At 42.7% G+C, this 61,146-nt stretch overlaps 4 protein-coding genes across 9 annotated transcripts in view; 2 read left to right on the forward strand and 2 right to left on the reverse strand.

Annotated features, from left to right (window-relative positions):
* adgrl1a (adhesion G protein-coupled receptor L1a) overlaps positions 1–11,672 on the forward strand; it is a 154,267-nt gene extending 142,595 nt beyond the window's left edge. For all 4 annotated transcript variants that reach the window (XM_084371691.1, XM_084371693.1, XM_084371692.1 and 1 more), the window contains 3 exons: positions 2,755–2,877; positions 5,075–5,092; positions 5,238–11,672. In XM_084371691.1, the coding sequence (XP_084227817.1) occupies positions 2,755–2,877; positions 5,075–5,092; positions 5,238–6,160 (1,064 nt within the window). In that variant the 3' untranslated portion in view covers positions 6,161–11,672. The remainder of the gene's footprint in view (positions 1–2,754; positions 2,878–5,074; positions 5,093–5,237) is intronic.
* Positions 11,673–14,295: 2,623 nt separating this feature from the next.
* LOC311267598 (uncharacterized protein) lies at positions 14,296–23,508 on the reverse strand. 3 transcript variants are annotated; one of them, XM_084370747.1, is made up of 14 exons: positions 23,447–23,508; positions 18,672–18,790; positions 18,421–18,534; positions 18,253–18,295; positions 18,076–18,129; positions 17,815–17,929; positions 17,640–17,714; positions 17,119–17,193; positions 16,933–17,019; positions 16,726–16,782; positions 16,577–16,630; positions 16,147–16,233; positions 15,767–15,857; positions 14,296–15,668 (listed from the first exon to the last, which is right to left on the reverse strand). In XM_084370747.1, exons 1-14 carry the CDS (start codon positions 23,505–23,507, stop codon positions 15,618–15,620), a joined length of 1,083 nt encoding a protein of 360 aa, XP_084226873.1. In that variant the 5' UTR covers position 23,508; the 3' UTR covers positions 14,296–15,617. The 3 variants fall into 3 exon arrangements, with proteins under 3 accessions (XP_084226873.1, XP_084226874.1, XP_084226872.1); XM_084370748.1 differs by lacking the exon at positions 23,447–23,508 and adding an exon at positions 18,966–20,280; XM_084370746.1 differs by lacking the exon at positions 23,447–23,508 and having other exon boundaries at positions 18,672–20,280.
* Positions 23,509–34,168: 10,660 nt separating this feature from the next.
* Positions 34,169–52,374, reverse strand: ppap2d (phosphatidic acid phosphatase type 2D). Its single transcript, XM_084371827.1, has 6 exons — positions 51,593–52,374; positions 39,043–39,200; positions 38,588–38,874; positions 38,400–38,457; positions 35,935–36,111; positions 34,169–35,712 (listed from the first exon to the last, which is right to left on the reverse strand). Exons 1-6 carry the CDS (start codon positions 51,798–51,800, stop codon positions 35,608–35,610), a joined length of 993 nt encoding a protein of 330 aa, XP_084227953.1. The 5' UTR covers positions 51,801–52,374; the 3' UTR covers positions 34,169–35,607.
* A 4,291-nt stretch (positions 52,375–56,665) lies between these two features.
* Positions 56,666–58,629, forward strand: tnfsf18 (TNF superfamily member 18). The gene is made up of 4 exons (XM_084372429.1): positions 56,666–56,817; positions 57,430–57,501; positions 57,976–58,039; positions 58,206–58,629. Exons 1-4 carry the CDS (start codon positions 56,701–56,703, stop codon positions 58,562–58,564), a joined length of 612 nt encoding a protein of 203 aa, XP_084228555.1. The 5' UTR covers positions 56,666–56,700; the 3' UTR covers positions 58,565–58,629.
* The last annotated feature ends 2,517 nt before the right edge of the window (positions 58,630–61,146 follow it).

The raw sequence follows: 61,146 nt of genomic DNA on the forward strand, positions 1-61,146 counted from the left end.
AAGGTGAAAATATATTTGAAATTGGTGCAACATGACCAGAGAAAACAGAGAAAAAGGGCTGTGTTATTCCCTTTTGCTCCAAAGGTAGAAGACCTACAACAACCAGAATGCATTGCACCACACCAGACCAATAAATATATTCCTGCTCATTGCTGACATTCATTTGAAAACGTTTAAGCCAAGAAATAGACAATCAACAGGATCGTTGTTCATATTTGATCAGCAATTCTACAGTGTGATTGGAGTCTTCAGCCTCCATTTTCACATTACAATACGGCAACCGCTTCTGGTTTCACCGTCTGTCTTTATTACAGCTACACAGTATGCTAAAATATGTTTCTGAAAACATTTGAGGGTAGGCAGTGTAGTAACAGAATCTTGGGTTGTAGTTTATCAGCACTGTCTACTTCTGTCAGTTTGATCAGAGTTTGATGAGACGCCTCTCACTCAACACAAGAGAGAGAAGGAGAGAGAGCGGCGCCTCTCTCTCTTGATCTGACTATACTCTTTGTGTCTGTGGATGAGCGCTAACAACAATCTGTAGTTGATACAATAGCCCTAAGATTATCTAATATTTTTTTATATGCTGGGTAACTTAATCCATTATATACATCATGATTAATTAGTTGATTTATATTTTATAGTAATAATCTAAACCAGTTTTGTCTTGGTCTCTTGCAGTAAGTCTGACACTTAGTTTAATAGTTTGATTCCTTTTCTTGTTTTCCACAAAAGTTAGTTAAAGTAAGTCATAGAATTGCAGAGTTGTGATTCCAGTATTATAGCAAAATACTGTAAAAGCAATGCACTATAAATCTCCAGCACTCGTTTGAACTCCCCTTAGCCTTTTTTGTAGTCGCACTGTATTGATCCCATCCAAGCACACACTTTTTTTTTCTTCTTGCCTGAATGCAGTGACGCACACATCCCCTCTGAACTCGACACAGCGCATGAACAGCGCACTTACAATTATTTAAGACCCAGAGCAGTGAGAAATGTGTGTGTGGAGTCACTGATTGTCTCAGCCTCAGCAACTGGTGGCGTCACTGCCGCATCCTTCAGTGACACAGACACAATCAAGGTTGGCTCAGGTTCTGGATTGGGGGGTGGGTGGAGGTGGGGGGGGGGGGGGTGTTGTTGATGATGACACAGAGGCAGTTGCTAAATCAGCCGTCACTCTCTATGCTAATTTCATCCATTTTCTTTTTAATGAACTGATTAGCGTGTGAGCGAACAGGGGGTAATTATTCTAATTGAGGAGAGTGACAGGAGCAAGGCAGGGGGTGAGGAAGAGGGGTGCCACCAGTGAGCAGGATGAATGAAAGGTGTGTGTGTGTGCGTGCACGTGTGTGTGCGCGTGTGCGTATGTGTGTGTGTGTGTGTGTGATATCTGTGTATGTGTACGTGTGTGGTCGGGCGGGTCGGTTTCCAGAGCTTTTTCGTCACGATAGAGCAATCACCAGGCCTGGTGGAGACACAATGTGGATCATTCCATGTTGTGCTGTCAAACACAAGCAACTGTGCTGTGAAGCCTTTATTTTCTGTGCTTCTGAGAAAAGTTTGTCAGTTGGCAGAAAGTGAAAGGGGAGCGCGGGAGGGAGGGAGAAGAAAAGAGAGATACAGAGAGAGGCGCTATCATGGAGGAGTAATTAAAGAGGCCAAATCTGGAGAGGAGAAGCTGCGCCGTTATCACTGGCATCTCGGATCGCTTTGATTCCTCCACTTCACTTCTTTATGAACCGCAATCTCTTCCTGACAATAGTAATGTGTCCAAAAGACGGCATACACACAACCACACAGACACACACACAGCCTCCCATGATTCCCCCTGCCCTACTTTCTCTCCCCACTTAAAGCTAGTTCCTTTAATTTTCTACAGGATATTCCTATGAGGTATACACAGACGGCTAATCCCACCTAATTTAGTGTTGTTTGTAAAAAACTCTGGCAGGAGGAACTGAGAAAATGTGGTTGAGTCAAGACACCGCAGAACGAGCCAGAGAACGCAGGGAGAGGGGTTTGTGTGGCATGCCAGAAAGATGGACAGGGGAAGTGTGAGAGGGGGGAAAATGACAAATAAATAGCTGTGCGTGAGTGCATATTTTATGTTTTTTTTTAGCATTCCCTGCTCCCTTGCTGTGTGATGAACGGTAGGCGTGAGACCTGAAGGTTGCACTTTGCCTTGGACCACTCTCCGTCATGCTGTCCTATTTTTAATTTCATGGCATTTCTGTTTGAGTTGCCTCAGGCTAGAGCCATACATGGGCATTATACAACATTCTCAGTGCACCATTTCTTTGAATTATATTTGTCTTGTAGTGGCATTCACATTTCACTGGAAAATTAACTGTGTTTCAATGACTGCACCCCCTAGACTACATAATGGCATGCATTACTGTTCTCCCCCATCTGACTACATTGTCAGGAGCCAGAGGAAAAAAAAAAAAAAAAGAATGGCAATGCTCCAAACAGTACCTTTCCCCTGCAATTGTATTTTTACTCAAAGGTTACAATCAGCAGGCATAAACATCGAGGGGAACACTGTGAAATGCATTACTGCAGAAAGCACCAGCATAACAAAAATAGCCCCATCTGAATAAACAGTAAATATTTTTATGATTCCAGATGTTATTACTGAGTGTGGAAATTTCCAAACGTTACACCTATTGTGAAAAGTGTTTCTGCTTGTGCCTGCTTTGCATACACTCGAGGAAAAGATAAGAGCCTATTTATACTTACGTTTGTGTCTCGCAGCTACCATGGGCAACCACCTTTTGACGAACCCGGTGTTGCAGACTCGTACTGGTACCTCTCCTTACAACACTCTGCTGGCTGAGAGCTTCACCCCGCCCTCACCTGGCGTCTTCAACTCTACCGGTTAGCTCCTCATATACTCCATTGTGTGTGTGTGTGTGTGCAGCCTTGTCAGCATGTGTGTGTATGCAGTATGCGCTCAGCTTATCGTCCCTCTGTCTGTTACTCTGTCACTGGGTATACAGTACACACACTCACTACTGTACAGTATAAGGCATCAAATATTAATGTGATATTTTAGGCTGTATAGCGATACACAGTGTATGTGTTGATAATTTGAAATCTCCTCAAAAGCACTTCATAAATGTATAAATATATTTACATTTACATGCCGATATATATGTGTATATATTGTATATTTTGGGCTGACTGATTATCGGCCTGGCCTATTATCAGATCCCATATTTAGCATTTTTTCGATTATTGAAATACTTTTTAAAAAATCTGATCACTGATAAAAAACAAGTTGATTTAAAATTGTGCTACTTGGCTCTGATGCAGCATACTGTAAGTTAGCAAATAAAATAAGTGAAGAACACTACGCATCTAAAATGTAGTGGAGTGGAAGTAATAAATACTCAAGTACAGTACTTCATTCAACTACATTCCATCACTGTGGGTATCATTATTGCAATAATAATGAAGGAATGACTGGTGGTACTTTTCACACAATTTTAACACAATGAGATTTTTGATAAATAATCATCAGTAGTGTGGATATAATGACTTTGTGGGTAAAGACAATAAAACAGTCTGGTAAGTTCAGAAAATGACATCACTTTACTGTAATTCAGCCTTTAAATCCAGGAACACGTCTGCCTCATCACGATATACCGATATACACAACCTACGATGATATAATTTCTCATATCACAATGATGAAATAATATCGATATATTGCCGAGCCGTACTACTGTATTTGAGCGCTTGCACATGTGTGTGTGTGTGTGTGAGCCTGTTTGTGTGTTGTGTTTTTTCCGACTATGTAGCTGTCAGACGGATTCACTAGGCTGAGCAGAACAGAGCCAAACAGTGCCTACAGCCTAACCAGCCATCTGGTCAGATCTTGAATCTTCATGGGAACAGCCACAAATTGATTAGAAGTTTAGCTACAGCTGTGACTGCCAGAAATCTCGAGGACACTTTTCCTCTTCCCAGACAGAAAAAGTAGTCAGCTTAAATCATGACGGCCATAGAAAGGGATCAGACAGCTCACTGGCCAGGGACAGTCCATCTGGGTGGAGGTCAGTCAGGTGTGAGTGTTCACTGTAAGTGCCTGTGTGTGTGTCTGTGTGTGTGTACTGGCTTCTATCTCAGAGTGGGGCTCTTTAAACAGCCTAATGGCTGTTTTATCTCATTGCTGCAGTCCCACACCACTCTTTGGATGCCTATAACTGCTGAATTAGACATGTTCTGGTAATTGCTTCACTACAGTGCTAATATTCACTTGGTAAGCAAGAACTGTCACTGTGTGTGGCTGGTGGCTGGCTGAGTGTGCACCCGCTCAGTATCAGGCCCCGTGTCTGAGGACTGAAATTTAAGGCAGCGTTTCTGTTAAATATTTTAAAGCCTCTCCGCACAATACGTCAAGCCTGATGGCCACAGGCCTGGCAGCCAAGACATTTTTAGAAGGGAGTGGGAGAGGAAGTAAGGAGAGCACTTCATTACAATGTCTAATTACCCACACCACCACCGAAGAAGAACGCTGATTAAAGTCATTCTGCACGTTGAATTTTAAAAATGAACACACTTCTGACTTTTGGGCAGCTGATTTTTTGGGTTGTGTTTTTTGGGGCTTTACTGAGTGACGGTAATTTGGGAGAAAAAAGCCGAACGTCTTCGGTGTGTTGAAGGGGGACTCGTAAAATAAACATCACGTCTACTGTACGAGTATGAATTATGTATGTATGCAGGTATCACTGACAGAAGTAAATAAATATCCGGAATATTTTCTGTGGCTCCGATGTAAATGTTGGAGGAATATGATGTCAAACAAACAGGACTAAGTCTGCATAAATCAGAGTTAATGTTCTGTGAATGTGCAGAGAGTCGGGGGGTTGGATGTGAGAGTGAGAGAGACGGAGATAAAAGAAAAGGGGTGGATGGACAAGAATATTTTTTTTATTCCTTTAATGGTTCCCTTTTGAAATGTCTTAAAAAGGAATTCATCAAGTTAATGTTGCATCATTAAAGAACACTTACTGACGAGTGTCTTTTTTTTATTTTATACACCCCACATGACTTTCTCTGGGATACACAGGAACTTTCCGTGACCCAAGTAAGTGTAATTCACCTCAGTTCAGCATCACTGTAAACTACTCCAGCTCACAATCTTCTGTCTGATATTGATTCTTCTGCTCTTACTGACACTAGAATCTGACTGTATGATAATAATAATGCCTCCGTCTTCTATTTGTGTCCAGAGAGCACGTTATCTAAGGCCCGTGACCCCTGTGGTATGGAAACTCTGCCCTTGAATGGTAACTTCAACAACAGCTACTCCCTACGCAGTGGCCCAGTGGGTGGAGGCGGGGGCAGCTGTGATTTCCTCGGTGGCGGGGGTGGAGACAGTCCCCCACCCCAATTCAATACTCACAGCTCGGAGGCCATGGGAGGCGGAGGCATCCGACGAAATCTCTCTGATGCCGCCGCCTTTGAGAAGATGATCATCTCTGAGCTTGTGCACAACAACCTGAGAGGTGGTGTCGGAGGAGGAAGTGGAGGCGGGGGAGGTGACGTCGGGGACAGGGTATGTGGCAGCCTGGCCAGGGGACGTCCCCATGGTGGGGTTGGTCGGGGTACGACGGGGGCCAGGCCAGAGCCGTCCATTGGCATGGATGATGACGAGGACTTTATGAGAGAAGGGCGGCAGCGGACCCCGCAGGATGTGGAGCTGCTTTATAAAGCTCTGGAGGAGCCTCTGCTGTTGCAGCGCGCCCAGTCGGTCCTCTACCAAAGCGATCCAGAGGAGTCAGAGAGCTACACGGCCGACCTCACCGAGAGCCTGGGCCACAGCGGCCACAGTGGCCAGAGTGCTGGCGGGCAGGGAGGCAACAGAGCACCAGACTCCCCTGCCCGTGACTCCCTGTACACCAGCATCACCAACCTGCGAGACTCACCCTACCCCGACAGCAGTCCTGAGCCCCTGGAGGTGGTGCCCCGTTCGGCCCAGCCCCCTGAAGAGCTGTACTACAGCTCAGGGAGGCCAGCCCTGGGCTCTCGTGGGGCCCCCATGCAGACCTTCTACCAGGCCCCACCCCGGAGACCGAGCGGGGAGGGCCACCAGGCTCAGGAGCCTGCCCACAACGAGGGAGACGGACAGATGCAGCTGGTCACCAGCCTGTGACTGGAGCCTGAAGGAGGAAGTTGGGGACTAATGTGACGGCCAGAGCCGCCTCCTAGCCCGCCTCGTTCTCGTGTCTCTCCACTTTCTGCTTGTTTGGTTGCCTTTCTTTCTCTTGACTTTAATTTAACTAACAGATGAGCAAACAGAGTGACCTTCAGGGGGAGTCATGGCTGACTCTGTAGAATCAGCCTTTATATTTAATCCTCCCCTGTCTTATGGAAAGGAGTGACAGGTGTTTTTCAGCAGAGCATTCATCGGCTCTTTCCGATCCCAGTCCTCCCCAGTTCCTTTGGTACCCTAAGGCCAAGTCCAGCACTCTGAATGTACCGATCCACCCCCTTTACCTTCAGATAATTCAAAACTTTAAAACTTTGTTAAAGTTTTTTATGTAATTTCTCTTCAGACCTGCCTCCGGAGATGGGATTATCATTTTATATATTTTCTCATTTCCCTTTCGTACCATCTATAGGTCTTTTTCGAGTTGTCATTTGACAGGAGTAGTTAGCTGTGGAGACAGGGAATATAGTACACTATTATAACCTGAAAAATATCTCACAGAAAGCTCTTCATTGTTGCCAAAAATATCTTTTATTGAGCCAGAACAGAAACTAGAACATTCAGAAAGCAAACACACGCGCGCGCACACACACACACACACACACACACACACACACACACATACACTCACTCATCCAGAAGTGCTCATTACCGAACATCAGAAGTGAAAACAGTACTCCATCTAAGTAAAAGGGAGCAAGAGCTTTTGTTCCTAGCAGGCAGTGGGAGCTGATTCAGAGTAGTTGCCTTCATTTTCTCTTGCTGTGAATCGACGACTATGTACAGAAGTGGAGTAGAGGCAGAGACGGAGACTGAGGAGGCGCTGCACCCCCCCCTCCAGAGCAGAAGGACTGCATCCATAAGACTGGCCAATCCTCTCCACTGTTCTCTATGGTTGTTTGCTTTAGGCATTTGAAAAGTTAAATGACTGCCTTGCTATTGTTTTGACGAGAGTATTCAATTTGTTGACTTTGGGTCTGCATCCTCTGGGGGGCTGCGAGAGCGGACCAGTGTCGCCCCCTCCCCCTGTACCTTGCTGTTAGAGACTAGCCAGTTGAAGTGGACTTGTTTCCTGTATGTGGCTGTGACAAGCAGGACTGTAAACGTCGCAAACGCACTGGTCGACCAATTGGTATAACCGTGTACATAGGAACCACACATGAATCTACTTTATTCCTACCATGTAAATAGAGACACCAGATGATCAAAAGCAACAAAAGGTAACAAATACTATGAAAAATGACTTCTTGTACTGCAACAAACCAACAAAAGAAAAAAATAAAATGTTTTGGACGTTGTGACCTGAATGATACACTCTATCTCTCTCCCCCGTTGCTCGATCTCTCGCTCTCTCGCTCTTGTGCCCCAGCACTGTGCCATTCAGTGAAAAATCCTTTGTGGTCCGATGGAGAGAGAAAGGCAGAGAGAGAAACAGATTATAATGTGTAGTAGATTTTATTTATACAAATGAGAAATGGAACAAAAAAAAAAACTCCTGGCACAATTTTTATGTAATATAATCCGTTACATGTTGTTAATGTTTGACCTTTGACATCCCCAGGGTGGAGTTGCCGAAGGCAGCGGGGGGCGGGATGTGTGGGGCAAGCGAGATAGATGTCGTCAAATGTCATACTGTGCCTCACAGGCACGATAAAGCATTGTGTGTGAACGGCAGCATCCATAAAGTGATTTGGTTTGTTCTTGTATTATTTGGAAGATATAACCAGATGGCATTCTTTTAACAAACATGGGTTTTAGCATGTATAATGATGACATTTGTTTTGCTATCAGAGAATATTGCATTTGCTGTTTCTTAAAGATAGTTTCAGCATTACTCCAGAGCCTAATGTGACAATTCATTAATTTTCCTGTGTGCATGTGTTTGTGTGCATGAGTGTAAGTACGAATGTGTCTGAGGTGCTGGTTGTGTGTATTAAGCGTCCAGTGTGTGTGAGTGTGTGTGCGAGCGAGCGCCGTGCACCAGACTTTTGTACGTGCACACACATTTGAAAGACTATTTTTTGTGACATGACTTGAATGCACATCAGACATGGGGGATACTCATCTCAGAGAGCTGCCATTACTTCTCTGCCTCAAATGGAAGTTGCTCTTGCCGCGGTGTTCAGGTATGACGAGGAGGACGGCAGAAATCAGACCGCCTCGGGAGACGTGAGATAACCATATACCATGAAAATGACAAGCAGGGTTGACCGATTGGGAGGAACATGTTTCCAATATGCCATCTTATGCAAGCGATACATTTGAGAAATTAGCTGTCAAGAGAGAGACGCTCGTGAGGCTCCTTTCATCCAGCTGGAATCTGTCTGACCTTTAAAAAAAAAAATCTTTGCCTTCTTCTACGCTGTATTTATAGGTATTTGTTATGGTTTATTTATCAGTTTTTATGTATGTTTTTGGAATATTTATTCACATTGATTTATTCATGGCATTGGATTTTTTTTCTTTTCTTTTGACTGTCTCCCTCGTAAACCTGCGCCTAGCGAAAAGAGTGGGATGTGTGAGCAGAACGTGAGCAGAAAATAAATGCATCCACTGCAGTGTGACATTTGGCTAGGGCCTGACTGTCCCACTTCTAAGAGAACCCAAAGGACAGCTTTTAGCTGTGGCTCCTGGGGCTGACAGAGAGAGAGGGTTAAAGACAGATAAGGGAGAGGGATTACAAGGATTTGCCACCATTTATTCTTGTTATTCAAATCACTTGTGTGGGTAACATTGTTTGGGCCGTGGAGCACGATGAGGCTCAGACAGAAGGCCCTTGTATCATCACTCGAGCCATAGGGGGAACATGTGCAATACAGGTTTGACGGTACATGACTTGGACTTGCAGCTGACCCTGGGAGCTGTGTGTTTACAAATGAAAAGACAATATGCACATGTATTCTGCTCTGCTGCAGTGCTGAACAATGTGAAGCAGGGATCTCATGGCTCAGTGGTGGGGCGACGTACCGAGGCAGCGCTCACTGGTCAACTGAGGACAACTGAATGTATTTTAACAAGCAGGACTGAAGATGAAAGAATTCACTCCAGGGTGGAAGTGTTAATGGGAAACACAAGACGGCCATCATCATCTTTATCCTCATCATTCTCATCACCATCATCATTAACTCCGTCCCTCCCTCATTGTATTTGACATTATGTGCTGACGCTGATCTCCTCTGCTCAGCTGGGACGCGCCCCAGGGGGAAACACTGTTTAGATAGACACCCCCCATGAGAGGAGGAATGTGCGTCACCTTGGGCCTGCTTCTTTCTTTTTCCAGCACCTCCCAGCTCCTTTTTCTTTTACTCCCTCTCCCCCCCATCTCATCCACATTTTAATATCAATCTCAATGGACTCCATTAGTGCAGCACTTCTTTGAGAGCGTTAATTTGTTTTGTCAAAAGCTTTGTTTATCCCAGATTAATATCTCAATAAGCAGAGGAGTGCTGTACTGTGGTAAATGATAGTGATTATACAGTAGAGGGTCCGCGGCCCATGCTGTTGGACGGAGGCTCACACAACAGGAGTTTCTCCACCATTCAAAGCCCTCCAAACCTCTGATTACTATAATAACACTGTGGGTACTAATTTACTGCAGTGAACTCGCCCTCACTCTCTTTCCTGCTCCCTTTTTCAACTCCGTTTAACTGCAAATGTTTAACACAGTTCCCGCTGCATGCCGCTGGCAAGCCTGACATGCGTGTGCTCCAGTGGTTAGGTGGGAAGTTGCTTAAAAGGTGGGATGCCCAACCTTCGACATAGTGCCGTCTCACCCCTGCAGCTTAGTGTCAGTGGTGAGTGAGCTGTGGCATTGTTCAGCCTGTCATTAGACAGCAGAGGTCCCAGCAGGCCTACAGTCCGTTTACTCGCAGTTGACCCTTTCTTCCACAGACCTTTTTTTTTTCTTACCGGGGATTTTTGTGGCGCATGTCACACCAGGAGAGCGGTTGAGATGGGGGGCAGGAAACTGGTGCGCGAGTTCAAGAGCAACAGAGGAGCAGAAGGTCATTATGTCTGCAAAGATGGGCCCAAGAGGGGACAGAGTGGGGACAACATCAGCAGAGATGTCACAGATGTCACAAATTCATAGCGATAGGCAGTGAGAGGGAGGAGATGGCTGCGGCTGAGGGGGGTGGCAGTGAGGCTGTGCAGGATCTGGAGATGAGGAGGAGGAGGTGCTACTTTGTGTCAGAGGGCTTTCTGTTGGTGGTTTGCAGTCCAGAGGTTATCAATTCATTGTTGAAATTGATCAAGCCGGCATGTCAGATCTCCAGTCCGCTCATAGAATAAAACTAAATTTGCCTGTAGAGGAAGAAAGATGATGTGCTTGTTGTTCAGTCTCATGAATGCTTCCTTAGAAAAATGTGAAAATGAATCCACTGCCGCATCAGCCGATCACATGGAGATTTTTAGAGAGCTAACAAATGCGACAGGATTTTCCTATAGAGATTTTTAAAAAGCAAATGTAAACAATGATAAAGTAGTACTATTTTGTTATTGGTCTCTTGTTACGTGTCCACATAACTGCTATACAGTACCTTTAGATTAGCTCTAAGAATATGTAGGGGTACGGCATAAACCCAGTGATGAGGTTTGTGCTGTTCCTCCTCTGTGTTGAATATGTGTCCGTGGAGCTGTGCCAGCAATTCAGGCCATCTTTAATGCACAGGGTGGGACCGACAAGGGGGCAGGGTGGTGTTCTCCAAATGCTAAGCCCGTGAGGTCCATTCTACAGCGAGACCCCCAAGGTCCAAAACAATCATATCTTTTGACACACAGACATATAAACAATACACAGGCATGATTTTTTTTTTTCCCTTTTCTTCCTTTTCCTTCGCTGGGTGCACTGTCTCTGAGAGAGGGGAGAGGAGCTGAACTGTGCCTGCATGTGCCTGTCCATGGCCGCAATGATCTCCATCCCATGATCGTTCATGGGACAGGCCAGGAAACGCTGCCTCAGATGTGTCTGTGTCCGTCATCAGAGGTAGAGGAGCTGGTTACAGAGAGTGTGAATGGGACGGCTGTATTAATTAGATCAGCCCAGTAGAACCTGGTCAGTATTGGACGTCCCTGAAATGCTTAAATTAATGGGAATGAATTACTGGGTGCTCGTGGTTCAACATAGCAGGCTGTAGGCACTGGTAGAAACAAAGACATTGTGCCATGTGGGGTTCTACATTTAGCACCATATCCAGAGCTTTCTGTGACTTTTCTATGAAATGGATAATTTATCATGTACCACTGAGACATTTGTAAACTGAGGTTAATATAACACCTTGATTCTGTTTTCTTTGAGAAATGATGTTTATATGTTTTATTTGATTTTTTTTTCTCACGGTCATTGCTTTGACAGCTGTCTGGGCCAAAGGGGATGACTTTCTGTGAGTGTTTGCGTCATCGCAGGTCAGAGCGACCTTGTATCAGCACATATTAATAAAAAACTATTGAAAATATGCATCGGTCATGCTTCAGGATTTCTCTGGGAACATACTGAAGGGCTCAGTTGTTATATACATGTGTGTGTGGTTGTATAGAGTAACTGCTTGTGTGCTTATGCTTGTGCCAGTGTGATAAAAGCACAACAGCACGCAGAAATTACTATGAATCGTTCACTGTAGCATATGCATATAAGCTTCAGTTTACCTACCTTGTGATTCAAACTGGAAATGAAAAGACATCTTTAAGCACCGACACAGCGGTTATGTTTTATTCATGGGTTGTCCGCTGCAGGTTACGACAGCATTGTGTTGCTCATTCATGTACCATGGGAAGCGAGGGACCGAGGCCAAGCAGCGCAGCCCCTTCCTGAGTCAGCTCCCCTTTGAACCGCACACTGTATGCATATGCAGATTTGACCTGGTGGTTGGGATGACGATGCTGTCAAACACTGGTCTCTGTCCAAAGCATACCGCACAAAGTGATGAAAGAGAGGCAGAAAAAGGCGAGCAGTCAGTTTAGGCGACAGCACCAACACTCTCAGTGTTTGGACAGGGACTAGTAGGAGCTTTACGCACTGAGAGAGGTTGAGAGGACCGGTCCAATACTAATCTGGGGGAAAAAAAGGCTTTGTTTCACTGAGGTGACCTTAAGTCAGTATTACCGAGACCAGCTACACTGATGCTTTCAACCATTTCATATATATCTGTACGTACATGCAGACCTGTGGGCATACTTGCTCAGCTGGAACCAGTTTTACAAAGCATCAGTCAAGGTTAATTAATCATACAGTGTGGTGTGATCCCTGATGTAATCTTTTAATAACTGCCGTTTGAATACTGACTTCTGAATGTAGATGTCTGTTGAGCCTCAACAGCAAAACAACAGTAGGCGACCATTAGTACACTCCAGAGTGAGCGTAAACATTGTGATCAACTGGAGATCAGTTATGGACGGCACACCTGAGTGTCGGGGTTATTGCAGCCCAGCTAGCTTCCCTTAAAGAAACAGTTCACCCAAAAAATGTAACTCGGCAATTATCCACAAATAATTTCTGGAAATGAAATATTCATGAGGTGGCAGAAAATATAACAGTGTGCAGATTTAATTGCAAAGAATCAGATAAGTCATTATTTGTTTGGGAAGGCCCCCGAGTGAAGATCAAAAGAACTCATTACATTATTGTGGCTCATGAGTTAAACATTACATTGAAATATCTAATGGCGGCATTAGAAATCGATGAACAGTTTTATTTCCTAATTTTCAGACGTTTTTCCAAATCCATAACGTAACATAAGCCCATCACTTAGCCTAAACCTTTCATAAGGACATCTCAGGGCTTTCAAAAACTTGGATTACACTGGACCAGCTGTATGAAGCCATTTTATGCTGTTATTGTTATTTTTAAAACAAGTCCTTCAGTTGTTTATGAGAACGCTCAGTAACACTGTTTTGCTGTGAAGCTCCAGAAACCTTTTGGGGACTTCAAAAACTTCACCTGACTTTCCATCAGCATGGGGTGAGCTGATAATGACTGAGTGAACTGTTCCTTTAAGCCTCTTATCCTCAACGTGGTGTGATCAGTGTTTAGCTCCCACTGAGCTTTGTTTCCTCAACTGCTCATAATACTGTTGTGATTGGTAACTAATTAGCCGATATCCAATTATTATGTGCATCGGAGCAGAGAGGATTCATCCATAATTACAGACTCTCCCACATGCCTCTTCCTTCCTTGTCATACATGTTATGACGACAGGGCCCACCCCCTTACCCATCCACCCAGCCCCTGCCTCAGTCATGTCCCCTCCGTGAAACTCCCAGCGAGGGGAGACTCTGAGGCTGTGACCATTCGATCACCCTCCTCTACCCAACACTTTCACACACTGACATATCAAACATGAGCAACAAAGCCTCTAACCCCTGACACACTCTCTTTCTGGTGCTCGGTCCATCTGAGAGGTTTTTCGTCAAGGTCACTGCACATTTAGGGAAGTAAAAACAGAATCAGACATTAACTTTCCAACACCCACATGGTCCCTCACCAGACCCCAAAAGACAGAGACGTATTAAATTCAGCCCGAACCCCTGTGTGTGTGTGTGTGTGTGTGTGTAACTGTAATTATACCATACATCGAACCACACAGAAAACCAATCTTTTAAGGACCTTAACATACAACACTTAAATTACCTGGTGATGTGTACGTATTGTCCCTTTATTGTGTTTATTAATAAATCACATCATGATACTAGAAGGTAGATCAACACAAACCCAGACACTGATTGCCTATAGAAGAATCACACAATAGTCAATCAGCTGTACTTTAACAGGGCTTTGATTTATTAAACATTATTATCTCCACCCGCAGTGGGTGATTATAGAAATACAGTATGTAACAATGAGGTATATATTTTGTAGGTGTAAGTACAATTAGGGATATTGAAGCCATTGCAATCTGGAATTAATGTGAAATAATGGCGTTTGCATCTCTCAACAAAAGTAATAAGAGGAGTAATTATGTCCCTGCGTACCTCAGTGGTGCACGACTCACGACTATTTACTGCCCCCGTGTGGTAAACTGTTCAGTAACACTGGTGTGGCTTCCTTCGATAGTAAAAAAATGACCAGGCAGTGAAATCCGGAGTGGACTAAAGCATTTATTCAATCAAAACACAGTTCATCATATTCAAATATACCTATAGTCATATTTATTATGTTAAAAATACAGAATAATTGTCTAAAAATACATTAAAAACCTAAAGCAAAGCAACTGAGTATATGAGCAACAACTGAAAAATGCAGAACTACAAAAAGATAAATGAATTGAAAAGCAAGCACATTGAATAAAATAACAATATATAGAGCTGTGATTCGGGTAATATGATTATAATTAATCAGCTATAGACAGAAAAAGTAGAAAAGATAAAACACTGAATGTATTCAGCAGCCTCGTCTCATTAAAACCATCCATTCTAATGAGGTATAATATGTTTAATAATATATATACGTCTAATTTATGAATACAGTACTGTATGTATTTATACAATACATTATACATGTTATATAAGTACATTAATATTTATACATTGATAGTAATGTATTAATATTAATACATCTATATTAACCCATAAGAACCAATGGTGACACACAGATGTCCTACAGTGGGTTCTTATGGGTCAAGTTGTCTCAGCTTGGTTTGTGGTACTTTAACTGACGTGGTTCACCCCTACTTTGGTCAAGTGACGCACTGAACACTCACAGTAATGAAGTTTAAAATTAGACCAGTGTTTTCATTGTATTGATCAGTGTATACTGTGATTACTGTCAGGTAATACGATAGTTTGGCAAAATGTCGTGAACAGTATTCATCTAAATGTAATTACCCAAATGATTATGTCATCTGATCCGTCTGATTGACTTTTTATCAGTCAGACCGAGGCACAGACAAGACCGGTTTCCACCAGGATCGTCTCATTTTATAAAATGGTTTAAAGATGCTGTAATTATATCAAATTCAGCACATTAGGCTTGTAAAAATATATATTTTCTGACCTTGTTTAAAAAGAAATACTTATTTAAAGCTGCTGTAAGTGTCATTGTTTCAGTTAACGTCCTGTCCGCTTCTCAGTTAATAATCCTCTCCCTCCAACCTGCAGCGGTAATCGCCAGACACGGCAGCAGACGGGAGGATCGTGCTCTCTGCCTCTTTATGGAGCTCTCTGTCCTGATTGGATAAATTGGCAGGGATACCAGAAAATGTCTTTTCTCTTCTTCTGCATGAATTTTATTACTTTAATAAAATAAATATCACTTACAGCAGCTTTAAACAAATGTGCCAGACCTGATCCCAAAGCAGTTGCCAGGAAATGTACCACATACCATAACTTTATGTTATAATATAGGATGATATTATTATTATTATTATTATTATTATTATTATTATAATTATTATTATTATTGTTATTATTATTGTGTTTTTATGTTCTTCGTGTTGGCCGTTGACTCCACGTCAGCGTCCTGCAGCAAACAAAGCAATTGCAAAATCAAACAAAAACGTCATAAAAAAATATTTTAACAGAAGAAAGATAATAAATTATATATTAAAAGTTACTTACCAGTGAAGTAGAGCACCCTCTGACCCGCTCTGTGCCAAAGCTGTGTTCGTACACCGAAACAGTTTCACCTGTCTTGTCTTGGATGGCAGCTCTGGAGACAGAAACAACAAGAAATAGACATGAGCCTCACAGCAAAGCTTTGCCTATGCTCACTTTCTGAGCAGACGTCAGACCGGTTCTGAAGTTCAGATGGGCCCTTCAGATTTGGGATGGGGATGGGGGAGAGCTGTTGAGAAAGTTACTCCTGACAGCTGTCCAAACAGCAGCAACAGGCAGAATGAAACAAGGCGTGAAAGAGACTGGAAATTGGAAAGTGAAAGAGATTTCTCTTTGGGCACAGTTAAGAGTGCAGAGTGACAGAGAGCAAGTGGCAGTCTCACCTCGGATTCAGCAGCAGAGGCTGTCCTCCATTCTCGTCTTCAGGACCGCGATCACCGACACCCCATCCATTGCGCATTTCCCTGTTCCTGAGGAAGAATTTAAGGCCGTTATCAGTTAACAGCTGAAAAACCCAGAATGACTTCAGGTCAGATCAACCTGGACTCAGAGTGGCACATGTGGTGACACCGTCATCTAGTTTTGTTTCTATTTTCTGCTCTTTTGGAGGCAAACATTTTAAAATGTAAACATACATGTAAATATAATTCACTTTTACTTGTACGTTTGATACTTATGTACATTTAATATCAGATATTTCAGGTATCAGATATCTTCAGATACTAGTACTACTCAAGTACTATTAGTACAGACGACTCACTTTTATTCAAGTATGACTTTGGGGTACTTTTACAGCGTTGACTGCAGACTTACCCGAGAACGCCTTTCCCTTTGTTATCATACCCTCCTGGATCATCCCTCATGTACCTGTGGAAGACGGATACAAACGCTGTTCAATAAGAATTGTGTAAAGAATTGATAGTAAACACACTGACAATCCATTCAACAGCCGAAACGCCTACCTGCGAATGTCTAGATGATTATAGGCTCCGTTAACGTCGGGGGCACTTCTGTCTCCACTGCAAAACAAACTCCAGGTAAGAATGGCACAGAGTCTCCTCTGAGACATCACATCCACAACCTGCCCCGTTAAAGGGTCACTTCACCCAGATCCTCAAAAGTAAAACAGACTACAGACACAAACAAAAGTGAACAATTTTCCTTCTCACTTTTTAGACTCCTGGATTCTCCCGTTGCTCGGAGTGCGGTCAGGACTGAAGGATTGAGGAGTCTCACCATCAGGCGCGGGATCAATACTATGGAGACAAAGGTAGCTTTTAGCAGAGTACAGTCTAGACTTCCAGTTGTTATTAGAAAAACAAAAACACTTTGAAAGTTTTGAAAAGCAGTCTCACCTGTCAGCACACACGCTTTCAAGTGTGTCATCAGGATGATTGTCATCACGTGAATCAAGGGCAGATAGTGGTTCACTACAATGACAAAGCAACGTTGTTAGCTCACGCTGTTAGCTTGGATGGAGCTTATTTGGACTTATTTGCAATTCACTTTTTCTCTGGAGCAGCTCAACTGAAACAAATATTCACCTGCCATCAGGCTGGTATTGTTTTCACCTTGTGAATCTGAGAGTTTGTGCGTGTATGTGTGTGTCATCACGGCAAAGTGGGGTCCTGGACTCGACTTTTGTAGCGGGAATTATACTGTATGTCTGTCTGTGGACCACGATAACGCTGCATGATGCAGTCACAAAACTTTACAGATGTGTAGTTAAAACCAAAATGAAGGTCGAGTTTGAAGACTGGCTTTTAAAAAGTCAGCAGTAAACTACATGTTGAAATGGATAAGCACTGAAGAATATGTACTCGTGTGTGCTCAAATGAACAGTGGCAGCTGAAATGTACATTAAAGTAAGACTGACCCAGTTTCTTCCACTGTCCTCACAGCCTGGGAAGTTTTCGGTCTGAGACATGCCAGCTGGTATGAAAACCACTTCCTGAAACAAGAAACAAACAGCAAACATTTCTGAATCCACACACAAAAATGTGTAAATGTCATTAACAGTTATTTGTAATTTCATGTAGAATATAACTCACTTCACTTTCTTTTTCCGAAGACAAAGCATCACGGTGATCATGATGATCCCGATGAGCAGGATGACCACAATGGCCACAATGACCCAAGGGGGCACTTTCATAAGTGATCCACCGGCTGTGCGATAGACAAAATACAAATATGTTATCATCAAATATTAATTTGCGTTTGTTTTGTTTTTTTCAGCAAATTCATAAAAAGTAATGCCAAGAAAAATGTTGACAATAACTTCAAAATATCACAGAATAAACCTGGAGACTCACATGGAGAGTCCTGTGGTGTTGGTGAATGACTCGGATCAGGACTTGTCACTTCCTCTGTTTAAGGTAAAGAGGTGGGATCATTTATCTGTCACGTACATGTGACGTACATGAAGGGTTTACTTGTAAAATCGGTGAGATAAGATTCAATCAGTTATCTACAGCATCTCACTGTCTTACCAGCAATCTTTAATTCCCAACAGCTCTCCTTCACCTGTTCTCCCTAAAAAAACAAAAGCAAAGTCTATTGTGGGAGTGGAGAGTACATTTTTCACATTTACAACAAGACAAATCAACTTGTATTCATTCACTTCATATAAGTGCATATTGAAATAGAGGGCAACTCACACGAACTATGCATTTTACATGCAGGCCTCGGCACTCTCCTGTGGTGATTGAACTGTCGTCGAAGCTAATCACTTGAGGTGAATGTACAAACGGCGGAGCCTGAGCAATCTTCGTCTGTTGAGTGACGTCAACAACAGATATGGTCAGACAGAGTTCTTTATCAACCTCCAAATCACAGTCAAGCGTTCACTTTCCCTTTAAAGTCCTTGTAAAAATGATTTCTGAAACAAAACAAAAGCAAATCAAAATACCTCATCGTCAGTCACTTCAATCGTCCAACCTCCCTGGCTCGGTTGAGGACAATCGTATGAAAACTTGAATCCGTTATCCGTCTTGATGTCAGAGCAGAAAATATTTATCTGAGGGCATTCTGTGAGACAACAAAGCATATCATTACAAACTTTCACACACGAAAGGAAAAAAAACAGGAAGACCATAAAACTCTCAACAACGTTTAGAGAGCGAAGAATCAGGAAGTAACAAACAAACCCTAAAAAAAGTGAAAACAGGAGAGAAAAACATGTTCACTGTGTTTCAGCTCGTACCTTGTGCCTTTCCAACACAGAAAACGGTGAAAAAAATAAGCCTGCGAAGCATTTTAAATGTAATTTCATCGAAGTGAAAGAGAGAGGACACACAACAGGCTGGGCTAGACTGGTGGCAGGGCGGAAAGAAATGCTCACTTCCTCAAACAGCAGGAAGTCACATGGTGTTTACGTCACAGATTTTCATCTGTATCACAACATATCAATCTGCCCAAACAAAAACAAACACAGACCACAGAACATGTATATTACTAAAATATATGTGAATAAAATGAAAATTATAGAGAATCACACAGAGAAAATAACATAGATACGGTACATGTTGGTCTTTACAGGAAAGATAAGTCAAGGAACAATAAATAGAATAAGTAAGTGAGACATTGGGAGGAAGAAAGGCAAAGAAAGAGGAAAAAAGAGGAGGCGAGCTACTCAGAGATAACTGCTGAGTTTCAGCTCATACATGACCAAATATCTCTAATCCAGTGTGAGTGGGAAGGAGGGGCAGAGTCCTTCCGCTTATGAAAGCTCGTCAAGCCAGTAATGAAGTAAAAGCCAACATGTTCAGTTTTGCTTTTGGCAAACCAAATCTGGAGCAATACCAAAAAGCACAGACAAAGGATTTGGCTCAATTTGGCGGTGAAGGGTTTCTGAAATAGTTTGAAAAACTGATGTCCAAAACTTAATTAAGGGGAACGTGTCCAGTACATGAAGGAGTGAGGCGGCTGCTCTTTTCTCACATGTAGCGTCCACATCAGGGTCCTGGGTACTAATGTGGTATTAGATATTAGTATTTGATAATAGAGACATAGACAGCAGAGAGAAATATATCAGATTGGGATATTAAAGTAACATTATCTAACATTTTCACCTGAAGATAACAGCTTCAAAATCATTTGATGGTGGTGTCTTGTAGCTTCGGTGAGAGGGCAGGATCACAGCGTCACATACATGTTTACTTCAACATACAAACATTATTATGATGTAATGAGTTTTGTTTGTAGTTAGCACCTACTTTACATTTGTTGCAAGCCGTGGGAGTTGTATTTACGACAGTGGTGTTGCTCTCAGAAACTGTGGGGGGCGCCAAATCACACAAAATGCCAATTTCTACATGATATTTCTTTAAACACAGTACATGCTGCCTATTTGACCTATATTAGTATTTAACCTCTGATCCGGGATGCTGTAAAACATAAATTAAACAGAGTGTGATTATTAGCTAATCCTTTTAGACATATTGAATTTTCATTTGATTGAAAAAAGACAATATATTTAATGTGGAACTATTGTTAACTGTTACTTTATTCTGAATTAGATGTCAGCAGCACCTTTCTAACAGGTCGTGACAGGAGCAATAAAAGACTGTGAAAGTTAAAAACACCAGTTTGTAATATTACACATGTAAACAGGTTCATTGGTAACAGGCGAGAGTGTCATGATTGGGTTTGAAGGGAAACCACTTTGTGAAACACATGATTGTATAAAGCAGATTACTACACGGGCTCAAGAACAAGTTATCTCTCAACAAGGCAAATGCATTTTTCTTTTATTTACACTCTTCACAGCGTCCCAACTTTTTTGGCATTCAGGGTTGTGTATTGCGATTGTGCCAAACGCTCCTGCTGTTTGAAATTTGCAGTTGTACACACCCAACACAAGGGGAGGCCGTCGTCCTACAGGTCAGAGACGCACATTAAACAGACTGCCCTGACTCTTGTGAAGAGAGAAACACAACCACCGCAGGGTTTTAATTTCACTCCAGAGGAAATGATAATAAAGAGAGGACAACAAATAGTCTGCTAATTCCCACCAACACAAACACAAACAAACAAACAGATGTGTCATTAGATAAACACATCCTGCAGCCCAGTGTGGAGTCTGTCATGTGGCGGGGGCTGTTTTCATCACCCAGGTGGAGGCATTTGTCTTTCTCCATGTCCACATTTGTGTTGTGTATATCCTCCTGTTATCTGTGTGGACAGAGGATGGCAGTGCTCCCAACATATTCCAACCATGAGACAACAGAGGGAGAACAGAGGCCTCCGAGTACTCAAAGAGGCCTCTGTCATGTCCCTTTAACACACACACACACACACACACACACACACACACACACAGTGCAAGGATAAAGCAGAAGCCGCCATGGTGCAGCACGCTTCATTTACACTGCATCTTCTCTGGTCCACCGAGAAAACACAGAACCCAGTCTGTGTCACTCAATACGGGCCCCTCTCTATCTCTTCAACTCCGTCTACTTCCCTTCCTCCATCCCTCCGTCCCTCTCCGCCTCTCCTTTGCGCTCCCCTGTCTCTCTGACATCACAGCAGTCCAGCAGCGCAGTTGAGCAAAAAGAAAAAAAAAAAAAAGTGATTTCAAAACATACTCTCAAGTTTCCACCTTAAACCTCGTCATCGCATCGCCGTGGGAATGGGTGAAGTGACATCGAGGCCAAGCAGTTTTACTCATTAGCCAATTTGGTGTGACTAACCACTTTAATATTGCATCAGTCTTGATTGCTTCATCGCTCCTTGGCGAGGCCCTTACTGAATAAAGATGACAATATCACAAGAGACATGAATGAGAGAGTAAATGGACTTGGCTCAGCTCCCCTGGTGGGACGCTGTGTGGAAGTGTCCAAATCGTCTGATCCGCTCTCCACAGATATCAAGTGACAGAGGGAGGGCTTGGATATCCTAGCATCCTTCTCCATATCCTCAGAGCCCCTGCATAAACAGAGGAGAGCAGCGATGACGCAGGACAGGCCGAAAACACACACAAAGCTATGAACATGCTCGTCTCGCGGCCCGCACTCCCACAAACACTGTCTCTGGTGCTGTGATCTGCAACGAGGAGTAGATTCCAAACAGTCTAAACACGACTTTTCGGGTAAATAATTACAATTCAGTCGCGTTTGAGTCCTCTCCCCATCTGTCTCAACCCCTTCCATCTTGTTCCGCTCACAAGAGCTGCGATGAGAGATAAACAGCTCTCTCTTCCCGTCTCTCTGCCACCCCCTCAATCCCTCATTCTCACTGTGTGTGGACGAGGGTAGTGCTCTGAGAGTTAGACAGTTTTTGTGAGGAAAAGAAGGACTGGGGTGAATTAATCCCCATAAAGTTTGTACGGTTTACTCTTATGAACCTAAGTTTAAAACAAAAACTGGGTGCACCATTCAGGGGCGTGTGAGTTGTGGAGTCAAAGCAGAGGCAAAGCGACACCCTGAGAATCCTGAGTAGCTCTGAAACAATAGTTCTGGCTGCTCAGTACCCTGCTTGGCTTGAGTTTGTATAGCTCCACAACGGTTTCAAAATACACCCAGTAGAAAGCGCACCGCAACTAAAACAGCATATATAGGCCAGGAGTGACTCTTATTAAGCAAACAGTATCATGTTCACACCCCGACAGTGAGGATTTTGGACTTTCTCTATAGATAACACATATTTTTCAGTAATATTATTCAACACCACAGATCCTTACATCAGCTTTTTCCTTGAACCTCAACCTCAGAAGAGATTGAACCGTGGAGGGGAAAAGCATCGAGTCAATGGGGGAGCTTTCAAGTAAAATGGTAATAGGAGTAATCCCTCATTCTGGGTGCAGGACCAAAGGAGAGGTGAGTTAAGAGAGCAGCAAATGGTGCTGGGACTGTTAGAGACACTTTGGTCTGTCCAGTCGGCTCAGTGTGAAGCCTGAAACTCCCACTGGCACAGGCTGGATATCACAAAGGGACGTCTACAGGCTGCCAGCACAGGAAGCACACCAACACCAACACACACGTACCCGAATATGTACACACATTCATCTGGGCTTCACCGAGCTCAATACGTGTACTAATAATACATAAATATTCAATCATGCTGTGTGGTTACAGTACATTATGGCACTTACATACCAAAAAATGAACAGCTAATAAAAGTAAATTAGCAGGTCTGAAAGAATATTATTCATGTGTGCTCCGAGTGGAGGTGTCATGGGAGTGTATGAATTTGTGAAATCACGGGGGCCTCACACAATACCATGTACACCCCCACCCCATCTACTCCTCCTACACACATATTAAAAGCCCCTTCCAGAGCCGCCAACTCTCCCCCTCATCTCCAAAAACCACAGCAGGCCTTTACAGAGCCTGGTTAGCCTGGGCACAGCAACCCGATCCTGCTGAGAAAGTCTTATAAAAGGAAGCAAATAAAACAACCCAATCAGAAACACCTCTCGTCCACGGAGCCAAACATGAAACATCGAAAAAGATTTTCTACTAACAGACCAACCCCTGCCCGAGGGCCTATCAGAGTTTGACTATAAAAGCATCACATGCATTAGGTTATAACGTACAAACAGCCACGTCAAAGCCCTGCACAGCAGCTCTGATTCACATGGTGCTGAGGCACATGTTGTGCAATATCAGAGAGCAACTTGGACAGCCTCGATTAATCTGTTTTCCAGCTCAATCTCCTGAGAGGGATCTCTGTCAGAAAACAAACCTCTCTGTTTGAAGCGTGGCCTCCAGTTAAACTTGTTCAACTTCTGCCTTTCTCTGCACATTTCACTCTCCCACTTTCCCTCTCACTCCACTTTTCTTCCCATGTCATCTCTTCCAGCCTCTCACTGCTCTTTGCTCTCCTTTGCCATCGTTCTCTCCCCAGTGTTTCTTTTCTTTACTCTCTTCATTTCTTTCCCCCCTTGTGATTCGCTGCTGGCTTACGTCTCAGTATTTGGCTTGGCGAACCCAGGGCGAGCGTGTCTTGTTACAGCAGTCCAGGCCTTCTGGTAAAGCCCTGCATTGTGAGGGATAATCCCTCAGAAACAATCAGGATTTTTATACTGTGCCCTCTGTTATTCCTGTAGCTTCACACGTAAATATACACACAGAATGCACACACACACATACAATACAACTCACACACGCTGCCATTTGTTCTGACACAGAAACAAGTACAAGGACAAGCTCTGGCATGCACTGCACATTAAGTGGACTCATGAGAAAGTATGCAAGAAATTCACATCAAATTGCCCTTTTAGTTAATTTTGTTTACAAGCTTCTCTTTGTTCTTTCTGTCATTCAGGATCCAAGACGGTCCCACCCACAGCTGTGAGTGACGTGACGGGAGTTTTAGGGGACAGGGATTTGTAAATGGGGAGTTGCTGCAGCCCTGTAAAATGTCAGTTAAGTCAGCGTGTCTATCACTGTCATGTTATGTTAAAGGCAGCCCTTCTGTGGCTGTTCACACTTGGCTGAGCCCTATTGTTAAATAAACAAAGCCGTGTGTTGGGTTGTGCTGCAGATCAGTGAGGCAATCAGGCTCTCACCTTAAAGATCAGAGCGAGGAGAATTAAGGGAGCCGAGCAGCACACTGCGAGAAATGTGCATTTGTGCACACGTCATCAAAATCAATGCAAAAAACAAGACATTTTGACATGTAACAGTATGAAAGCACAGGTGAAATTAATAACATTAACGACAGCCGTGTGCCATTGAGGTGTTCCACTTCCAGCCTCCTGGTACCTCACCGCGCCGTCATTAAAGTTATTTGCTCCATTTGACATTGTACTTTTCTGCAAACCAGCCAGGTTACAGCTAGGCAAAAGGCTGCCAAGCGTCGAGATGTCATTTCGACATTTGTGAGCACAAAACCACTTGACTGATGTCGGGACATTTTCCAGACGTGTAAGTGGCAACAAACCGGATATTTTTGGCTGGACGTCGGGATAATTTACAGCCAAAAACATCCTGCACGGTCAGTGTTTCGGCCAGAGAGCTGCACTTAAATTCACCACAGAGACGACAGCTGACGGCCGTCTAGCTGGTGCTCTCTGCACCTGCATTAGAGGAATTACCTCTTCATAGCACCAGGTAGCAGTAGTCATAAGAAACCGTCCTAATTGAATGACTGGCTCCGCTGCCGATTCTACGTGCTCAATTGGCTAAAAAGCCACCGACAAGGGCCGTCTAGTGCCAGTGTCTCAGAACACACCAACAACAACATGGGCCACGGACGCTCTCCAACGTCCCCGACATGGTGCGTCAGGGCCCTTATGGAGACACTGGGACCATTCCCTGCCATGGTTGCAGCAGGAGAACCAGGTAAGCCAAAACTTGATCTTGTTCTTGTGCCTGAACCTAACCAGACCAAGCACAGAGTCGTCAAAACATAAAGCTGAGAATTGAACCGAAAGAAATGTAAAGCTGCAACATAAAGAAGCACGAAGTTTCCAATCATCAAACTTAAAGATTCAACATTATCTGTTTGCAGAAACCTACATTACCAACATTTATTCAGGCGATTAGGTTGGAAACAAGTTCTGCATTACTGCATTACTACTTTAATGTTTGAGACAAGATTACTGACCTCTCTTTTTGCAGTGTGGGAGCTCCAGCTGAAGACAGCTGTTCAGTGTCTAGACAGGTAGATACCTCTGTGGTTCCAGGTCTGGGATTGTCTGTCTGTCACTGTCATCAATCCTCCTTTTCCAACAGGAGGTTTCCCTTCACCAGCTTTTCCACTGCCGTCATCAGCTGCCAAGAAAACCGAGGGGAAGGAGAAACATAATTACAGGACAGAGGCAACCATAACTCACCCCCCAAGGTTAACACTAATAACAATGGTAGCCGGCGGCCATGACTGTCAGGCTGACATTGTTCAGCCATTAAACCAAACGACTGTAAACAAAGAAACAATGCATCGTAGAAGCTGCTGTGGTCCACCTGTTGGCCAACAGCCCAAGAAAAGGATTATTTATTTTAAGATGCTAAAAGAAATAAAGTTGAGCATAGCCAACAAATTCATTTTAGTGTGATGACCATTATTATTATTATATTATATCAGCCTCTCACTGTACTGTACTTACTGCCCTTTATCTACCAATTACGCAAGTGCTCCTTGGCAAGTGATGTTAGTAGAGCAGCATTACACACACAAATGACTCACAAGTTCACCTCATTCATAACTAGGAATTACAGGAATATTGTCAGGTCTCTGCTGTGTGCATGCTCATTAAACTGTTAGCACTAAGCTATCATCACACTTACAATCACAGGAGTGAAGATGAATGGACGTATACCCAGATATACACACAGAGCAGCAGAAAGAGAGAGGCCTGCACTGTATTTAACTGTTTCCTGTGCTCCAACAGGAACATTTCATCAGCTCTCTGATGCACTGCAGAGCTGTAAGTGTGACCTCGGCTGCTCACGTTTTTTAATTTTCAAGTTATTTCAGCTGGTTCCTGCGGAGGTCTGTAATTAGGAGCACTGCTGCACTGATAGAACCGTCTCCACCATCACATACACAAGCATCTGCATCGTAGTCCTGCACATGCAGTTTACTGTCCCACATGCAGTATTGTGCTGTGCAATAAACTCATACATGCCCACTCATTGCATTGGCCAGTAGCCAATAAATAATTATATGGAAGTTGAAAGTGGCCGCGTTCTCTCGTGATCAAGTTAATCATTTCTCGTGAAAGCGAGAGACAAAAATATTTCTGCTTTTCCAGGGAGTACTTGCTCAAACTCTGTTAGTGGAAACAGAAATGGATATGCTGGTGAAAGGGATCAAAATGATTGTGGAAGAGGAACCAAACCACTCTGAAACCTCCTTTCTGTCGGAGATCTGCTTTATGGTGAAACTATTTAAAGAGAGTTTCTTAAAGAGCTGAAATATCAGAACAACGATACGATTTAAAGCCAACCATATGAGCTTTTAATGAAAATTGTTGTTTAAAGATTGAAGTGCAGCCTGGTTGCATCGATGAACAACTGGTACTCCTCGAACTGACTTTTTCAACATAAATCAGTTGCTACTCTTGTCAGGACGCCCTCGGTGCGTGCTGGCACGGCACTCCTGATCTCTGATAATCATTATATGTAATAAGAGGAAACAACCTTTTGATTTCTGATGATAACAGGTTTATTAGCTTGTAATCTCTCCCTTTTATGGGATAATTAAATAAGTGCGAACATGGCTGTTTTCTGTTCAGTGATGTCATTCAGCAATATAAAATAATATAGTTGACTCAGTACTTCTACTTGTACCAGAGTACTTTTGCCACCTCTGGTTATTACTACTTATTCTTGAAACCTCAGGAAGTCAGAATTTAACCACCCATTCAGTAACTCTACCTCCCTTTTACATTAAACACTCACTACAGATTTGCACCACACGCATTCCCTCTCTCTCCTTTTCTCTCACACACAGTCGTATTGTATTTCACATTCGTACATGTACTTTTTTCTCTGCCCTACATACATTATCGTACTGTCCACACACACCATTATTCACACACTACTATTCATTCCCTCTCACACAAACACTCTCGTCCTTTGTCTTTCTCTCCTATTCTGTTTGACATATGCAGTCCCACTCACACACACAATAATCCTCTTTTATAAACAACATCAGTGTTTCTCATACAGACCAGTCATCTCACATTTATTACAATAGAGGGTGAAACAGTATATGGTAGGAGGGTGTTGTGTGTGTGTGTGTGTGTGTGTGTGTGTGTGTGTGTGTGTGTGTGTGTGTGTGTGTGTGTGTGTGTGGGAGGATGTAGTGGTTTATATGTGAGATTATAATGGTATGTGTCAAGGAAAGTGTGATTCACGGCCTGAGCGACCTTTTAAATGCACACACACGGGTGTGTATACAGGTATTTGCATGCTCACGCACACTTCAACACATAAACATGCGGTCTAGTGGGCAAACACACAGATTAAACACACACACACAAATGAAGATCCAGCCATACACTGACCCAACATGTTCTCTGCACACAACAGATACGTTCTCTCAAGACTTGTGAGATCATCTCCTCAGAGCTGCAGCGTGAGCGCTGAGGTCAGCTGTGTGCATCAAACTTTATGAGGTTCAGCTTGAGTAATACGCTGTAGTTTACTTAAGTGATGAATGGGCTGTTTTCATGATTCCCCTCGCTTGTATTAACATTGGATGAGTGTCGTGTCACTATTACATTACCACTATGTGCATGTGTGTGTTGAAGGAGGCTCAGCTTGTTGACCTTGGAGCTCAGGACCGTCCTCCGTCCTCTCCCCTCGCTGTATGGACGAGGAGGCTTAAAGGAGCAGTTCACCCAAAAACTGAAAATTCAGTCATTTCCTACTCACCTCCATGCGGATTGAAAGTCGGGATAAGTTTAGTGGTCCACAAAACAGTGTTGCAGCATTCTCCTTAACAACTGAAGTACATAGGGACTTGTTTTAAAATGTAAAAAACAAGCCCCCCATCTACTTCAGTTGTTTGGGATGCTGCAACGCTATTTTGCTCCAGAGATGTTTTGTGGACTAAGAAACTTCACCCGACTTTCTATCAGCATGGCAGTGAGTAGATAATGACTGCAATTACATTTTTGGCTGAACTGTTCCTTTAAATCTTTCCTTTTTGATAAAGCTTACAGTTGGCTCAGGCTTGCCCGTAGTTCTGCTGCTGTAGGCTCGGACTGCCGAGGGACTTCCCACGACACACTGAGCTCTCCTCTCTCTCCATCTGTACACATTCATGTCCCATTACTGCATGTTACTGACTTGGCTTCTTCCCTGGAGTCTCCATGAGGCCTTCTGCTGTGGTCCTGCTTGACAGCCACTGCTATTATTATTATTAGTAGTAGTAGAAGTAGTCATATTTTTATTATTTTAGCTGTTATTGTTGTTGTTGTTGTTGTTGTTGTTGCTGTGCATTTCCATGTCTCCCCCTCTCCCCTACTCTCTCTCCCCGAGTCTCAAATCAATTAAGTACAATTTTCCATTCAAACAAGCACGAACTGGCACGAACATTTAAGCTAAATTGCATGCTATTGGAGGATTAAATAATGATTGACTAAATAAATGAACTGTGAACCACTCATAAACTTTTATTTCTCTTTTACTGTTTATGACAACAGTCAACATGCAGTATTTTGCAACTAAAACACTGACTTTTCTCCACATATACTGTAGATAAGGTCATTTCTAAGTGTCAGGGAGATGAATGAACACAGGATGAACTGTTGATAAGATGGATAAACCCTCTCTCTCCTTCTCGCTCTTCTCTGAGGTTTCTGCTTGTTAAAATGTGCCTACAAGTATCTCATTATGAGATGTAAATATCCAATATCTAAGTGTTAGATTTGGTGCTATATAAATTAAACTGACTTCTCTTGACTCTCCACCACAGTCGTCACTGACACCTCCTGGGTCCTGATAATCGTTTTTATTCTCATGATCTTGTTTTTGCATTCCAGTCAGCCCTCAGCAGCCTGTTAGTTATGGAGCAAACACACACACACAAGCACACACATGCACACACACACACAATAGACATCTCCCATGCTTCAGACCGCATAAACAAAGTAGTTCGGTATCTCTATCGACAACTTGTCTTGTCTAGGTCCTGGTAGATAAGCTTGTTTTACTGAAGAATGTTCTGTCAAAGTCTAACTCGCTTGTTATGATCCTGAGCCAAATCTTTAACTGTCAGTTGTTCCCGGGTAGACGACTTAATGTGTTTACTTCAGCTTTGTTTTACAGGTGACAGAGAGACGTGAAGTAATTGGATGAAAACACCTCGTCCTCAGCAAAGAGAAGCTGCAGTGAGGTCGGACCGACCCTGAAACATTCAGCCTGACACTAAAATAAACATATCACACATTATGGCGCCAGGTCTTATCAGGTAACCTTTTACCATTGAATTGTTCTTTCGTAACACCTCCTAGCCCTCACAAAGACAGCGAAATGACCTCTAAGATGGTAAAAAGCAGCTCAATTTGCTGTTTGTCAGGACCGCTGTGCAAGGCTGAAGAGAAAATATCTTCAGTGAGACACACGGTCGCTTTTCACAAACCTAAAAGAAACTGGAATAATTTTTCTCCAAAGGAAATGTTCAGCCCTGAGCAATCAAAAGAAAAAGTATTTTATCAAACTCTCTAAGTGGAAACTGAAATGGATAAAATGATGAAAGGAATCAAAATGATTGTGGAAGCAGAACTGAGCGATTCTGAAACCTCCGTTCTGCCAGAGATCCGCTTTACGGTGGAACAACTTAAAGTGCAAATTCAACAAGAGCTCAAATGTTTTCACAACGATACTCAAGAAAGCATCTGCAAGTTATCAAAAACAATTGAAGAAAGTAACACTGAGCTAAATTGACCACAAACATTTGGAAAATGGAGGTTGAGAGTAAAAAAACAATTACAAAGGTTTGAACAGAAAACTTCTTCCTCTACCTAATCTAACCCATCTCCTTCAAGCTCTACTTGTCCTGTGGTTCAGCGAGCTTGTCCTCAAAATCTTCTGACACAATTGACAGTTTATTCCTCATCTGTGAGTCAACATTCAAGCATCCACAGACGGTAATGAATCGACTACGCAAAGCCAGTCTCACAAGTGTACCTCAGATTCTGCCTGCAAGAAACCAGATTTCTCTGGTAAAGGAGTGCTGAGAGAGCAATGTGGTCCTATCCAGTACAAAACATCTTAAAGAAGTTTATAGGTTCTTAGGGCTGGACGGCCTGTTCCCAACTAGAGAGTAGGTAAATGAGACACACCTGTGAGTTGAAAGGATGGAAAACTAACAAAGACTGCTTGGAGGAGGACAGCCAGATAGGGGAAAGGGAGATAATGAGAAGTTTAATCCAGTTTTATTTGAACTAAAAGAAAAACAGTTACATATATACAGAGTGGAGTGAACAAGGACCGGTGGAAACAGGTTCGGACAGAGCTGGTTCATCTCACTCTTTGACCTGCATGGATGCATCAGTGAGTTTTTTTGTTTTTGGCCGGACCTTTTAAAAATTCATATACATCTCCTTTTCTGCACTTTCCCCTCTAACCCCTCTAAACTTAACTGAACTGAGGCCTCGTCTAAACAAGCACAGGTATTTATGAAACAGGGTTTTAAAGCAAAATGATCTCAGCCCAGATAAGCGTTTTACACACCTGAAATCGCAAATTACAAGACCATATATGTACTCCGGGCCAGTGTGAACAGGAAGCAGATTGTCTACTCTGAAGTCAGTGAAACTGAACTGCATGCCCTCATCCCCACAATGGGCATTTATGTGTGACTTTAATATTATCTGGGTTGAATATAATGAGATTCAACAGATAAAACTGAATTGATGGGTTGTGTTTTCATTATTTTGTATATTGAGAGAGTTATCCCGGCTATCTGTCCAACTTGTTTATATCTGTATATTCAAAGTGACAGGTTGAGTATTGAGTCTGCCGTCCAGCTCTGTTGAGGATATTGGAGAAACATCTACGCTACAACTGACTCATATGTGAGTCTCTCATCCTGTCCCTCTCTACGACTCATTAGACGAGTGCTGTATGTGTGGTGAAGTACGTAACAGCGCCTTGATTTGCTAAGTGATTCCTTCACTATCAGATAGCACAATGACACTGTCCTCATCAGATAGTGTGCGTATGCATACATATGTCCTGGAAAGATAAATAAGGTATGCTTTTGTATGCACAGACATCACATACCTACTGAAACTAACAACAAGGTTTCCACATTTGGCAGTGATTGCGGCTCTCCAGCTGGAGTTCCTGTCAGTTCTTGGTAGATCAGTTTTAGGGTTGATATCTTTGCTTATTCAATGAGCTGATGTGGCTCGGCACATCCTAATCCCTGAAGAGCAGAGTGAGAAGAAAGGGGACCCAAGAAGATTTATCTAACCGGGAACATGCAAACTAATGCCTTTAACAGACTCATATGGACACAATGTGCCCACTTGCAATCCTAATGACTGCAGCTAGTGCATTCGCTGACTTTCATTACCATGGGAGATTTAGAAATATGCATAGCAGTGAGGCAGGGGAGCAGGCCTGAACTTGAGCATACTAAAGAGCCCATTAATCCTTTTTAATTCTATTAAGAATCGGACTACAGCTGGATAAGGGGCCAGCCGAGTTCCTGAGACTACGTCTTTAATGCCCCGGAGACCCACAGCGAAAAGCTCTTACTTAACAAAAATCATTCCCAATGAAATTTCATTTCCTCACCGCAGTCGAATCAATTCACAGCCTTAAGCAGCTTTTACTTGCTAGTAAACACAGACAGGTTGAATTTTGTGAGGACGAAGAGGTCTGTTTTACATCTTCATCAAAAGGGCAATTTCATCACTTCAAACTGGGGCAGAGTTTAGTAAATGGAGTTTGGCTGAACTGCACATGCCTCGATGATGTTATCACTGTCAGACAAAAAACATGTATGACACAAGTCTCTTCTGCTCAGACGTAAAGAGACATGCAGGTGAGCTACGTGCCTTCTGCAGCACACTTATCTGTACGTTGATTTAGATCAGCGCACCTGTCCAGTTTCACAAAAAAACATCATAATCTTATCAAGGAATTCCCCACAGTTGAGTATGACGAAGAGGGAGAAAATGGGTTTTTCTTTCACAGTGAAGCATGTGGACAGTAATGACTTTCACCTGTTGAGATTAGAGATCAAATACCCCCCCTCATTCGAAATGACCACAGTGCCCGGCTACTGTTCCCACTGTGTGCACAGTCACAGCAGTGTAAATAGTGAGGCCCTTCTGCCCGGACCTCAGTAATCTGAACATACAGAAAATGTGCCTCTGCTTGTCGACCCCCATTCATTTCCATTAGGGCCACAGGGTTAGCGAGGAGGACGCCAGTCACAGTGTAAACGAGATGTCATGTTTGACAGGGTGTGTAAGCTCAGCTCAGTGGAGCGGCCTGCCTCTCGCTCGGCTCAGTCACACACACCTAAACATAAGAGAATAACAAGGTGCGAGGCAGACACAGATAAACAAGAACCTGTCACACAAGCACAGGCATATACGTTGCTCAGGAATGAAACGTGTCTCCTTAGTTACAGTATTATGAAACAAAACAGGCCTGAAAACCACAATCGCATTCCTTCCCACCCTGACACCCCACGCCCATCACCCTCACTCTCTCCCTCTCATATCTACCGCCCCATCTGTTCTGCCAACTGCTCCATTACTCCTTCCCTTCATTACTGGGCCACTTTTCCTGCTCGTCTGTCCCCCTTACATCAGCATTATGCACAAACCCATTAATGACGCTCTCTCTGTCTCTCCCATTTGCCCTCTCTGTCTGATCTGGGCTGCTTTTTTCATTCTCCTCCCTCAGCCTGAAAGTGGATCGGAGAGGGGGAAAAAAATGAAAAGAAATGAAAAAGAAAATGCCTCAGACGCCCCAACCTGTATCGGGCTAAGCATCTCCATGGTAGCATGACCCCCTGAAACAGCCCATCATGCTCCGCTGCACTCAAAAAGGACTGAGAGCAGGGAAGGGGCAAAGCGAGGAAAGGCGTGAAGGGGAGAGAGAGCGAAAGAGCTGTAATGAAAGAAACTAGTGGAGCACTGGAGTGGAAGCCTCCAAACACAGGAGGTTAAATCACTTATCATTTCAGTGTTTACTTTTTGTTTCAGCCCAGATTTCTTAACCTCCTCGCAGACTCTGGTATCCTGTCTAAAAAAAAACTGACTTACAAATAGCTAAAAGGTTTATTTTACCAACTCGACTTCAAATATATGACATTCAGGTTAAAGGGACAGTTCACCCCCAAGTCAAAAGTACATGTTTTTCCTCTTAAATGTGGTGAAATGTATCCATCTAGATTATGTAGTGTGAGTTGCTGAGTTTTGAAGATATCGCCCAAAAAATTCATTTGAAAAACTCAACAGCAATGTCTCTTTCCATCAATCCTGACCTGGTTACTCAAAATAATTCACAAAGCTTGTTGTGACAGTTTCATATAGGAACAGTTTTCTTTCTACCGAACTATACCAGCCAACTGCATCACCATGCAGCATCTACTCATGGATCAGAGGCTGGTGCTTGTGACAGCGCAGGATGCAAACATTAATGGCGTCCTCCTCCGCTGAGCTATAATGTTAGCTGGCTTATTTATCTGAAGTAGTTTCTGGTCCATGAGTTGATGCTCACTTCTTTCTGCACGGTGCAAGAAAAATAGTTCCTACATGAAACTGCTCACAACAAGGTCTGTAGATTATCTTGAGTAACTGGGTCATGATGTATGGAAAGAGACACTGCTGTTGAGTTTTAGTGCTTTAAGCACCTCAAGCCGAGTGCCATCTACTTCTATCATATCTGAGACAAGTATGCGTGTGTCTAGTGTACATGAGGGGCTGTGATGCGCAGCCTTTCATTTTGCTGCTACTGACAATAACAGAGAACAGAGGAAGTTAAAAACATTCAACATTCATTTTATTGGTTTGGTTTTTTGAGTACAGTGGTTATTTCTGCCTTTTCTGGCATTCACAGACAAAACAAACATATAACAATAACTGGGAACACAAAAAATATAGCTTTCTGATAATATCTGTGGCTCAGTCTAGTAGTTACAACAGATACAATAGTAACTCTCCGTACCTGATCAACACAAACGTAAATACAAACACTTAATAAACATGTAAAAACTGTCCAAAAACTGGAACTAATACTTTTGAAATTCTGTGTGGTTTATAAAATGAAATAGCTATTTACATTCAATTTGAATAATTATCATTTCAAGAAAAAAAAAATATAGTGTATGAGTCTGTCATTAACAAAAATAAACACTGATTATTCAAACTTGTGATAAAATATATAATATTGATTACAATTTCCATTAGGTTCCATTATGTACTTTCAAGTGCTATTAATAAAGATGCACAGGAGAGCCGCCGGGGTCGCAGCCATGTCGGCTCTCCTGTCAGAGTGGCATAAATCAAGGTGCAGCTCAGAGAGTCCGGGGGCAAAAGTCAAAGGTTACAAAATTCAGTCAAAGCTCCACCTCTGAGACACAGTCAAAGTGGTTAGTACAGAAAAGTGGTAGTGATGTGGAAGGGTCAGATTCCTTCTCATCGCCACCTCGGTTACACAAAAAGAAAAGATAACATTGTGTTACAGCACAAATACTGCTTTTTTTCTCTGCTTAGGTTATTGTTAATCATAGTGATGTATGGCAGTCTGATTAGAGCAGTGGCACATCAGGCCGCTGAAGGTAAAGGATGGTTAGAAGTTTAAGCCAGTGCTTGTTATCACTGCCAGCTCTGTTTTTTTTTTTTTTTTTACATCTGAGGTCTGATGGTCTCAGTTCACAGCTGCTGGGTGATGTTTTCCAAGATCAGCGGAGGATCAAAAAACAAAGAAGAGGCCGGCGCTGTTCTCCTCCTCTCTCACCCGAGACCAAAGACTGACCAGTTCTGCTTTGAAAGCTAAATACATGCACTGACCGAAAGCCTCCGTCACAGAAGAAAACAAGTTCAAACTAGAAACTATCAACATTAGCAGCTTCTAAAAATCCTCTTGAAAAATATACATTTTTTATTTTTTTTCATATATAAAAAAATATCTGTAATATTACTATGCAGTTCTTTTCACTGGACGGGTTTGACTTACAGTCAAATGTGCTTCTTGTGTCTTCACGTGTGAGTTTGTGAACATGTTAGATTGGTCTGTGAAGGTACGATTGCATGTGTTAGATTGTACTCTTTAGTTATGTCCTTCTCTTAGAATGATTCCCTTTCTTAAAGACTTACATTTCTCTACTATCTGCTCCTCAGCTGTGCTATCTGACATTCTCCCTGTCTTTCTGCAGTCCAGCTTCTCTTATCCTCTGATTCCTGGATCGATTGCATGCGCCTGCTAACAGACAGTTTGCTGGCTGGACAGTGGACTCTCCAGGGACATGCTGGTGGGGGACAGGTCTGGACGGGCGCAGGGCTTAAACATGGAGGAGATGTAGAAGGCCTGCAGGCACAGACGCGAAAAACATGTGAGGATATGTATGCAGACCACACACGCTGTCAATCATTCACTGTTTATAAACACCATCAGGGATCAGAGTGAGGAAAATGAGGCAAATAGCCTATTGTTTAAACTAACTCCGTCAACAGAGAGCTGAGAGAAACAAATCCTGTAAAGACAGAGATAATAGTTTTCACAAGACTATTTAGACAACAGTCAACGTACCACCCAGTATGCGGTGAGTCCTCCTTGGATGAAGCCTGTGACGACGTCAGAGGGGTGGTGACGGTAGTCAGAGATGCGGGTCAGGCCAGTGTAGATGGCGATCATCACTAAGAGGAACTGTATTAGTGGGCGCAACAGCCGAGCCCCTCGCCACGACAACCGCGCCTGCAGGTAGAACTGCAAGAAAGAAAAAAAACATTGTGTGCTTACTCCCATCAACTTCATTGATTTTTGTAATTATATTCTTGTGACAGGGGCAACAACAGACTGACAGGTGGAAGTCAAGTCATGAAAAGGGGGGCATCCTGCAAAGGCTAAGTCTAAGAGCAACATGGGGCGAGGCTCTCCACTTTGTAAACACATTATTGCATGATGGATATTTCCACATGGGCTCTGGAACACTCTGTAAGTCTGTTGTCAGTAAACACAGTTCATTTGCACGGGATCGCATTCTGGTTTTATTAAGGTTTCACACAGCATCCAAACTTTTCTGGAATCAATTCAACTTCTGTAAACACAGGCGGCGCCCTTCAAGAGGAATATACGACATCCACTCAGTCTGCTACCCAGAGGGGAAAGAGAGGCCTGGCAGGAGTCCATTAACACTATCTACACCCCATTTCCTCCTTTTGTTCATCCTCATCTCCTCCACCGGCGCTGCAGAATACATGTTTGTGTCTGTAAAAATGGGGTCACAGGGCGAGTGTGATGCAGCTTTATGGAGGTGGCTGGAGGTCTGTCTGGACGAGCCAAACACTGAGGAGCACGTGGCCTACATTCCTGCGGTGAGGCCGACGCTCATGGGGTCCTTCTCTCCCTCTCCTATCCCAGCTGAGTGCAGGTGTCACTGTTCCTGCCTTAAACATGAGCAGCTGGCCGCAGTCCTGGTGGCGTGTTGCTACAGGTTTGGCACAATCTCTCCAGGTTGTCTAAAACACTAGCTAGCAGCAAACTTGAATGTGAGGCTGTGTGTCTGTGCCTGCGGCAGAGTGTGAAACAACAGAGCAGGGGTAGCAAAAACTGGGGGTCGTGTTTTTCTCAGACCACTTCTTCCCTTCAGTTCTTCACTCTTTCATTCCTCTCATTCAGTCTTTCCCTACTCATCCTTGTCTGTCTGAGAGGAGCTGCTTTTCACTTGGACTTCTTTTATTGCACAAGTGCTAATGGGGGATTTTCTTTTCTCCTCTCTTTGAACATCTTCATTTCATATTTTTTCTCATCAGCTGCACACGACAAAATATTTAGGGCGACCTAAAACTGTAATTTAAGAGTTAACGATGGGGTTTACATGAGGAATATGAACACTTTTTTTGTTTAGGAATGCTTTTGTCTCCGTCTAACTGTCGTTTCTCTCCCACAATGCACCCATGACTACTGGGCAGTGCAGTGTGAGAGAACGGAGGAGAAAGATGAAGAGATGGGGGGAGGCTGGGGGAGAGGGGGGCATGAGAGGGTGTCTCTTGCTGAAAGAAGCCTGTCGATCTCTCAGCAGGCATATTCAGCCCTCCACCCCCCTCCTCTAAATGAGAGCCACAACAAGGCCTCCTCTGTCTGTGTAGTCTCTTCATCTATTCATGTTCCCCCGTGGAAAACATTCTCCCTCATTCTCTAACTCCCCCCTGCTCTCCCCCCCTCCTCTCAGTCTCACCAGCTTCTTTCAGTTTGAAGCCTTTGGAGAATTGCTCCTCTCAAAGATCTCCTCCCTCACGATCAGGAAGTGTGAATATATTTAACAGCACATGTCTCCGTGTGTGTTTGCGCATGTTTAATTAGCTTATCTAGTTAATAGTTGCACAGAGTGCTCTCGGCCTCCAGAGACTGGTGCAGTCTCTAATAACTGAAACGCAAGTGAGAGCTGTAATATTTCCCCAACATTGTAAACACAGATCCAAATACTGTAATTACACAACACAAGCTCAGGTGAATGTGAAGGTCACATTCCAGTCGTGTATGCGTAGATACGTTGTGGGGACATTAATCTGTTTACTAACATTGTGGAGACGCATACCCGCTCTGCTCTGATTGGTCAGCTCACACACGCCTGAACCAGCACCTCTCACCGTGTCTCGAGTCAGCTCTGACGTGTTTTCAGTTTCTCTTCTACTCTGAATATGGGCATAAATGTATGACAGGGTGATATAGTGTGATGTTAAGAAGTCACGGGAACAAAGGCGAGACTACTGATGAATATCTCAGGCACCGCAGTCTTTTCTGTGGGAGAGAGGAGCTCCTGTTGGTGCTTGTTTTACTTTCAAGACCTTTTTCATGCAAGAAAAAAGTATTTAACACACTGAAGGAAAGGAAAAAAACAAAAAGTTGAGGCAAGTAGTGGTTAGGAAACAAATGTAAATCTATGTGATAACCCCAAACGGGTGTATGTGTGTGTGTCTGTGTCTGTGTCTGTGTCTGTTTGTGTGTGGGTGTGGGTGTGGGTGTGCGTGTGTATAAAATTAGATTCGACTTACTGCCAGATAGAGCATGGTGTACATTGCGAAGGAAGCATGGCCGGAAAAAAAAGACTTCCTGAAAGAGAACATCAATAAAAAATGCCAAAGGTTACACATTAACTGCAGAGCTATTGTACTCCCCACCCTCAGCAAACACACCAAATCATTTCTGAATGAAAACACTCATGCACACAATCCACACACACCTTGCTTCTTCCACCAGCTTGTGATTAGTCTCCGTGCAGGTGAACTGGGACACGTAGCTCCCCGCAGTGCAGTTGATTGACTCATAGGTGATTTTACAGACACTCAGGAAGTTGGGCCGCAGGCGTCCCACACTTAGCTTGGCCATATTAGTGAGAGACTGACCCACACAGCAACCAAAAATGAAGCTTCCCAGCTCCTTGTACAGGCACGACACATAGAGGTTTTGAACAAAAGCTCGCGAGTGCACGCCTCGGAAACGCACCCGGAAGCATTCAACCAGTGCGATCTGGGAAAAGAAAATAGGAAAAGAGAAACTGGTTAACATAAGTCGTAAAGTACAGCTGCACAAACACTGCAGCAGTGAAAGTAACAAACACACGTTCCATTACACGATATTAAAGTGATGACAACTTTAACTCACTGTGCAAACACATAACAGCTGTCGTTGTCTTACCGTTATGCCAGTGATGGCTATACCACCAATAATGAGCACGCTGTCAGGAATGACTTCTTTGGCTTTGTTAGGATAGGTGATGCTGGAGTCTCCGCAGAAGAAGCCTCGCTGGTACGGTTTCACCGCCTTCAACTCACACGCAAAGAATGGGATGGAGGCTGATGAATTGTGGGAGAGAACAGGGAGAGGAGGGGGCAGACAAAAAACAAAAGATGGCTTGATGAGCATGTGGTTTGTGCAACACAGATAAGAGACGGAGAGACAGAGACGCTGTTGTCTAACGGGAGCATGAAGAGGACATGCTCCTGTGAGCGCTATAGAGTGTCAGTCATCTAGTAGCGTGATTTCCAGATTCCTGTTGGATGAAGCATTCCACACATAGCTGCTTTTACCAGATTATCAGGCAGAAGAAGAGATGACAGACGGACAGACAGGGAGAGGGGCATGACGGCGGAGGTTCAAGATGAAGAAGGAGGAAGAAGATATTAGAGGCAGTGTTAGACACAGAATGTGTCAGGGTGCCAAAAGAGGACAATAAACCCACTGTAGGAAGAGTAAAGTATTGTTTATTGATGGCATGACTTTTAATCCACCTGATCTTACATGAACAATTGTCCTACTTATGCGCTCCCTCTGCTTCCTGCCTGGTCACTAATTATCAGAACTCTGTATCAGGTGAAAGTCGGCCAAGGTCTGGCATGCTTAAGCAAACAAACCTCACAGCCCGATGGTGAAAGTTCGTTGGGGGAAAAGTTGTGCAACGTTTTAATGGCGACATCAAGGGAGATGGTGTGTTTGTGTCCCCGGAAACAAGGACTGAGACACACAGCTTTTATTCTGTGTTATATACTTCAAACTCATAGCCAATAGCCCTGTAAGAGCCTGGCCAGCTCGCTCCATTTCTCTGTCCCCTATCCCATGTCCCCTTGTCACCCCATGGAATGCAGCGAGAACATGGGACTAATCATTAACCTCTGTGCCTCTTCCTGTCATCCCTGGCCCTGCTGGTTGGTTGGAACGCACCCAGGCCAAAACATTGCTCCTGCCAGGGAATCTCTCAGAGTACGTGACTGAGTAGTTGCACAGGATACACACTCAAAATTAGGCCAAAAGGAACGCGGCACAAATACACACTCAAAACCACAAACAATGGCAAGCAAACATGTTCTTAAGTAGGATAAATCGACCATTACTGACTGCCAAAGAGCTGGACGTGAATACCTGACCTACTAAAGGTAACAGTGGCCACATAGGCTTTGGTCATTAAGTATAACTAATCTAAAACTTAATATTTTGTCCCTTGTTGTTTCTGCTGTGTTTTTATTTTGATATTGTTTTGTACAGCACTTTGGTCGGCTCAAACTGTGTTTAAATGTGCTCTAGAAATAAATGTGACTTGATTTTTCTCTGTGTTTGCTATCACAACCATACAGTCCACTAATAAAACGCCCACTCATTCAGCCTCATTGAACCGATAAACAATGATAACAAGGTAAATAATCTATAGGTTTGAGGCTATCAGCACAGAAAACACATGAGAAGGCGACTCAAATAGCTGTGACTACAGCTGAAACGTAGCCAGACTTGTTTAAGAACATTAAACTGCAGTCGAAAGTGTGTGCAAGTGTAGTCAAAGTCATGCTGACCCAAACAGAAAGACAAAATAAGATAAAAGCGAGCCCTCTTCCATATATTTTAACATGGGCCTTGGTAAGAAAACGAAGGAGGGAATGAGAGAGAGAAACATGTAGCAGGCAGATAGCCCAGGCTGTGACGCCAGTGAAGAGAGAGAGAGATAGGAAACACCTCTCATCTGACCCCAATCTCTCACTCATCTCATTCAGTCGCCACGTCTACATGTGTCTACCTCGTGTAACACACACATCCACACACAGGTGCTACCTGTTGTTTCAGACAAAGGAATTCTCAAACTATTTATCATCTATTTTTAAAACCCGGTGTTGTCTCGTCAGACTTCCTGCCTTTATAACTAATGCCAGCTGAATCTTATCATGCAATTGGATTACTGTATTAGACTATGTGGTACATCATGTAATGCAATCAATTGAAATCACCCTGCTACTAATTCTGCAGTCAAATCCTACATTGTAGAAACTAATAATGCTGAACTTTGTGGACGCTGTTGACAGCGTAGTTACGTTACCTCACATGTCTTTCAACATTACAGAAACTGCTTGCTTGAAGTACTTCTAATTAGTTTGTATTGATTTTTTTTCATAGGAAGTATTAGATAAATACTTTGGGAAAGTCCCTTTCTTTTCTTGGTAATTTAAAAGTCAATCTCCTGTGTGAGGATTTCCTGGTTCCTCCCTGCCACCTGCATAAAATTCTCACACATCTCTTAATCTTGTAATCGTAATCCTGTTATCTGTGTGTCATACCTTGGTGGAGACCTGTGGAGATATGGTCTGATTCAAACTGAGTGGGTGTGTGGATTTTTGTTTTACGTGACTATAATGCTTTTCATTCAAATTTTAAATTAGTTTTAACCCTGGGCACAGAATTAGCTGATCTAGCAAATGTAGCACCAGTATAGCACCAATATACCAGAGTATATCCATGTTCTCAGAGATTTAGGTGGACAAAAAAGTTAATTTTGCACGAAAAAATTTAATGTATACATATGTGTATGTATGTTTATATTATGTGTGTATTTGGGATGAGAGGAAAATATTTATTTTACAGCAGATAAGCATGTGTTTGTGAGTGTGATGAGGCAAAAATAATCAGCTTGTAATCAATGTATAGTTTAAATTTTTAATATTAAAAGTAGTACATAATATTGGCACACTGACTGGGCATGAAAGTTAAATTTACAGATTGTATGATTGCTGCTAGTTCTCACTATACAACATTAAAGCAGATTTTTTTTATGCCCAAAAGCAGGAAAAGGAAGGGCTGGCAGTGCTTTGTAGTCATTTTTCTGCAGGCTTGGACACGCTACAAGTTCTTCTGAAGTGTTTTTTGATGATCAAATGTTGCAAGATTGACCTTCGATCACGTCCAACACAGTAACTGCTTTGGATATAATCAGACCAGTTTTGTGGCAAAGAGAGATCTTCTTCTGCTTTCTATACCATCCATTAACAGGCTTTCTCTGCATCCTCATCACATTCCACCATATGGCCAGTCCTCGCTCGATAATCAATATTTTGCTGCACTGACACAGAGGTAATGGACAGACTGTCCATTAAGGACACTCTGTGGTTACAGTAGGAACATGGACTTCTTCAGGGATCATTTACAATACATATAGGGGACTAATGGGAACCATTAAGTGCTGAGCCAGATAGCAGCATATTTTATTACCTCAGGCCTGCCAGTACTTGTGGCTTGTGTTGTCCATGTACAGACTAATGATCACGAAGCAAAGATCACTCCACAGTGGCAACGCTGTTTGCTAAGCTTCTAAATAAAAAAATCCACCAAACTGACCTCAACCGGAGTTGTGTCACAGATTCTCAGTACTGCAGAGTAAACAAAGCAAAGGTTTCAGAAACCACACGCAGCATCCTCCACAATCCTGTACACACTACAAGCTCCTTTGTCACAGTCAACCTCTATGCTTACAACTACATTAAAACAGTTTTCACAACAAGACACAAAAACACTCCAGAGACCCTCACATCATCTGTCAGGCAGCTGTGAGCAAACCTCTGCACCTGGCCAAGACATGCTTTAAAAGAGAGCCGGCCAGGAAAGCCTGCGAGGGGACCCAAAAGGAGGCGGAGGAGTGGGTCGGCTCACAGAGCCAGCCAAAATGTGCTGCTCGCTGGGCCTGACACTCAAGCAGGAATGCTTTCAAATAGTCAAAAGGGATAGAAAGAAAGAAGAGGGGGAGAGAGAGAGGGAGGGAGGAAGGAGAAGAGGAGGAATGAGAGCAGAGGGGATATGAGCCTCACTCTGAGAAACTCTTCTGGTTCTAATTTACACATCTATGACCACAGCCCAGAATGAGCTCACTGTGAGAGGAGAACAACAACAACCAAAAGCAAGAAATGAAAAAAACTATGGAGAAAGTGATTAAAGGCAGCCTGCGAAAAAAGAGGGCAGATGGTAGTTGCTCATCGACATGCTCTCCAGACAAGTTGCTTAACATCTGCTGATCGATAGAGTGTCAAACTAAAAACTAGGCTAAAATGCATAGCCAGGAGGCTAGAAAATTGACAAATGGGGGTGAGGGCAGTAATACAGGGGTGAGAGAAAACTGGTGAGATGGAGCCAAGAGAGATGCGGCGAGGGGTTACTCTGCGGAGAACAGCAGACGGAGGCGATTAGTGGTGGTTCTGGAATGTGAGGGTCAGAGATCTGGGCTCTGCTGGGACCCGCTCTGTAAACACGACCCCACCTCAACCAGCAGAATACCCCCAAACACACTCACGTACACATAAAAACCTCACTGGGATGCAAACAAACCGAAGCCGCAGCCACATACAACCAAACAAACCACCAAAAAACCCACCAGCGACTGGGAAGAAAAACTAACCAACCAAATAAACCACACCAGAGCCAAAGGATCCTAAAGGGATGTATTGAGGCAAACAGCCTGTTCACTATCACAGACCTAAATAAACTCCTTTGGAGGCCGTTGCTACAAACAAACAGCCTGTGCATCATAGATTAGCACTATACTCTGCCTGCAGCTATATTCAAGCCACAATAATGGCCATCTGCGTCATCACAGCCAATAATTTTTGACTGTACAGGCTACATCGTTCTACATTTGCCCTCTGATAGGACTGGAGGATAGACAATTAGTGACCTGTCAACACAGGTCCATCTGGCCTGCAGCTCAGGGCTGGGCAGAGCCTGGGCTGTAGCCCAGCCTGCTGCAGCACCCTTCAGGGGTGGTCCACCCTCGCTGGGCCCCTCACCAGCTCGCATGTGCCAGTGTTTCCCAACTAAATTTTAAGCTGCTTGTTTACCTTTAAGTCAACATTGCAAAAAAGTCATAAGGTCGTGAACTGAACTGTGAAGTGTCGTAATTTGAATCTTTGCAAGCACGATAATCTGTGGTAACAACATTACAAGAAGCAGTGTGACGGCCGCCTAACATGCTCGTAAACAGCAGTCTGCAGTTGGGTTGGGTGGGCTTGAATGATTATTTAAGCAATAATGACTTTAACTGTCTCCATAAGCCAGCCTTGATTTGTTCTTTCATCTAATCACTATTCAGTTTGTGACAGGACAGAGCCAAGCCTTTTTTATGTTTCACCTGATATAAAAAGTCTTTGTTTGAAGAGGCAGTCCAGGAAGAGACAGTGTGCACCATCACGAGGCTCAAGCACACAAAAGAGCACAGTTACAGACACACAAACAGACAGACTGTTGTACCGTAGGGCAAGTAACACTTACACAGGAGGTGAAGTCATTCACACCAAGGCTGTGATTATGATTGTCAAGCATAACCCAATAAAGTACTGTGCATGCGTGTGTGCCCTAGAAGTCAGTTCTCCCTGTTCATCCTTGGTGGCCCAGTCCAGGTAGTGGAAAGGTGGGATAAGGTTGAGTGGTAACCCCCTGCACTGACACACAGCCAGCTATCTTTCCATAATTGTCAGGGTTATTCTGAGGGACTGTGGTTTTCTTTTTGTCTGCTCTGACAGTAGAACAAACAGTCTAATCAGTGGAGAACAAAGAGGGACTGAGGAGCCACAACAGTCCTGGATCTTAGTTTACCATCTGCTATCATCAGCATCTGCTACTGCCTGACCTCATGCAAATGTTTTAAGTAGATACTTACAGGGTCACAGGTTTGTCATATTTCTTAAGAAATATGTTGTATTCATCCACATCATCAGCACTGACAAAAACAAGTCATAAAAGGGCCAAAAGTGAAACAGAAAGACAGCTGAAAGTACCCTGCTGGCCAGAAATGCTAATATTTATTGAGGAGTTTGAAGTGTAATGTTAACAGACTCACACAGAGCAAAAGAAAGTGTGTGTAAACCGTAATATGTTTCTTGTAAGCAAGGTCGGTCTAACTAAAGCTGAAACAATTAATTAATCAATTAGCCGACTGAATGAAAAGTGATTATTTTGATAATTTTATTGATGCACGCTCTGGATTTTTTCAGCCAATGCAGATTTTACCCAACTTCTCTGAGCTGACTTTTCTCAATATCCAAGGATTTATTGGTCCGCCGGTCTTTGAGTTTTGGACCATTTTTCATCATTTTAACATTTTTTAGACAAAATAATAAATCGTGAAAATAATCGTCAGCTTAATAGACTATCTGGATAGTTGCAGGCCTACCACCAGCGCACCAGGTGAGCTCTTTCTCGCCCCCTCTACTGTTACTGTTACCCCTGGCCAGTGGAGACATGCTTCCCACAGCTGCTTCTGTTCTCTCCTCACTTCACTGACCTGCTTCCTGGAGCCCGGCTCTGGAGTTCAGGGCATGAGTGGTGAGGGCTGAAGTGGGTTGTCTGTGTGCCTGTCTGAATCAGCAGGAATATAAAGGACCCGCCACTGTGGTATGTACCTTGGAAACTTTAAAGGAGCTCTCTGGTGGTTTCTGTGGTGTGAAGGTAAGGGTGTGCGCGGCGAGGTGAGGTGCTGGCAGTCTGCAACGTGAGAACGACACGGGGTTGTGGTTGAGACTGGAGGGGAGGTATTTGGAATAGGGGAGCCTGATTGTGGCAGCGCTGTATGTATGGAAAGAGTTGAGAGCTGCAGGGTTGTTTTGTCTGAGTGTTTTGGTTTGCAGTGAAACATGCATTTGGAACGACTTCAGACGGAGCAGAGCTTGAGAGGATGAAGGAAGAGAAGGCTCCAGCAGGTGAGATGTGACACAATGATAAAATGGTCCCAATGATGAGTAACAATGCCACGGCGCCAAAGGGGGGATGTCTAAGTCTCCTTACGGGGGGGCAGACAGAAAGAGGACGAGTCATTAGTTCTGACAGACGTACAGGCGGGGCTACAGGCTGTACTCGGATTCAGGTAGATACTTTGATGTTAAACTTCTCCAAACCCATTCTAGCTAATGAGCACTGAGGATTAGAGCACTACACACATCTTCATTCACTCATTACGGCTAATACCTATGGACCACCCAGGGCACTTACGTAACCGCCATCGAGGAAAAGATTGCAGCTGCCTCATTAAAAGTACATTTGAAGCTATTTGCTGTCGAACAGTTCCTATCCCTCTCAATACTACTTCCTCACTTGGACATGAACAGACAGCTGTGGATAAGATCCCCTCAGGCGCCCGTGGGTCTGACCTCTGACCCCTACTGTAGATCCTCATCCCCGTCTCTGTTTCAGGCTTCTCTCCCACCCCAGGGCTGTTCAGGCTCTCACTTGCCCCTCAGCCTTCAGGCAAACGAGACATTTCTGAGGGCTGAGCTGGCTCTGGAGAGCTAATGGGTGAAGGGAGACGTATTGACAGCAGAATACATGCGTCCATGTAGACTGTCTATGGCAGAGCGTGGCTAATGGATTCCTGCTTCTGCAGTGCTGTCAAACGGGAAGGAGATGCATTAATACACTAACGAGGGAGAGTAAGCAAAATCACTTCTTCCACTCGCTAATGATTCGACTGAGCCATTTTTAATGGCTCTCCATCTGTCATCCGCAGAGTGACGCCAGTGTGTTCCATAACTTCAGAGTGTGTTTGATCAGGGCCCGAAACACGCAGCAAAACACACCCGGCGAATTTGTCAACAAACAGCACGCACATGGCAGCTGTAGTAGGGTGTCCGCATTGGCAACCATGACTCATCCACAAAAACACCCACACCCACACTTTTACTCTCAGAGGCACGCACACACACATAAACACACACACATAGGAGACAATTTAATATTCCTGGCCCTATACACACAGACATGCTGTGACGTGTTGGCCTTTTGCTGTCTCACTCACTTGGCAGCTTTCTCTGCCAAAAGAATAGAAGCAGGAATCCTCTACGATAAACCCGCCGCCCGCCCAAAGCACACAAACAGACATAAAACACACACACACACACACCTCGCTACATTGCTGGATCACCTTCAGTCCCAGAATAGAGTTTGTCTGAGGAACAAGGGACAAAAAAGGGGGGGAAAGCAGATATAAGCTGGAAAATGGGAGCCCTTTTAAAATTCAGATCTCTTGGGTAGATACCGGTCCTCTCGTCCTGGCATGCTGCTTCACGTCTAGAACAAAAACACACTCAAACACACCAGTGATCAACTGATTCCAGCTTTCTCTTTCTGTAGAATCCAAAAACTAGTTGTGTTTTTACAACAAAAAAAAAAATCACTTTCCTGTTTAAAACTGCCAGTTCATGCAGGTGTGACAAATGTGAGTAACATCTTGTGCAACTTCAAATTATCTTCATCATATTTTCATTTTTTACAATTAATCATTAAGGAGGTAAAAACATTTAAATGCTCATCACAATTTCCCAGAGGCCAAAGTGACGTCTTAAAATTGCTTATTTTGTCCGACCAACAGTCCAAAACTCATAAATTACAATGAAAAGATGCAAATTCTCTGATGTAAGAAGCTGAAAAAAGCAAACATTTTGATGTTTTTGCTTGAAAAAAAGACTGAAACGAGTAGTCGATCAAAACAGTTCGCAATTAATTTTCTTCTGACTGACTTAGCATTGTAATGCTAATGGTTGCAGCTCTATTGTGCATATAGTATGAAACCATTTCACAATTAACCTCTGCAAGAAGGTTAAGCCTAGTGGCAATTGTAGTGTTCCTCTAAGCTGCATACGCTAATAGCAGGCTTTCAAGTGTCACTTCCAATCATTTCCCAATTACACTTAAGAGAGCCAATAACTGGCTTTATTGGGGTGATGACAGAGTAAGGACCACCTGTGCAGGAGGGAAACAGCAGTGCAGGCTGCGAGGCCTGTCCCTGCATGCTCTGCAGATATGACAAACACCCGCCACCTCCTGACCTCCCTGTGGCTGGACACTAGATCTTAGATGCAGCCACGGGGCGCAGATTCTGTCAGCTCTCTCCCGGTCAAACCCCTACAGACCCACCAGGAATGCACGAACACACTTAGGAACACAAGCAAACACTTGCATTCTGCAGCTTACTTGGAACTAGCTGACACTGAGCTGAACCAGAACAATCTATCTCTGTGAAGCATCCTTTGTGTGCATGTCAGAACAGCCCCATAAGCAACACCTCATTATGACTGGGGTACAACAATGTTAGACAAGCCTGGTGTTGAGTAAGAGTCTGATCAGGTAACCTGAGTCAAAACCGCAGTTTGTGTCCTCTACATCCATGCATGCCACGGCTCATGCATACTTCCATACCATGCTAACTTTATGTCACCACTTTGAATGTCTAGTAAATAAAACACACATGGAGACGCTGTGAAATCCTCACATCACTGAGGAATCCCTCTTAAGCTGATAGCATAATTAGGACAAGATGCTTCGGGGTAAAATTCCAGCGTTACAGTGGTGAATGAGCCCCTTTACAGGGTGAATAATGCCAGCGGCCAGTCAACCGTCTGAGTGAATCTGATGATGGCATTTTTAAGGGAAAATTGGGTTAGTCAGAGATAAGAGGGTTTAGCTAAAAGAAGGGCCCTCTTCTTTTTCACTGAGTGATGGCATTCACTGCCAAATACCCACAGGTGAGTCAAGATCAGGCCTCTGCTGATAACTGACATGATGGCTAACATAGCTCAGACATGCTGGAAGCTGCCAGACAGACGGGAATCTGTGAGTACTCTAATAGCTCATGAGCAAGAATGGGTTTAACAATGTGTTATACTCTACTGTATTAGGGATAGACGAATTATCGGATCCAGTATGCAGCATTTTTCCGATAATCAGAATTAGTGAGGGTTTTCTTGTCCAATTGAGGATGAAACAATTTAAAAGTGCTCAAGTTTGAATCTGATGCAGCTGTTTCTCTGTCCGTGTAGTCACCACTCTGCAGTCCGGCTGGTTACACGTCACGAATAATAATAATAATCTACCAACACTAATTAATCTGATTCTGCACAGTAACTAGTAACTAAAGTTATTAGATAAACGAAGAGAAGAAAAAAAAGAGATTTTCATTTCTACCCTGGTTTCAAATATCAGTTATCAGTCTCCTGATAATACCAATAATCATCATCCTGAATAAAAACAGATCTGTCGATATATTATAAAATTCAATATTATGCTGTGATTGTGTGTTGAACAACTGACCACATGTTTTGTTTTGCAGGTGGCGATGTGGTTATTGATCTGAGAATGACATCTGGTTGTGCTTGATAAAACTATAGGGGTCTGATTTGTGTTTATTTGAGAAACTACACCTGATGGGCCAGAAAAAAAAACACCCCTTTTATTTTACCAAAGAATATTTCAGTCACGAGACGAACTCACTCTCTAAATCCCCTCAGATGGGTCTAGCTTGAGGCCCAGTGACTCAGTCTCATGTTGTAATCTAGTGGGAAAGAGGATAAGAGGGGTCAGGGCACGCAATTTTGTGAGAAAGCAAGTGGCGTGCTTAGTGTGTGTCTGCGGACGAGAACTGAGAGAGACCATTTCCTCCCTTCTGCTGACTGATGCTGGGTGACTAGCCACTTCCTAAGCACAAAACAAAGCTGCTGAGATGCGTGCAGAGTGAACAGCTAATAGCATACCTGCAGGGGTTAAGAATAACATGGCAAAGAAACTAACTGCCTCACACTGTCGTTTTGTCTGCCAGGCTGCTTCCTCTGCTTTAACTGCCAACGAGACTGAGACCTGTCGGTCTGCCTAGACGGGTTCTGCCTCTGTCATGTTTGCTGCAGGTCCGAATAATCACTCAGTCGCACAGCACTGATGCTCCCGTCCCAATCATAGTCATGTGAGATGACGACATGAAACTTACTGTATGACACTACATTTTGTCCCAGTCGTCACTAAACATCGCAGTAAAGCAGGTACCACATTGAAACTGGCTTTTAGAGGATTTTAGATAATTTACCCCACACGGTTGAACAGAAGTAGAAAGTAATTTAGTGTTTTTATTCTGTTCCCCTTAAAGTCCAATACATTTCTAAGGTACTGGCATTTCACTGACGTGTTCCCATTTCGTCAGACATTTACGCGCTATAACATTTAAGAGATTTCTGCCAATGAAGAGTTCATTCTCACTATTACAGTAAATCATGAACTGAGGGCACAATGAGAGAATGTGTGTGATCACATTAAGTCTCAACAACTGAGGTCATCGCACATTTAATATAACGATGATAATCATGCTGCTCTATACGATTAAAACACAAGTGGACCAAATCTTATCACATGGAGGTTTCTGATATTATATGTGTTATAAGATGGATAGTGCTGACTGTGATTATGTTACAATGTTTGTTTTCTTTTTTAAGGCTGCACAATTAAACTGTTATTCCAGTAGATGTTATGCTTGTGATGATGTGAATGATCATTATGATGCTGTTTTGTCACGTTTCCTTTATCATCTGCGATTTCGACATTGCACTTATTGCGACTCCTATGTTTCAATTCACTCTGCTTATCTGTGAGTTTTTGCCGTTTAACGAGTAAACGTAAATACACAACAACATCTGCAAGCTTGCTCTCCCTCCACCGTGAGTTTAAAACCATCAGCTTTTGATTCGCAGGCCGAGGAAAGCGTCTTCTTACTGTGACAGTCTGCAGGCCTGGACAACTTTTGAAAGCTGGACCATAAAGTGATTGATGGATTACTTCACGATAAGAAAAATACACAATTAGCCTATCACATCCACTGACAAGTGGAATCCATTAGTGATTTACAGCAAAACTAATTTTGAGCACTCCTTCATGATGGCCCCGTCCTGTGGCCCCCGAGTTGTGTTTCCACATGTTGTTCCTGAAGTTTCTGCCTGTGAAAACTGCCGGTTAATTGAATTATAAACCTGTACAAGCCTCCAGCTGAGCTCTGCTAATGAATCCGTGGCTGACGTCCAGCGGTCCTGCAGTGAGAGGGGCTGCAGCGCTCAGTGAACAGAGGTAATTTTCGGCACGAGAACACGAGCACGGGGCCATGTTTTTATCCCGATTCCCACGTTCTTCTCCCGGGAACTTTTGGGGGGGTTACCATGGGAACAGATGAATTCCCGGGACAACTCTGCTGCCAGCTGAGCTCGCTCCCTCCCTCCCTCCCTCCGGCCCCCACGTGCACCGAGGGGAACGAGCCGAAACTTTGCTGCCTGTTTGAACAGTTTCCACTTGACTTCTGGAGAAATACTTTGCAGCTTCGTTGACTTAAACAAATCCCCCTTCGATGTGTTTTGGGTTTTTTTTTTGGTTTTTTTCCAAGAGAAAAACCAGTTTCGTTTAAACTCCTTCAAACCCTCTTTAAAGTTGACATGATCCACAGAGCTGCTGTTGACACAAGGCAAGCTGACAGACGTGTGTGCGTTATTTAAAAGTGTTTAAATGTTACTTACTGTAGCTTTAAACATGGCAAATGGTGCATTTAAACTGTAGCCTCATTGTTGTTGTTAAACTGATCAAAGAAAATAAGTTTGCCTCAGGTCAAACCCAGTAAAATAGGTTAGATTAATAGACCTGTTCTTACCGACACAAAGACATATTACATCCAGACCGACAAGCATCCTCCTCTTGGTGCAAAGCGACTGTTCCTCCTCGGGCCGGGCGAGGAAATGATTCCCGGCTCCGTTCTCTCTACTTTCCCCGGCACCTCCGCTGTCAGCCAGCCGCAGCTGGAGCTCCGCGTCCCGGGGCAGCGTGTTGCTGTTGGTACCGGTGGAATTGACCTTTTGCATGTCTTTACACGGTAATGACGAAAAAGGGGGAAAAAGTAGTTGCAATGAGTCTGTTTTGTCGTGGTCAGCTGGTGAATGATGGAAAAATTCCCAAACTTTTCAGTCCATCCGTCGTCGGTGCGACAAATCCATGTCAAGGAAAGTTTGACAGCAGTGGACCCTGCTCAACCAGCCAGCCAGCCAGCCAACCAGCCAACCAACCAGCCAACTGGTAGTTAAGGTAAACTCACACGCTTGTCAGAGAAAGCTGAAGGCCAAGTGAAGGAAGGAGGGAACAAAAACATCCGCGTAAACTTCAGACCTCTCAGACTTCTTCAGAGTGGGAGCGCGCTGTTCCCTCTGCTCCCGGATCGTCCCGGACAGCTCTCTACAACATGCAGGCAAACACACATGAATGGAAAACACAACTTTTAGTCCAAACTTTCAAAATAAAAGCGCTCTGTCGATGAGTGTTATTTTCGCCGTTGGTCGAGGAAACTGTGACATTTTATTTTGGTAGAAAAGTCGTCGTATTTCCGGTGTTATTCAGTTTGACTTTACGCAGCTGCGTCAAAACCTCCGCGGTTAAAAAAAAAAAAAAACAGCTAGTAAATCAATGTGTGTGACGACGAGCCTGGAGCGCACAGCCTGTTTCGATCCACCTGACCTGACAGCTGAAGCCTACAGGACTGTTCCTCTTCACTGCGATGTCTCCTGTCCCATTAAACTGTCCCACCCCTGTGAGGACACGTCCCACACACACACCTCCCGCTCTGTCTCAGAATAATACAGCAGATTTAACGAGATTTGTTTCAGCTTGCACAAACCCCGGAGGTATGAACCAGCAGCGAGACATATAGACTACAGTACTAATAATGTATGGAAGCCAACTGAGGCCGAGATAGTGAAAACAGAGTGGATCCATCCTGTCAGCATGATGAGAAACTGTCTCAAAATAATGAGGCACTATCTCAAAAATGAACTTTATTCACATACATCTCAAAATAATGACTTACTATCTCAAATAATAAGAAGCATTCTCAAAAACACTTACTTAAATCTCAAAATAATGAGTTGCTATCTCAAGATAATGACTCTGTAGTATCACAAAAAAGACTGATCTCAAAATAAGGACTTATTGAGGAAAAATTATTGAGGAACTATCTCAAAATAATGAGTCACTTTTCTCAAAAAGGAAATTTCTCAAATATAGATACAATGACATAGTGTCTCAAAATGAAGGGAAACCTACTCAGACTAAAGACTAAAGCCCAGCTGATCCCAGCTTTAGTCATAATTATAAGATCATATGTCATTATTTGGGGAAAGCTTCCTTTTATAATGACCTTCACTACACAATGGGCTTCCACATACTCTGTAATGAGATCTTGTGTACACTCATAATAACATAACAATTAATGAAGTCTCTTTAGTTGTGATGTCTTCCTGGCTAAGCTGGTCAGAAACCTGTAAGCTGCCTGTCAGTTTGATTTTTCCACAATATTGACTTCTGCTGTCTGACTGTGTGTCAGAGCACCACACACACACACACACAGACAGGACACCATCCAGACACATGATGTAGTCGTTCCCTCGTGAAGCTTATGAGAAGTTTATGAACGCTCATGAAATGCCACACATTTTATTTCTTACATCAATCGATCAGCTGCATGAGATCCCTCAGTGTTGACCTCCTGCCTCACTGTGTGCAGTGAGTTTTCCTGCCACCTGCTGTAAAGACGGAGGCACAGCTCCTCCAGCTCCTGTCAGAGGTTTCTCAACATCTTCACACTGTTAAGACTTTGGCTGTTTGTCGCACACATGAATGTAATCAGGGCTGCAACTAGCAGTTATTTTCATTGTTGATTAATCTCATGATTATTGCTCAATTAATGTGTTGTTTGGTGAATAGATAGCAGAAGAGAGGAAAACATTATAACTCCATTATCAAATTTTAATAAGCTTTATTGGCAGGAATGTTTAAATTACATTGTTGCAGCAGCTAAATTACATATAATTGAATGGTAACATTTAAAAAAAATCAAAATAGATGATCACAAGATAAAAAATATATATCGTAAGACCACGCAAACCAGCAAATATTCACATTACAGAAGCTGGAACTTTTTTTTTTGCTTAAAAGGTATCTTAACAAAAGATTGCTTATTAAAATAGTTCCTGTCATTTGACTAATCAGTTAACTGACTTACAATTTCAGCTCTAAATGTATTTTTTCCCATTTCATATTTTCATTTTAGAGCTGCTTTTTGTGTAAATTACAGATATTTATGAGCACAGTCCTCGATTTTACTCCAAATGGAAAATAGATTATTCAGTTCTCTGCCGCTATGAGGATGATTGAGCCATTACTGAACGAACGAAATGAAATCGAAAACTGCAAATGACCTGAAAAATATAAAATAGCTTTTTTTTTTCTCTCCCTCAATTTTCCATTTTCTCATCTGCTTCTTTCATTTTTATTTTATTTTATGAGCTGTATGTAAACTAGAAGATGTAGCCCTCCTGTCAGGTAAAAAAATACCTGAAGTCACTGAATTCAATGTGTTAGTCTTATGGATCTACAGTTAATCTAACAAATCTAAGCCTACTAACACAAATGATGGCACGAAAGATCTATTTTCCTGTCATTGTTTGATATTATTGATATTATTTTTTCATTGTTGATTACTGTTACTGTCTTTCATGTATTCATAAGCACTTTTGTAACCACATTTCTTCTATTTGTACTTGTGGCTCGTCTTTGGGCAATCCCCTGCTGCTCGAATGAAAGCAGACGGTGAGCACCAGCTTCAAATGTGTGTTAGGATGCAGTTTTACATTTACAGTATGGAGCACTGACAGTTTCTATTCTTCTTTAATTTGAGGTCTCTCTGCTTTGTGCATTATTGATTTACATCCACTAGATGGCTGTACATCTTCATAATTAGGCCAGAAAATCAGAGGAAGTCAACTAATTGCACATCAACAGCAGTCAGTGAGATCGCAAATGGTTGAAGTCACAATAATCCCTCCTCTACGGATTTGAAATCATTTTGTGGTGCGTATTAAAGGATGTCAATTTAAGATCCTTCATATATGGTGCAGTAACTCTTTGCAGTCACTGACAGTAACAGTGTCAATCTAGGTGATCGCGTCATCGGCCTCAGACGACTCTGATCTGATCTTCCATCCTTCTTTGTCATTCTGTGTCACTATTTGCACTTTTCACATAAACCATTATCAGAGTTATCCATCCTCACCCACTGCAATTATTAGATAAAAGGTCATTTAGAATGACTTATAGCACTGGGTTTCCTCTATGCCGCTGTCACGAAACTATGATTCATTTAGGGTTGTACTATGTGGTTTTGCTTTGGTTAGGAAAGTATTACATCTGCTGAAAATGCAGAACTAATGTTTGTGATCACAGGACAAGAAACAGGACAAGAAACACTGGCACAGTATTCACAGTATGTGCACATGACTTGATACTGCTGACTCTCAAAAACACAACTGCACTTCTGCTTTTCACCGTTCGACACAAAACAATATAATCTGTCTGCTGTTATTTAACTCAAATACTATCCTACTGATCTGCAGCACACATGAAGTCTCTCAGCCACCGTGGATTAAAGTCGGTAACAAGTCTGAGCATGCTGTTTGTTTTAGTGGTAATTGACCACTGCCAGTCATAAAGGTAGCCTACAGGTATCATTTTGTCTTTGAGTCCTTTATTCAGTGTGATGACGCATACCTGAACCAAAGCCCATCCTGTTTTGCTGCCATGAAACTTTCCCCAACCAAAGCATTAACAGAGAAAGTGAAACCACATTTATTGACCTCAGCCAGATTTAGATGCAGATGGGAATTTTCAAGAAGTGCGAATAGTAAACAAGTAATGGTGACATTTTGTGAGTTACACTGCGAATTAGAATATGACATTTTGTTTGATGGCGTTGCTCTACAATCTGCTGAGGTCATGATGATCATGTTTCGGTGCTGATTGTTTGATTTAATCAACATACATTCTTAATCTTTTGACTGAAGGGTTAAAGAAGTTCACTCCTGTACCCGATGTGAAATATGAAATAACATTTTAAAAGGACATTTTTGAAGGGACTAGCCTTTTTACAGTAAAGGCACACAGTAATTTCCTCCTGGCAATGATGCACACAAACTTCCCCCTTGTTTATATTGTATTATTTGTATTCACTTTATTCCTATAGTTTGTTTTGTCTTATTAGCCTGCAAGAGTCTATTATTCCAGGCTAAAGGCTTCAGTAATGTAATACCGAATAAACAAATTGGATTTTTGTTTAACTGTACGAATCAACCCTCAGGCACACTCTTGAGGACAGAGCACACTTCCCTCTCCAGAGTAGTTTCAGTGTGTTATGTAATTATATTCTACCATGTTTAATATAAAGACATGGGAGGAAAAGGGGGAAATGGGAGCAAAAAAACACACAGCCAATGATTTTCAATGTTGGCAAAAAAAAACTAAGATAATGCATTCACCACCACCTTCAACCAAATAAAGTCATAAAGTCAAAGTTCTTTACTCCTTCCTTCTCTCCTGGTGGTGAGTTTTGTTCCTCCTTTTTGTGTCAGTTGTGTTGAGTAAGAGGAGAGGGCCAGCCCCAAGATGTAGATGCACTCTACTCTAGGCCTGTTGTGTTTGCCTTCATAAAAGGGAAAGTACCATCTGGATTCCTCTTCGTTCTATAGATACTCAGGTCACAGCAGTACACAGGCAGACATCAGAACGTCCTCATCAGCTGCACACAACTGCGCTCAGGAAGCAAACACACACACTGCTTTGGTGCACAGCAGAGGAAACTCAGGACCTGTACAGTCATCAGCTCTGAACATCTGTCTTCCTCAGGCTCAGCTCGATCTGAGCTCTGTCGTCGGACTGACAATGCCGCAGCCTACACAGCACTCCGTAATCCGTGTCCTCCTGTTGTGGACCAGCGTCCTTTCCATCATCCAGGCTGTGTTCATCATCCTCTTCTTCAGAGTTGGACATCTTGGCCTGGTGAGACTGCTTAAAAATATCCTCACATTGAATTTAAAGATTCCTACGATATCTCATGGTCATTAATGAGGAGATACAAACTTTAAGTTGTAGTCTTGTGCAATAGTTTTACCCTTCCCCCGTCGTGTTTGAATGAATCCGATGAATGTCAGCACCGGTGTGTTAAAACACCTGAGTAGTGCATCTGTTCTTTCTTGTGGTCTTGACAGTAGCACAGCTGGTGAGAAAAACACCTCTGCCTGTGGCCTGCAGCTGGTTACAGAGACCCTGTCGTGACTCACGAACAGTGAAAACAGCTGCATTATGTTCGGATAGAAATGTGTCAGTCGATACCCCACAGATAATACAAGGCAACCCAACAAACACAGCCATAATGCAGAATAACTGACAAACTTTTATAGTCTAGCATTATCATCGACTACTCAGCACATGTGTTCACTGCTTGGTTTAATATTTGCTTTTAATAGACTATACATTGCATTAAAACGTTGGTTTAGTAATGGCATTTAGAGAACTTGCATGGCACCTTCTTTCACCAGGCAGTTTTGTTGTTCAAAAACTTCTTGCAACACTTATTATGAGCATATTTTGTGCTTCTGTTTCCCTCTCCAGTCTCAGAACAGTAGCACTGTAGCACCAGAATGGCCAATGCCATCCAAGGCAGACAATAGGTCCACACCTTCGGTAAGATAACCACAGCTTCAGAGTTTGTGCGTCTCCTGTTGTACCTCACTGTGTTCAGTTATATCTTCTCACACGCATGTTGTTTTATTATTTCAAATGTCATGCTGTTGTTGTTAGTTGTTTGCTATCCCAATGTTCCAAACACACAAATCTGAAACCACGCAGGTTGATCACAATTTACGTTCCCTTTGAGTTATTTATGTCAGGCAGTTTAACAACTGTTCTCATGTCTCGGAGGAAGCACAGTGACGTCATTGCCACATTCGGGGAAATGCCACTAAACTAAACAGTGTCTCTTCATTTTCCTTCTGAAGATACTGAATGATGTTCTGGATATACAAGTCTCATAACCACATTTTAAAAAATGGAACATCCATGAAGCTGGTCTATGTTACACTGTGTGAACCTGATGGGCCCCAAATTTAAAGTTAGAGCTTCTATATTTAGAAATTAATAGCTCTCTTCCTCTTTCAGCCGCCTCCTGATGACAGGCTTTTCTTGAGCAAAGGCAAAACGCTCACCTACGAGGCTACTCTAGGTAAAGATGTCCTATTTTAAGTATTTCCTTTTTCAGAGCGTATGACAGAGCCTGTAAAAATGTGTACACAATGAGTCACGTCACCATTTACAAGCTGTTGGAAGTACAGATAATGTCCCAGTGTGATCAAACTCAAAACTAATAGCAGCTTCTCTGTCACCCACAGACAATGGCCAAATCCAATGGAGAACAAAGAATAACGGAAACGGCGTTATCTCAGACGAAGGAAAAGAACTTAAGATAACAATGGATGGATATTACTTCCTAAGTCTTCAGGTGACACTGAAGACATGTAAGTGTTTATGTAATGGGACTGTAAGGGGATCGGAGCACATGGTCAGTGTGATGAAAAATAAAGGCGTTCTCATGCAGGGTTGGATTAACACATGCAGCACAGGCCTCCTCAGCAAGGCAGAGATGCTGACCGCTCCAGACACTCTGAAGTTCAACTTCACACTGCAACCCAAGGACATTGATGTCAATGAACATCTTACCCACCTGGATATCATCTTCTTTCAAATTTAAAAAGCATAGATGCATCTCTGATAGATTAGAGATCTATATTTCAATCAAACCCTTGGCATACTCCAGGATACCTGTCCAGCTTGGAGTCCGTCTCTGCAGCAAACCTGTTCAAATGCAAAGATGGTCGAGTGCACTTGTCCTCTTGTTACTAAACAATTGTACTTACCTTTCACCAGATTAGCAAATCACTTAACTGTCTTCCTGCCATAAGAGATGTGACTGAGTCACAGGGGAGGGATGAAAGGGCTGAACTCAACATTGAAGATCTTAAACCCACAAAAGAAAAACTCCCCTTGTTGAATTCTTGTCTACTAAAACTAAACTAAACTAAAGATCCACTTTAAAATGTAATTTATTGGATTAAATGTCTAACTAGTAGAAGTTAAATTACTATATAACAGGATTGGTTAATGTTGACGTCATCACTACAAGTCTGTTTCTCTACTGTTGTGGGTTGTTTTTTTGAAATTCACATTTTAAAACTCAGGTCTTGCAGTAACAGTATAACAGCATGCTGTAGGTTTGGGGGGGATTTTCACTTGTGAAGCAGAAAAGCAAAGTTGGATTGTTTTGCTTTTTCTCAAATAGCTGTGATCAAGAAACACATTTTTAGACGGTGAATCAGATATTCAGAGTAGGGCTGGGGGGCTATGGCCGTAAAATAATGTTGTGATGTTTTTTTATGCTGAGTTATGATTCACAAAAGCGCCTCGTAAATGCTAAGACTGGGCGACAAAGTAGAATGTCATGAAATGAAATGACAATATTGTAGGGATGACTATTGGTAAAATATTAACACAATCAGATATTTGATAAATAATCATCAGTAATGTGTATATAATAACTATGTGGGTAAAGGCAAGTATTGAAACAAGTAGAACAGTCTGATAAGCTCAAAAAATGACATTACTTTACTGTAATGCAGCCTTTAAAACCAGGAAAAGACAACACTTGCTTGTGCTGTATCACAATATAAAGATATCCAAAATCTCAGGATATATATAATATCATATCACGACAATGATTTAATATCAATATATTGTCCAGCTCTAATCTTATTTGATTTAAATTTCTTTGCTGGAGTTTTCTACATTTAACAATGTGCAGTAATTGACGACAAGAATGTATTATTCTGAACCGCCGCATCAGTTAACAGAACTGTGTTGTTTGCAAAGCTCGTATTTGCTACTCGATGATTTATTTCTTGTTTTAAAATATATTAATCTAATATTTATGTTGTATTTATTTATTGTTTGGGCCTAAGATATGGTGCGTTGCAGTAATATATACAATAATGTATTTATCAAATTTCCACAGAGAGGACAGCAACTATTGAATGAATGTATGTCACTGTGTGACAATGTATGTCATTGTATGGCGTACATATTAGCGAGTCACTGGAATAGTAGTCACAGTTTTCTTTATTGATTATTGCGATGATATGTAGCTAAAATTGTTCAAACGTGTTCAGGGAAAAAACACTTTACAATAACCTCCATTAATAAATCCTAAATTTATGGTTAAATACTGTGTAGTTCATAAACATTATCTGGATGGTCATTATAAAGTTGCAACTGATGATGGTTTATTGAGCAATTCATTGCTTGTTAGCTGTGAAATAACTATTAACTAAAGTTTAATTAACTATTAATTTACCATTTTAAAATGATGGTTATTATAAAGTGTTATATTTGTTTAGACACGGTGTCATTCTCATGTCTTCTCCCAGTCTGTAATCATTTAAAGAAGAACCCACTGTTACATACATTGCTATTCTATTCTCATCCTCTAAATTTATACTGAAAAGTGAAATGATTTGTCAGAGACACCTTCTTCGCTACTTGAATTGCACATTGTGATGCATGAAATCACAACTCAGGGTGGTTTGTGCGGAGAGTTTCATGTGTTAAGAGATGTTGAAAGAAGTATTTGGTTCTGTCAGTGATATTCAGTCGTTTTATATCAAACGAGAAGAAACCTCTTATTTCCTTGCAGAGGATCTGTTTGCATTCAAAAAAAAAAAAGCATTGCATTTGATCTGGGAGCCTTTAAACATGTCTTTTCATCTGACTACATCGGCATAACTGCTGCCACAAAAAAATGTAATGACGTTAGAATTAAAGACTATAATTTCTTAGTAGTTCATTGTAATGTGTGGTTGTTATGTTTGTGTTCAAAAGCCCCGATATGGATCTAAACAGTGCAAATGACATAACGATGAGGTATTGCTGGTTTTGGCTCGTGATTGTGAGTCACTTTCAAGACCCTTGATAAAAAGTGAAAGTGAGAGGTCATAAGTTAACAATGGTACCCCACAGATTATGAGTCACTAATAGAGGGATACAGTGGGACCCTCCCTGCCGTATGCTGTCGAAGAACGTTCCCTCTCGAATCTGAAGGAGCAAAATAACAAATCTGCACCGTACAAGAACGCAAAACATCGTATCTAGTGACATACATCACAACATTAGAGATGCAATATAAAAGGTCATGGGAACAGTTAGTCATCGCAGTCAAGACACATATTTTCCAAGTTACTAAGGTTTCATCTGAAAACTATTCTTTTCCAAACCTCGGCTGCA

The sequence above is a fragment of the Pagrus pagrus genome (assembly GCF_965226575.1).
Source record: "Pagrus pagrus genome assembly, chromosome: 13".
Lineage (NCBI taxonomy): Eukaryota > Metazoa > Chordata > Actinopteri > Spariformes > Sparidae > Pagrus > Pagrus pagrus.

Bases quoted from the DNA above. Each gene is read 5' to 3' on its own strand.
- LOC311267598 (XM_084370746.1), bottom strand. From the start codon at position 18,857: ATGGTCTTCCTGTTTTTTTTCCTTTCGTGTGTGAAAGTTTGTAATGAT. The intron at 17,930-18,075 runs GTGAGTCTCCAG...TCTATCGCACAG, and splicing joins AACACCACAGGACTCTCCAT to CCGGTGGATCACTTATGAAA. The intron at 17,194-17,639 runs GTCAGTCTTACT...TTGTCATTGTAG, and splicing joins AGGACAGTGGAAGAAACTGG to TGAACCACTATCTGCCCTTG.
- ppap2d (XM_084371827.1), bottom strand. From the start codon at position 51,800: ATGCAAAAGGTCAATTCCACCGGTACCAACAGCAACACGCTGCCCCGG. The intron at 38,875-39,042 runs GTAAGACAACGA...TTCTTTTCCCAG, and splicing joins TAGCCATCACTGGCATAACG to ATCGCACTGGTTGAATGCTT. The intron at 38,458-38,587 runs GTGTGTGTGGAT...GTTCTCTTTCAG, and splicing joins AAGCTGGTGGAAGAAGCAAG to GAAGTCTTTTTTTTCCGGCC.
- tnfsf18 (XM_084372429.1), top strand. From the start codon at position 56,701: ATGCCGCAGCCTACACAGCACTCCGTAATCCGTGTCCTCCTGTTGTGG. The intron at 56,818-57,429 runs GTGAGACTGCTT...TTCCCTCTCCAG, and splicing joins GAGTTGGACATCTTGGCCTG to TCTCAGAACAGTAGCACTGT. The intron at 57,502-57,975 runs GTAAGATAACCA...TTCCTCTTTCAG, and splicing joins ACAATAGGTCCACACCTTCG to CCGCCTCCTGATGACAGGCT.